Source organism: Ascaphus truei, chromosome 3 (genome assembly GCF_040206685.1).
Source record: "Ascaphus truei isolate aAscTru1 chromosome 3, aAscTru1.hap1, whole genome shotgun sequence".
Lineage (NCBI taxonomy): Eukaryota > Metazoa > Chordata > Amphibia > Anura > Ascaphidae > Ascaphus > Ascaphus truei.
In genome coordinates this window covers 348,836,380-348,908,468 of record NC_134485.1, presented here as the reverse complement: position 1 = coordinate 348,908,468, position 72,089 = coordinate 348,836,380, and the positions used below count along the sequence as shown (strand labels likewise).

The following is a 72,089-nucleotide window of genomic DNA, read 5'->3' as shown; positions in this document are numbered from 1 at the left end:
GAACCATCTCCTTGCGGATGCAGAGATCCTTATGAGGTGGAGGTGCTGCACTGTATGTAGGTAGGACTCATGCACACTACCTCAGCTGCCTTTCTGGGTTGGCATTCCCCACACAAAATCATGCGGGAGACTCAGGAGTCCTGTTGCCAACAGGTGCACCACCAGACACGACCATGTAATGGGGACTGGTTAGACCACAGGGGCCAATGTGAGATTGGGTGGGTCAGCCCTAGCCAGAAAATCCGTTACATTTGGAGGTGCTGCTGAGATACCTGTCAACAGGATAGGCTTTTTCTAGGTCACTGGGAAACAGGGAGAGTGTATGCTGCCAGTCAGTGCTGTGTTGGGATGGAACCCAGGGGTAGTCAGGGGAGCTGATGGAGTTGTCAGACCGCAGAGACGACCTGGGAGCCTGAGAGTAACTGGGAGTCTGGAGCAGGGCTATAGCTGTCTTAGTCACCTTGAGGTAGTGCTAGATGGTAGGATGCCTAAAGGGATAGCCTGCTAACGTGGTCAGGAATCCTGGAGAGGGTCTGCGCTAGACTGACCAACAGTAGGTAGATGCCCTAGTACTGCATGGAGGAGCCAGAGTTCTCTAGCCCATTCCAGACCACTTACCGAAGGGAGCACAGACTGGGAGGAAGGAGACACAGCAGACACAGAAAGAGTGAGCCTAGCCTGAGGTAGTGCAAACACGAGTCAGACCTACATTAGGTACACAATGTGGTGCATCGGGCAATCTTTATTGTATCGGTAGGGCAGCTGCCCCGCAGAGAGGAGCTCCATGTACAATAACCGCAAGTACAGCAACCAAATGGCGACCGCAAGAATGGAGGATCCGCGCGGCGCTGAAGATCCAAGATGGCGGACGGAGGCTGATGGAGAGAGCGCACATGGTGTGTGTGCTAGTGAAGAGCAAGCTACGGAAACGACTTTTGTGAGCATGCTATGGAGTGGCGCAAAGGCTGTGGCCGCACCGTTTTGGTCCTGCCTGGAACCACGGGTTGATACCCTGGAGGATAGTGAGGAGGACATTGTAGTAGTATGTGGAGAAAGTAATGGATTTGCTTGCCAGTCGGCGTACAAACAACCAACCTCAGTTGCTAAAGAGATCGCAAGGCAAACCAAAATGGCGGCTCCCGCTTCCCTGGGAGACCGCGTGGGCCAGTTGCAGGAAATGCTGCAAATGCTAAACTTGCAAAGAGTTGGCCGGGAGTGGTGCCAAGAGGAAAACCCCACCCTGTTGGGAGGTATGGCCGCGCCCTCATGGAAAGTGACGAGCTCAGCCCCAGTGCTGGGTCATCAAATAAACTTGTGGGATCCTCCCCTAATTTCAACCAGGGGGAGTGGTTTCCAGCTCTGTCAGATGCGGGTGGAGCTAGATGAAGGAGGAGTTACCAAACCAGCCCCTGCACTTCAGTCACGAGGAGCCAGCGAACCGAGCAAGCCACTGCAAAGTGTTTCTCCAGTGGTTAATACGGCCAGCAAGATTGAGGATGATGTGACTATCTCTGCCCAGCCCTTTTCGGCCCCAGAGGGCTTCCTGGTGCTCAGGGCAGCCAGCCAAGAGACTGTGGCATGCCTATGCAAGCAGTGTCGACTGCCGGGCAGTCCGGTTTGTACCGTGTCCCTATGCCCTCAATGCGGCATCCACTATTTATGGCCAGTGCAGCCCTTCGTACCATTTCAGGCCATGGAGGTGGGGGCGGACAAAGCTATGCCAACGGCTGAAGTTCTGGGGGCGCTCTGGAGGGAGCCTACAGATCGCGGAGCATGGGGATCGCTCCTTACTACCAAACCCGAGCCAGAGGCGAAAGACACTGAGAGGCGAAGTGATGGGCGAGAACCCTCTCAGCGGTCTCCAACGGAGGTGCCACTTCCCAGGTTGGAGCCTGACTCCTCGGACGAGGAGCAAGCGACTCTGATGAAGGTGGTGACGCACCAACCGGCAAACCACTACGGCGGTGCTGTAAGAGAAACGGCACACACCTGTGTCGCAACCGAGCGGAGTCACGTGTCACCTGTGCAGAGGCAACCGGAGAGGCGGAGTCCCACGGCCGTGGTGACTAGCAGATCCGATGGTGGAGGAAGAACAACACCAAGCCGACGGAGTGGTAAGAGACATCCTTGCCCTCCTCAGGTGCCGGTGGTGGCAACGGCGGAGAGAGGCCTATACTAGGCTCGAGAGGAGCCACAAGAGGAAACAGCGCTTCCGGATGTTGTTGTGGAGGAAGAGGTTTCGATTGGGGACATAACCCAAGATGGCGGTGAGTCCCGCGAGATCGAGGACATCACTTCCGGTGGGCATAGCGGAGCCGGCTGAAAGATGGCTGCGTCCTCACGACCAAGCGCCTGGCGCCGGACCAGGTAGCGGTGAAGAGCGGTTCGTAGCCCCACGGATGCTGATCGCCCATCCCTATGCCCAATCCCCGGCCATAGCTAAAGCCCCGACCCCTATTACCTTCTCCTGTGGGTCACCCGCGAGCCAAGGGTTATCTGGGGAGTCCCGAGTCACCTCCGATGAAAGGACTGGGGAGAGCCTGGACTGTTTTACGTCTGATGATGGGTCGGGAGGGGGAAGGTACACCCGGGAAGTGTCTGTGTCCAGTGATTGCCCTAGCTCTATCAGGGGTAGTGTTACAAGTAGGCCCAAGAGATTAGGGTCTCATTGCTGGTCGACCGGTACATCCGGGATATCTTCCAGAGGAGAGTTAGAAGGGGAATCAGAGGAGAGAGAGGTTGCCGTGCCGGCTCCAGAAGAGGTTAGGGAAACCCGGTGGTGGGCGCCCACCTTCGAGGGGTAAGAGGCCTGGTTGGATCGTACCAGGTTCATTTTGGACCAAGAGGGGGGGTAGACTATTGGTGGGCCCAAGGGGAATTTACGGAGGAAGGCCGTAAGGAGGAGATGAGACTTCGGTGGTACGACATCAGCTCAGGTGTAGTGGAGCCACAGGGACCCAGTAGGTTGAGGGATCCTGCCGAGCCAGATGAACCTTTGTCATGGGTGCTGCCAGGAAGGGCAGGCAGCGCTAGGTTGATCCGGACAAGCCGTGCCGAACGGGCCATAGTAACCCGTTATAAAAACTCCCATGGACTGGAGTACCCCTATGTCCCTGAACCCCTCATGCAGGAAATAGAGGACCAGAGGTATGGATAGTTAAAGGAAACCATAGAAATGTATATCGTGAACAAAGGGGGTGATCTTAATGGGCGCCGGGCGGAAGAAAAAATTTCCCAGCTCATGAGGGTATGGAGCATAGGGCGCAGTATATATATGCACAAAGCGGTGTATAGACCAGAGAGTGGGTTACCTCGGGAGTACAGTATAACTGTAACAGACATGGCTGGCCGGGAGGTAAACAAGCCAGATCCCAGACACTATTATTAGGTACAGAGATAGTGGGGTCTGTTTCTAGTACAGTGCCATCTGCTGGTCAGCTAGCACTGAGGAAGTTGATATCATGAAAAGAAAACTGTATGATATTAATTTGTGTTCATAATTATGTTTTGCAGTGATTCCTGGACAAAGGTACACCAAATTTAGGTCCAAGACGGGTCGTTGGGATTCACCAGGGGGAGAATATAGCCATGCTGTAAAATGGCCTACAGTTTTCTCTCATGCTGGCAGTAAGCCTGGTAAGTTACAGGGTTGCCAGCACCAATCATGGATGTTTGCCCTCACACCCAGGTGAGGTGTCATATGTATTGAAGGGGAGTGGCCACCTACTCTGAGTCCACCCTTAGTGACATCAGAGATGTGCCTGTTTCCTGAGGTATATAAGGCACAGCACTGCCCAAAGTTAGTGTGTTCTAGAAGGTGTTCTACAAGTGCAAGTCTATGTTCAGTCTTGAAGCTCAGTTTAAGTCAAGGCAGTAAGGCTGACAAGGCCTACACTGTGTCCAGGGACCTGGCACAGGTGTTGATCTCCCTGAGGGAAGAGATGATCCCACTCCAGTAGGAGGATATACCTTTCGAAGGGAGGTACCAAGAAGAATGTACGGCTAAGCTGCTAGCTGTGAGGGGCGGCTTGCCCATACCATCTGCAATAAAGATGCCCTGTTCAAAGACAACCCCACTGTGTGAGTGTGAAGTTACTCTCCAGTGTAAGGCACCACCAAGAAGGAGTTCCTCATCAGAACCATCTCCTTGCAGATGCAGAGATCCTGATGAGGTGGAGGCGCTGCACTGTATGTAGGTAGGACTCATGCACACTACCTCAGCTGCCTGTCTGGGTTGGCATTCCCCACACAACATCATGCGGGAGACTCAGGAGTCCTGTTGCCAACAGGTGCACCACCAGACACGACCATGTAATGGGGACTGGTTAGACCACAGGGGCCAATGTGAGATTGGGTGGGTCAGCCCTAGCCAGAAAATCCGTTACATATATATAGAAAAATCTATATACTGTATGTATTAAAATAAATATATATTATATACCCATACCCATGAGTATATTTGATAGAATACCAACAGAATATGAATCCTCTAAAGCGGTATTTCCCAAATAAGGTTCCGTGGAACCCTGGGGTTCCACTGAGCAGTCCCGGGGTTCCACCATGGCTCTCCTCCACCCCCTCTCCCCCCATTCCCCCATAGCGGCTGTGGAGAAGGTGAGCAGTCACGGAGAGACAGACTGTTTGCTCCACTGAGGCTTGTGCGGGAAGCCCCGGCTCTGCACGCTGCTCTTTCGGGGAAGATGCCGCTAGCGCAGCTGGCTGACCCGTGGCAAAAGCTACCGGTGAAGAAAGTGGAGAGCAAGGTGCATGAGAAGGGAGCGCGAGGAGGGAGGGGAGGGTGGGGAGGGTGGCGGTTACAGCTCGCGCCGGAGCAGGACAGCAGTGACAGGAGAGGAGGGCGCATGGGATATCTACTTATAAGGAAAGTGTATGGCAGTATAGAAAGGTGTGAGTGAGCAGGGGAGGTGTATAGGAGGGAGTGAGGGGAAGTGTATAGGAAGGAGTGAGGGAAAGTGTATGGGAGAGTATTGGAAGGAGTGAGGGGAAGTGTATAGGAAGGAGTGAGGGGAAGTGTATAGGAAGGAGTGAGGTGTGTGTGTGTATGTGTATGTATATAGTGTATATATATTATATATGTATGTATATATATAAATGTGTGTGTGTGTTCTATAGTAATGGAGTAACACGTGTATTGTAGAGCAGCATTTCCCAAATGTGGTTCCGCAGAACCCTGAGGTCTTTTAAAAAGTATTGGGACAGTGGAGGACTTTTAAAAAACCCCGGCGTTCCGTAAGGTAAAATTAAGTGTTTTGCGAAAAAATAAAACATTTAAAAATTGCAGCCGCCAGGAGAGACGGAAACACCAACACCACTGCGGGCTCCCTTCCCCCCTACACCATAATAATAAACAAAGAATCTGATGCTATAATTATCATATAAGTAAGAGTAAAAGCTTATCATTTTTTCCCCTGATGGGCACGTATACAGGGCGGCTGCATTTATTTATGGGACATGAAAGAGGACAAAACGTGTAGTTGCCTTCCCCCTGGAAAAATGTAACTTTCAATTTAAAGGTATTTGATCTTGAACCAAGAAAATGTTTTGTCTGCGGCGGATTTCTTTTTTTTTTTATGTGCTATACTAAAAATATTTAAGGGGTTCCATTTTGTTGTACAAAATAAAAAAGGGTTCCACGACTAAATTTAATTGGGAAACACTGCTCTAAAGTACACTACAATTGGGCTGTATCATAGATTCATTCTTTTTAATTTAATGCTTTCAATTAACATTTGTCTAACAATTCAAGCAGAGAATGTAGCAATGCGTCAAAATAAACTTCTATTCACACTTTCCTTACGTTGATATACATTTTTCCTACTGTCTCTTACACTCTGACCTGTGGTTCCTCTGTCCCTCTCAGCTCATCAGTTCATCTATTATTCTCCCATACATACAGTATATAAAAAAAAATTACGAATAAGAACGATGGTTTCGACACGTGTCTCTCTATAAAACCTAATGGATTTTATTCAGTAAGCTGTGATAGCGCTGATCCAGCACTAAGGCACGGAGAGTCCCATTGATATATTCCTGGTAACTTGAAAATAAAGGAGACAAAGGTATTATTCCATTAAGGAATTGACACCTGTAGAAAAATACTTTTTTCCCCTTTACTTAGGTGTTCTATGTGTATATAATTGGGTGCTACCCTATCACTCCTCCTCTTTGGTGGCTGAGATACCTTGTTTTTTTTAAATATATTTCTTGCCTAGTGCACCCAACTATGAATTAACTAAGGTAGAGCGGGTTTATTTCTAGAAACAAGATGTATTTGAGGGATAAACTAAACTTTATTGGCCGAAATAACGCAAAGCTGTAAATCAAAGTTGGCGTATACTTTCATGTGAGATTTGATGTGGCACCATTGAAATAAATACTGGTACGCATGAAAGGACTCATCATTAAAAAGGTATTTTTTACAACATGGGCTGTAACGTTGGTTACATCTATAGACTTTATGTGATAAAACTGTTTCTGGGCCTTCTATGTCTGAGTGTCTCCTTTCTACCCCTTGAGAAATATTTAGGGCATCATCCTCATTAGACATAAAGTTAAGTTTGGAAGGTACAGTAATACAATGCCAGAGAAGATAATTATGCTGTTACAGCTGAAAGACAAAATTAATTCATTTTCCGCAGGACAAAACAAAGTGGTAATTTTACTACTGTACAAGAATATTAAAATGTGCTTAAAGGAAGATAATTACAATGATAAACCTAACCCTCTGCAATTTCCCCTTAATTCTCCTTTCTGTCTTGTATGTAGTATACAGTGTGCAGAGCTACAATACACTCATGTTTTATCAGATTTCATATTATTCATGGCAATGTCAAACAATCCATTTAAAACTGTGCTAGAAAAAATATTGCAACCGTACTTGAGATTCACATGCCGTTTATTGAAGATATACAGAAAAGTCAAGAAATTGTAGCTTGGAGTTGGAGGATGCAGCAATGCCATAAGAGGATTGTATATACAGAACACCCAGTATCCCCCCTTCCAATACTTTCAGAAAAAAAGACAAGCAGGAACCTACAGGACTAGCTGCAGTCATGGCCCATCTCAGAGGTTTTGATTAGTTTCCTTCTAATATATAGCTAGGATACACATGATATCTATTATAATCATAAAAAATGCCACAATACTTTAGGCACAATAACTTGTCTAAATGATATTGGTTCTTGATGTGCTATCAATCTGTTTGGCCCATAGTATGACTTTGCTCCCCACACAATGAAGAGGTGTTTCATAGATTGAATATCGGGTATTATTAGATCCTGCTACCCTCTGAGCTATGTGTTTTAATCCAAAGTGTAGTTAATAAAAAGACAGAGTAACTTGGTAGTATTGGGAAGTACTGCATTATACGCAAGTGTACCCTATCACCGAAGTAGCACCTGTGGGTTAAGGACAGGGAAAGAGCTATGATACAGTGATCTGAGGGAAAGAGCTATGATGATAGTGAGGTTTGACTTTGAAGACTGGCTACTGCAGGTAGGACATTTTTTAGTAGGTATTCGTCGTTTTGGATGTTGTTGATGCAACTGCCACCGAGCGTCTACTTCCACTGCTACTTCCCTGTGAAGCTCCATATTGGATCCCACCACCTCCACTGGATCCATATCCACCTCCTCCAGAGCTGTATCCACCTCCTCCTCCAGAGTTGTATCCACCTCCACCAGAGCTGTATCCACCTCCTCCAGAGCTGTATCCACCTCCTCCAGAGCCATATCCGTCTCCACCGCCTCCTCCTCCACCAGACCCATAGCCTCCTCCACCAGACCCATAACCTCCTCCACCACCTCCTCCAGAGCCATATCCACCACCTCCTCCTCCTCCACCACCACCACCAGAGATATATCCTCCACTTGAGGAACCACTGCTGAGCACAGCTGAAATAACAAAAAGTCAATGTTCTCATAAATAAGATCAAATATGCAAATACATTTACAATCATTAAATATACATAAATATATATTATATATAAAAATGCACTTACAGATGCTCACGCTGTTGGTAATCTGTCCAGAAATTCTAGAAAGGCAAGAAAAGCAATGTCAGTCATTTATTATGGAGACATTGTATAAAGAGGACCGCTATCATATCTCACTCAATGTATAACTTTCTCTCCTAAGATACTTTCTTTTCACAATATATCAACTCTGATTACAAGTACTGTAAGTATTTCAGGTGCTATGCAGAGATAGTGGAGTAAGTTCACTAAATGATATTGCTTTCAATCAGATAATATTAGGTCAACATCAATGCAAATTCAAACTTTCATAGTGAGGTTAGCTTTAAACAACACGTGTATCAAAGGGAAAATTACTTTGTTACTATCTGGAGCCCTATAAATTATAAAAGCTCTTTCTGATACGAAGTACATTTTCTTAGTTTCCTCGCACAGATCCTATCGAACTGACCTGCACTCTTCTCCTTCCAGCAGGGCTCTGTAGGTGGCAATTTCAATATCAAGAGCCAGCTTAACATTCATGAGCTCCTGGTAATCACGCAGCTGACGAGCCAAATCCTCTTTGGCCTTCTTCAGAGCTGCTTCAAGTTCACTCAGCTTTGCCTTAGCATCAGTCAAAGCAGCCTCACCACGCTTCTCAGCCTCAGCAATTGAAGCCTGCAGTTTGACAATCTGAAATAAAAGATATATTTGATGGGTAGATTTGATTTTATCAGGAATGGCAGCATGGACTGTCACACTGTCGGGTCCTCCCAGATTCAGCAAATTAAACGTTTGGCGTTGTTTGCATGTGAATTTTGTGTACGTTGATGTCAGAGAGGCCCAGTGCATGACACCATCACAAGCTATGCGTTTGACAGAGTGAGGGAGGCCCGCAGCTGGTGAGAGGACCGACAGCTGGGCCCGGCCAGAGGTCAGGTCACAACTTTAAGCACCGGCCTGGCCACCCACAGCCACCGGGCCCAGTCACCTGTCCCTGATATCACCCCCTGTCGGCAGCCCTGCATCTGATAGCTGAAACTGTATAGTTCAGACAAAGTGACAGCTTTTATTCCCAGGAGGGATGAGCATTTTAATTCAGACAGGGAGTGTTTAAGAAAAGCTTCAAAATCTCACATTAAAGTCCATATTCTCATTAAACAAGAGCACATGTTATAAACATCTGGCAGTTGTGCTCAAATTAGCCAAACATTGTCTATGGTAAAATAACACAATTTTACTACTGAAATAAAATGAAAGAAGTCCCTGCTAACACAATGCCATGAAGCTGAGAGCTACTGTACTGTACCTGCTTCTTCACGTTCTCGATCTCAGACTTCAGCCTCTGGATCATTCGGTTCAACTCTGAAATCTCACTCTTTGTATTTTTCAGACTGTCACCGTGCTTTCCAGCCGTCTGCTCTAGCTGCTTGTACTGGTGTGCAGAAAAACATCCAACATCAGTAACAAATACATTTGTATCATACAGACGGAGAGATGTAAACATCAGGAAGTAATTATGTATCCAGCAAAACATTGGGGGTTTAAAGGGAAGTCAGGATTATTTAGATATTTATTTATTATTATTATTTAGATATTTAGATATTATTATTTATTATTTAGATACAATTTCACTAATTTTCAGTTTAGTATCTTTTCAAGAAGCAGATTTAGCTCAAATGTTGAGGAAATGGTGAAAAATGTGGTACATTTACTAAAATAGATGCAAATCCCTTGAACATAAGACAAATGTTCTTTATAAACAGACACAATCCAAAATTAATAGAAATGACAGTGAGTTAGCACATCTGTATGATTCCAGCCTCTTGATTGAACATAATGTTCAATATAGAATACAGAATATAGAATACAGAATATAGAATACAAGGATTTCATAAAATATTCCATTAGACAATTTCCGTGTCTGAACTTGCATTAGCAATATATCTATAAAGAATCATGGGTGTGGTCTAATTACAAAACTTTCTGTTTTAATTAAGAGAGCATAATAGTAGTAGCTGCTTTAAGCCCTGGTGCTCACCTTATGGTCATATGCTGCTTCAGCTTCTGCTTTGCTTCTGGCTGCAATCTGTTCATATTGATATTTAACATCACGTATGATGTCTTCCAGGTTCAAGTCACGGTTGTTGTCCATCGACAGAACGACAGAGGTATCTGAGCTTTGCACTTGTACCTGAGAGAGTTCCTGCAAACCAAAGTAAAGTATAACTCACATCTCATATTATCATGGAACTGACAAAATCTTGTACACCAATACAATGTAATAACTCAGTATCAAGAGGTGGGATTGAATGAAAAGCAAATTATATCAACTGTGGTAGCTGGTTTCAGATATTATCTGCTCCATTTGCAAACATTCAGAGTACTTCAATGTGTCATTATTTCATAATATAAAACTATTCTGAATGATTTTTCTGTTGGTAAAGGATTAAGAAAATGAATCAGAGTAGTTGGAAAAATACAGCTGAGGTGAGCTGAGTTTCTGGGCTTTAAAGCAGCAGTTCCCACAGATCACATTGTTTTTACTTGGTTGAATAAATCTGTTATTGCCTTTTCCAAAGCTTTTTTTAATGTTTAATATCTGATGCTTCATTCAGGAGATACGAGGTATGAATGGGAGTAAAAGTGGGCTAAAGCTCAGCAGCATTTTGTGGACCTGGGCCTTAGTGCCTGGGAGGTTAAAATGAAGCTAATTGCCACCTATGTGTTACCATGGTAACCTCAGAAACTAGAGACTAAGAAAATCATGTTTTTAACATTATAAAAAAAATGTAGAACTTGCTCAGGGGGCAAGAAAGTAACATTGTTTGAGTTAAACTCATATAGGCTTCTGGTGCATTACTGTTAAAATGCAGGACCAGCACAATATGTGCACTGCATTATCAAAGCCTGAATATTGGCAAATAGTTAATAGTTAATACATTGTTGTTTTTCTGCTATATATCTTACTCCCTTGGAGATTATATCACAACAACAATGATATTGTTTATATCCTGGCTAGGGTGAATTCATTTGTTTATTTTGGCTTTATTTTTAATACAATATCAATTTTTGTTCCTTAGGAGATTTTTGTGCAAAAAAGATCATAAAAATTAATAATTATAATGTATAACTGTGCATGTTGCTTCCTGGTGGTATTATCCGGGCCTCTAAACAGATAGTTGGGAGAACATGAACTATTGTATACTTCCTGTTTAACAAAAATACTTTACTGTACGTTCTTCTCACTGATTAGAAAAAGGAGGAGGAATCCTTACTGCATCATAGAGAGCTCTCAAGAAGTTGATCTCATCTGTCAGAGAATAAACTTTGGCCTCCAGCTCCACCTTGTTCATGTATGCAACATCCACATCCTGCAAAAAGAACAATAGTCCTTTCATACACTTATATAACAACATTGTCTCTCGCAAGAGACAGAGAGATCAGCTCTAAAATAATGTGCACTTATCACAAAACTGCAATCTTTGTTATTATCTATTGTTCAGCCTTCAATTTATTTGATGGGAATCTTCCTAATTAAAAGCTAATTTCAGCAAGTGTATCACACTGTACAGAATCCATTTATTGTAGAAGAGAAGGGTGAATCTGCCAATATCCAATCAACAGATTTTTGGGTATAATCCGATCCACACAAGGAAATTTGCAGGTGGATTGGGCATTCTTAAATCCATGTGGATTCTTTTGAATCCGCCATCGGATTTCATTCACGCTGATTTAATAGTAATCCGTTCCATGGATTTAAAAAAATGTGAATCCACGCGTATCCATATATACATTACACACATATATTATTGATTTATTGCAATATACTTTATATAATAGACACAAAGATAGTACAGGTGAAGAGCCCAGGCAACTGTGGCCTGGCACCAGACCAAGGACTGGACACGCACAGACAGGGGTGACCACAGAATTAATAGTTAAGGTTCAAGTTCTATTAAGTAAATAATGTATGAATGTTTGACGTATAGTTCTACAGCAGCAGCACTAACCAACCCACTGCCAACCCCTGCCTAAAAACAATGGTTTAGACTTGAGGCTGCACCCTATTTATATCTTCCTCACATAATAAATCAGTTTGCGGATTTGGATTTTAATTTCTGTGAAAACTTTGCCCATTACTAATTGCACCATGATTAGAAACATTGGACGTGTACCAAAGAGATACACAGGGAGAGAAATCCTGTCTGTGGTGAACACCACTGATCAGTAAGTGTTTGACTTTAGGCTTTAGTAAAAAAATAATACTTAGCCTTTCTTGTAAGAGTACCAATCTAAGTGTGCGCCATAAAACAGAGTAGGTATTCAACCAACCTAATACGTTTGCAACATAGGAACTTGTAAATTAAAGTGCTAGTATAATACAGTGCAGTGACAAGAAAATGAAAAATAATGCTAACAGTTCACCCCAGGGGTAAGTCTGTCTGTGTTGCTAGTATTAATTAATCAGCAGAACATTGCATATGTCAATTGTGGTGACCGAAAATTAAATGAAACCACCCCATTTTGCTTGTGTAGTTTCAGCTTTAAAAACATGCGCATACCAGCAAACAAAGATGGTTAATATAATTTTTGGTCATGACAATTTACATATGCAATGTCCTGCAGATTAATTAAATACAGCAGTACAGACAGACTTACGCCTGGGGTGAACTGTTATCATTATTTTAACTTTTTTTTGTCACTGTATTATACTAGCACTTTAACATACAATTTCATTTGTTGCAAACTTAATAGGTTGGTTGAATACCTACTCTATTGTATGGTACACACTTATCATGGTACTCTGATACAATAAAGGCTAAGTCTTGTTTTCTACTAATCTAAATTCAAACAGTTACTAAAGAGTGGTGTGCACACCATACAGGTATAGGATCTATCTCTGTTTATGTGTTTTGTACATTTCAATTGTTCTCAATTATCTCCCAGGTAGCACCCACCTCCATTACAATTACTAATATTTAGGTTGAGTGAGATTCCTCTACAACACTTGATTAGAAAGAGTATATTGTAAATTATGGACATATCGATTTTAGTCTATTGTTTTGTAGGTGGTCTATCATTTTGTAGGTGATCTTTCTATTCTTTTGAATGTGGAGAATGAGTGGCTCAGTGAGTATAGACACTGGCTCAGCACTGAGTTTGAAGCAGGTTCAATTCCCTGTATCCCTGTGACCTTGGGCAAGTCACTTTAACTTCCTGTGCCTCAAGCACCAAAAACATAGATTGTAAGGAGTTTACAAGGGCAGGGACCTGTGCCTGCAAAATGTCTCTGTAAAGCACTACATAAAACTAGCAGCGCTATACAAGAACATGCTATTATTATTATTATTATTATTACTATGTGTAACTTACCTTCTTGAGCAGAACAAATTCATTCTCTGCTGCTGTACGCGTTTTAATTTCATCTTCATATCTGTTAAGAGAAAAAGAAACAATGTATTTACAATGCTGCCACACCCTTCCTTCTAAATGGCACAGCAGGTTTTGTTATAGGTTGCAAAAGATTTAAACGACCAACAATTGTAAACAATTGTTTACATGCACAAATATACAAATCATGGTTTTATCTGCCTGGTACTGTATGTTTTAACAATCATGTTGCACCAGAAAGCAAACATTTTTCAGTACGTTTAATCCTGAAAATAAAAAAATGCTAATCTAACGCCAACACAAACACTTCCCATAAGTAGAAAACACTTCATGTGAAACACACTTGTAACAACAGAATACAGACATACTTTTTCTTGTAGTCCTCTACAAGCACTTGCATGCTCTTTAGTTCGGTGTCCAGACGGCCCTTCTCATTTGTTAGACCATCCAGCTGCTTATTGAGGTTGCTGATATACGCCTCAAAAATGGGGTCTAGATTGGGTTTTTTAGAGCCACCTGTTTGACCCTGTTCCTGCAAGAGATGCCACTTTGTCTCTAGCACCTGATTCTGCTGCTCCAGGAATCTGACCTACAAACCAAAAGTCAAAGGGTTTAGCGATCTAGAAAACAGCATTACAATCAAAATGGCTTAGTAAAAGATGGCGGCAAAATCACAGTGCAAAGCAGTTCTGGACTATGGAAAGGTTAATTAAGTATTTTTAACTCTGTTTTACAGCAGGGAGTTGCTATGCATTGTTAAACTGGACCCTAAATTATAGCCCAGATTTCCTGTATACAACAATTAAACATCGAACTTAAAATAAAATCTCTGCTGAACACAAATATTCATAAACGTTGACATACTGTAGTTGTAGTAACAAACAGATAAGTTCTCATTAATTAATTTGACATTAAAGGCTATTGTGAAAAAAAACACAGCTTTACCTTGTCAATGAAAGAAGCAAATTTGTTGTTGAGGTCTCTAATTTTCCCCCTTTCTTCAGTTTTGATTTTTTGGATGTTTGGATCTATGTCCACTTTGAGTGGTGTCAGGAGGCTTTGGTTGATGGTGACCTGCTGGATTCCACCAGGTGGGCAGACAGGGAAACCAGGGTCACCTCCACCTCCTCCCCACCCACCACCCAATCCTCCTCCTCCACCCAATCCTCCTCCACCACCACCACCATATCCACCTCCACCATATCCTCCTCCGCCTCCACCTCCACCATATCCTCCTCCGCCAGCACCATATCCTCCTCCGCCTCCACCAGCACCTCCTCCACCTCCTCCACCATATCCACCTCCCCCACCATGAACACTGCCTGTACTAATGGAAATTCTCTTATTTCCACCCAGGCTTAAAAGACTTCTAGATCCATATGTGCCTCCAGATCGAGAGCCCCCACTGATTCTTCCTCCACCACCTCCCCCACCAACAGAACAGCTGCTAAAACCAATGCCTCCTCCACCACCTCCTCCTCCTCCACTGCTTCTTCCACCACCTCCTCCTCCACTGCTTCTTCCAACTTTATAAGATCTTTGGGAGAACGACATGGTAGTTGATAGAATATAAAATGAAGCTTGTGAAAGGAATAGACAAAGAAGGAGACTGAACCCCTTTGTTCTGGGAAAAGAAATCTCTCCCTATTTATATGATTGATGAGATGGGTTTGGTTGCCTGGGAGTCAGAAGACCAGTTTATTGCAATACTGGGCATGGCATAACTGGCAGTCACCCATCATTTATATATGCTAAACTGATCACACCTATGGGAAAATATTGCTTTGCTTGTAGTCTTTAATTTTTGAATCTATTTACATACATCTAATTGTGAAAAGGTTAACAGATTGTTGCATAAATCAGATCTTCTGATTAATTAAAATTATCTGTTGTACAAAAAAGCCTTTAGGGTTATACCACAACTTTTCACAGGATCATTGGAGAATATATTTGATGGCTATTTTATTAACAGGTGCATGTTATGATTAATATATTACATGTAACTGCATGTACTGAAAACATGATTGGTGATAACCAGACATTTGTAAGCAGTATGTGTAATAATTGTACTGAAAAGATAAAAGTAGCCATGCTTAAAGGATTAATTACAAGTACATACAGTACATGTGTGCGCCTGTAACAGAAATCACTGAACATATCTGCTCAGGTTATTGGTTAACATTTATTTTACACTCAGATGATGCTCAGTGAATTTAAAACAGAATGCTGTATTCTTTTAAGAGTGTTTGCCACCCAGTATCCTCAGTGTCTGGTGATGTCCGTTTAGTGTTTTAACATATCCCTAACAGGATGAATATAGCCTGTGTTATATATTCTGTTTTCACTGACCAGTCACTGAACATATAAATAAAGGAACAATAAAGCATACCGTAGTTCATTGTTTTCATTTGTACAGTAGGTGTTGGTGTAGCAACATATAGAAAAAACCTAACATGTCCCTTTTATTAGGTGACTGCGATAGATTGTGCTGTAAATGTACAGCTCCTCTGATTTCTTTACTCTTCTTTGGGATAGATTTACTAAAGGTTGATTTACAACTGTATGATGAAATGTGACTTTTATTTAAAAATGGGATTTCGGCTATATTTGTTAGGATTACCATGATCTTCACTAATAATTATTTATTTTTTAAATTGGTAACTATATTAATCTCAATTGTGTACAGGAAGTTTGCATTAAATAGTGCTAGTAATGCAAATATGCAAAAAAAAAAAGCATAGAAATGAGTGTTAATCAGCGCGAGCTGGGCATATGTGGAGGGGTGGGAGATAACACTTTACAGCCATCGGTTATGTAAATAGAATTTCGTACAAAACCCAATTTCTGCAAATGATTTAACCCCTGTGATGTTTGAGGCTACAAATGCATTGCAAATTAATGCCTTCAGGCACCAAAGAGGCCAACAGAAACCCTACAAATAAAACACAAAACGCATACCATCCATGTGTGCAAATATTAACCCTTCAGTAGCCAAGGTGGTCAGATAGTCATGGGTTAAGTATAACTAGCTGGCTACTTGAGCTACTAAGAGGGTTAATATATAAATGTGTTAAACAATGTGAAAATGATGAATTTGTATCACCTATTCTGGACTCGCTAGTCTTATCTTACCTGTGTAATGTGTACAGTGTACATTATATATATATATATATATATATATATATATATATATATATATAGTGACATAGTCCAAAGATGTTAGGCAGCTTTCTGCCCCATTTTAGGTCAGAAAGTGCAGGAATAGTTAAAAATGATCCGTTCCACAGCTTCCCATTAATTCAGGCAGCTGGATGGAAAATCCAGACCACAGATTACAATGGTTCTAGTTCTCCCTCACCTGCTCTTCTAATCACATGCACAGGTATTTAGAACAGAGAGGTTTTGCATTTCACTCTCTCTCCTTAGAGCCTGGAAATTGGGGGTATCGCAGCTCCCCTGTTTCCAGTTTCGGGGTGGACGGCCCCTCCAAGTATCACAGTACCAGAGGATTTGCATGGCACTTGGGACCGAGTTCCCACCACGAACAGATAAGACAAAAACAAATGTTTACTGCTGTTGCTGAAAGACTGTGCTGTATCTAAGTGACCCTAAATGAGAGGGCATTGTTTTAAGCTGGGGAACCAGTTTAGTTGGCCAGCAGCTGTTAGAGAGACTGATTCTAATGTGTAGTTAGATCCCTGAAAGGGATAGGATTTTGTTTATAATTTGGTTTCTTTTTACTTGAAATAACAGTGTGGGAAATACTATAACACTGAAATGAGAACTGCTGAATGAAAGTATCTGAGTACCTCTAATCTACACTTGTTAAAGCTGCAGTACCTTACTTGGATGAAAATAAAGCAGGCAGAAGCCTGAGTTAAGCAACGTAATACTTTGCATGTTCCTGTTTGTTGTATAATTAACCCTAGAAGACTGTGTCGAGAAGAACACAGACAGACGTCAGCGCTACAAAAGAGGGGGCGTTTGTCACATATGGTGGAGAATGCGGGTCGACACTAAAGTCTGTGGGTTTGCAAATAAATGTGGGGGTTTAAAATGGCCACCCAGCTGAAGTAAAATACAGATGCTATGAGTGAAGTCTGTCCCACTGTGTATATCAGTTGTGCTTCTAGCATACACAGAGAATGTGCGAAGTGTGGATGCAATAGCACCCTGAACCCAAACAGAAAACCAAAATGTTTTGCTGAAGAAAAAAAAAAATTTTGCATCTAGCAAGTGCTGTTTGTAAAGCTAATGCCTTTTGCTGAAGTGAGTGAATTTGCAGCTAACAAGTGCTGTATGTAAGTTGCTGAAGTGAGTGAAATTGCAGCTAGCAAATTGTCCCTGCCGGGTTTCTAAAATGGCCGACGTGAAATGTTTGTTTTGTAATGTACATAATCATGCAAAACAGTGTCCCTTCAGGCCATACGATGATGATGACGACGATTCGTGTGTGGCCCCTGGAGGAGAGCCGTACCTACAGGTGAATTTGGTGTGCTGGGCCTGTCGTGAAGTGGGTCACATGGAAGATTGTTGCCCCAAAATTTTCAAAGACAAACAGCTGCAAAAGCAAGCAACACCCTGTGAGTGCAAGCAAGATGTGGAAGCTGATACCAGTGAGTGTGTGCCCAGTACCACTGATATCTCTGGAGCTAATAAAGCAAAAATAAAGAAGAAGAAAAAGAAAACTGTTTCTCAAGTCACAGGGGAAGTGACCGAGCCACTTGAACCTGCGCTGTCAGGACATGAGTCAGAAAGGCGCCGAGATGTGCTGCAGACCAGAGGGACCGGCAGAATTGTCACGGGAACAGTGGCAAAGGAAAAGGAGGAGCAAAGGGAAGCTGAATCCTTGAACCAGGATAAAGAGGCTTTGGTTTCTGCACTCCAAGCTGCCCGCCATGATTATGAAGTCCTGTGGCAGGATTTGGGGAAGGAGCGAGAATGATATAAGAAGGTGCAAGAAGCGAACGCAGAGTTACAGAGGTGTATACTCCCAGCTTTACAAGAGCACGAGGCTTTGAAGAAAACAGAGTCTCTCTTACGGAGTGAGCTGGAAGAGGTGACGACTAGTCTGGAAAAGGCCAACACCGTAATTACTATCCTAAAACAGAAATACGGGAAAGCTCTACAAGAGGTTCACGCACTCAGCACAGAGGTGCAAAACTCACGCCTGGAGGGCCACGGTCTGAACACAGAGCTGGGAATGTTGAAGCAAACCCATGAGATTGCCCTAAGTGAGTTAGAGACTGTAAAGCAAGAAAATGAGAGTCTGAAATTGGAAAATTCAGATTTGACTGTCCAAGCAGAAAAAGTAAAAAAACAGTTGACTCAGGAAAAATTAGAAGTGCAGGAAGCACTACAGAATGCATCGATGCACACTCAGAGCCAGCACCAGGAAGAAATGGACGCTCTGAGAACAGAATTGTGACATGTATGCACAAAACAGAATTCTCTCGTGGAGGAACTTAACGTTTTGAAAAAGGAGAAAAGCATTAGAATAATTCAGAAGCACTGCAAAGCTCTTATCCAAGGAAGAAGGGAAAGAGAAAATTATCGGCGTAAACGCGCCGCAACTATCATCCTACAGGCTGCCTACAGAGGGATGAAAATTCGTCAGTTTAATCGCCGGAATAAAGCAGCCTGTGTTCTTCAATCATTCTACCGTGCCCGCATGGTACGAAACAGGTTCCTCATTATGAAAGGAGCAACTATAAAAATCCAGTCTCTGACTAGGATGACACAGAACAGGATTCGCTATCAAACCCTGAGAAAGGTGTCACTGGTTATCCAGCGGTACTTTCGCCTGAATAAATGTAGGCCTCAGGAAAGAGAGGCCCAAGACTACATGCCTGCCGGCTGCAAAGGTAAAATGCCACAGGGTACAGCCAGAGTTAGTGAGAGCCCCATCAAGGTAATCAGTGCTTCATCTTCTAAGTACCATATAATTGCCCCAGAGGGGAAATCCCAAATCTCTGAGAGTGATGGTCGTGAGAAAATACATGGCAGTAAGAAGTACCATAAAGGTTCAAAGGTTGCAAAGCAAAAGCGACGAAGGTCAACGCTGGCCTTGAATTTTTCCGGATCTCGCCACCCTGGGCCACAATATAAAGTCAAAGACTATCCGGCCCCAGAGTTCCATCAGAAGCTAAAGAAACAGTCCAGTCATTTGCAGGTTGCAGCGGCCTATGAAATAAAGTCAGGGAATGTAATGGACTATAAGTCAAAGAAGAAAAGAAAAAAATGTGTTTGGGGAATTGACCGATATTTTTTTGTTATTACACGTGTGGACTATGTCACGGACACTTAACTATGCAAATAAGCTATTGTAGTTAAGGTATATGAGGCCTCTAGAATAAGCATTTTGTCAATATTACAATGTTATATTGGTTCTCTGTGTTGAAAATGTAGCTAAACTACAAATTAATATACAGGGTTGATGGCCCTTAAGATTACAAGGCTGTAGTTTATATAAAAAAATAAAAAAAGTGGTAGCTTTCAAAAAAAAAAAAAAATGCCCTTTTCGGTTGGTAAATATATAATGAAGTTCATATTCATGTCATGTGAATACTTAATGTTGTACTGAGGAGTTAGCACAAGTATTTCAGGTAGGACGCTCACCCCAGTGAGGTCTATGGCCGCTCACCCCAGTAGATGTGAGCTGGGGAGTGGGATATGTGACATAGTCCAAAGATGTTAGGCAGCTTTCTGCCCCATTTTAGGTCAGAAAGTGCAGGAATAGTTAAAAATGATCCGTTCCACAGCTTCCCATTAATTTAGGCAGCTGGATGGAAAATCCAGACCACAGATTACAATGGCTCTAGTTCTCCCTCACCTGCTCTTCTAATCACATGCACAGGTATTTAGAACAGAGAGGTTTTGCATTTCACTCTCTCTCCTGAGAGCCTGGAGGCTGGGGGTATCGCTGCTTCCCTGTTTCCAGTTTCGGGGTGGACGGCCCCTCCAAGTATCACAGTACCAGAGGATTTGCATGGACACTTGGGACCGAGTTCCCACCACGAACAGATAAGACAAAAACAAATGTTTACTGCTGTTGCTGAAAGACTGTGCTGTATCTAAGTGACTCTAAATGAGAGGGCATTGTTTTAAGCTGGGGAACCAGTTTAGTTGGCCAGCAGCTGTTAGAGAGACTGATTCTAATGTGTAGTTAGATCCCTGAAAGGGATAGGATTTTGTTTATAATTTGGTTTCTTTTTACTTGAAATAACAGTGTGGGAAATACTATAACACTGAAATGATAACTGCTGAATGAAAGTATCTGAGTACCTCTAATCTACACTTGTTAAAGCTGCAGTACCTTACTTGGATGAAAATAAAGCAGGCAGAAGCCTGAGTTAAGCAGCGTAATACTTTGCATGTTCCTGTTTGTTGTATAATTAACCCTAGAAGACTGTGTCGGGAAGAACCCAGACAGACATCAGCGCTACAAAAGAGGGGGCATTTGTCACATATACATATACATATCTACTATATATTTCTCAAACAGTCATATGTTTCTATGTCTGTATGTGTCTCCCTGTGTCCCTCCCTGTGTCCCTAGCGGCAATCCCATTGGACCTTGGGCCAGGCCAATGAAATTGCTCCCTTGGCCCGCCCGCCCGCCCCTGCACACCTCTCATTGGCCTGAGGTGGAGTGACGGGCCAAAGGAGAGACACACACACACACTCACTCACTCTCCTCGGATCTGCGCCAGTCCCACTCTCCACCCCCTCTCACTCCCGTCGTGTGTGTGTGTGTGTGTGTGTGTGCCCCCCTCACCGCAAACCCCCCGCACCGCAAACCCCCCGCCCCCCCTCACCGCAAACCCCCTGCCCCCCCTCACCGCAAACCCCCCGCCCCCCCTCACCGCAAACTCCCCGCCCCCCCTCACCGAAAACCCCCCGCCCCCCCTCACCGCAAACCTCAGCCTCCCCGGTGCCAAGCCTCCTCCACCTCACCTCTCACACACCACCAGCAAAACTCCCGCCGCCTCTCACACGCCGCCTCACTCAGCTCTTCTCATCGCGGCCCCATCTTACCGCCGGGAGTGCCAGCAAGCAGTTAACCCCCCCGCGGCGGAGCCGGGAGCACCGGGGGCGCAAGGAGGTAACCTCCCCCCCCACACACACAACCCCCCCAGCGGCCGAGCCGGGAGCACCGGGGGCGCAAGGAGGTAACCTCCCCCCCACACACACAACGCCCCCCCGCGGCCGAGCCGGGAGCACGGGGGGCGCAAGGAGGTAACCTCCCCCCCCCCACCACACACAACCCCCCCCCCCCGCGGCTGAACCGGGAGCACCAGGGGCGCAAGGAGGTAACCTTCCCCCCCCCACCACACACAACCCCTCCCGCGGCCGGGAGCACCAGGTGGCGTAAGGAGGTAACCTCCCCCCCTCCACACAACCCCCCCCTCCACACAACCCCCCACTCCACACACCCCCCCCCACGCATCACCCCCCCCCACACAAAACCCCCCCACACACATACAACCCCCCCACACACACACACAACCCCCCCCACACACACACACAACCCCCCCCCCCGCTGGCGCAAGGAGGTACACACACACACTGACACACACACACACACAGTGACACACACACACACAGTCACACTCTGACTGACACACAGTCACACACTGACTGACACACACTGACTGACACACACTGACTGACACACAGTCACACACTGACACACACTGACTGACACACAGTCACACACTGACTGACACACAGTCACACACTGACACTCGCCCACTCACCCACTCACCCACTCACCGCCGCACGCAAACACTGACTGACGCACACTGACTGAGGTACACACACACACTGACTGCCTGACACACACTGAATGGCGCCCGCGCACACACATTGACTGACGCGCGTACACACACCCTGACTAACGCACACACCTGAGACACACATACTGACTGACGCACACACACGCTCACCCTGACTGACGCACGCACACACACCCTGACTGACGCACGCACACACACCCTGACTGACGCACGCACACACACCCTGACTGACTCACGCACACACACCCTGACTGACGCACGCACACACACACCCTGACTGACGCACGCTCACACACACCCTGACTGACGCACGCGCACACACACCCTGACTGACGCACGCGCACACACCCTGACTGACGCACGCGCACACACACCCTGACTGACGCATGCGCACACACACCCTGACTGACGCATGCGCACACACACCCTGACTGACGCACGCGCACAAACCCTGACTGACGCACGCGCACACACCCTGACTGACGCACGCACACACACACCCTGACTGACGCACACACACACCCTGACTGACGCACGCACACACACACACCCTGACTGACGCACGCGCACACACACCCTGACTGACGCACGCGCACACACACCCTGACTGATGCACGCACACACACACCCTGACTGATGCACACACACCCTGACTGACGCACGGACACACACACCCTGACTGACGCACGCACACACACACCCTGACTGACGCACGCACACACACACTGACGCACACACACACACACCCTCACCGCCGCACGCAAACACTGACTGACGCACACTGACTGAGGCACACACACACACTGACTGCCTGACACACACTGAATGGCGCCCGCGCACACACATTGACTGATGCGCGTACACACACCCTGACTAACGCACACACCTGAGACACACATACTGACTGACGCACACACACGCACACCCTGACTGACGCACGCACACACACCCTGACTGACGCACGCACACACACCCTGACTGACGCACGCATACACACCCTGACTGACGCACGCACACACACCCTGACTGACTCACGCACACACACCCTGACTGACGCACGCACACACACACCCTGACTGACGCACGCTCACACACACCCTGACTGACGCACGCACACACACACCCTGACTGACGCACGCGCACACACCCTGACTGACGCACGCGCACACACACCCTGACTGACGCATGCGCACACACACCCTGACTGACGCATGCGCACACACACCCTGACTGACGCACGCGCACAAACCCTGACTGACGCACGCGCACACACCCTGACTGACGCACGCACACACACCCTGACTGACGCACACACACACCCTGACTGACGCACGCACACACACACACCCTGACTGACGCACGCGCACACACACCCTGACTGACGCACGCGCACACACACCCTGACTGATGCACGCACACACACACCCTGACTGATGCACACACACCCTGACTGACGCACGGACACACACACCCTGACTGACGCACGCACACACACACCCTGACTGACGCACGCACACACACACTGACGCACACACACACACACCCTGACTGACGCACGGACACACACACCCTGACTGACGCACGCACACACACCCTGACTGACGCACGCACACACACACTGACGCACACACACACACACACTGACTGACGCACGCACAGACACACTGACTGGCGCGCACACACACACTGACTGGCGCACACACACACACTGACTGCCGCACACACACACACTGACTGCCGCACACACACACTGACTGGCGCACACACACACACACACACTGACTGGCGCACACACACTGACTGGCGCACACACACACTGACTGAGGCACACACGCACGCACACACTGACAGTGTGTGTGTGTGTGTGCGTCACTCAGTCTGTGTGTGTGTTTGTGTTTCTGCGTCAGACTCACTGACGCACGCGCACACACACACACTGACTGACTGACGCACACACAATGACTGACGCACACACTGCATGAAGCTGTAAAGGGGGACAAACAGAGCTGTAAAGGAGGGAGGGGGGGACTGGATTGATGTGAATGGGGGACAAACAGAGAGAGGGGGGAGGAGAGAGGAGACAGAGAGGAGCGGGAACATTACATCCCGGGCAACGCCGGGTCTCTCAGCTAGTATATATATATATATATATATATAACATAATACTGAGTTAAGTTATGGTGAGTAAAAAAAGTGACAAAAACCCTCCACAGGAAAGCAAATATGCAAATATAACGATTTTTTGTGTCTCTTTTTCAATACAAAGAATTTGTAATCAACTTACCTGTGTGCGGTCCCTTGATGTCGTGCTTCAACCGGTATTGTATGGTATATATATATATATATATATATATATATATATATATATATATATGCAAATATAGCTGTATGCTCATCTGCATGTCTTAGGCAGGTCTGCAACCCCGCCTTTCCCCATTATCACCCAGCATACAGCACTTCCACTGCAGCAAGGGATTCTGGGAAATGACATGCAAATGAGCACACAGTGTCACTTTTTGCCTCAATAACCATTTTTAACATGGTTCCCTATAGGCTTAAGCATTCTGTGCAGAGGAGCGGAGCAAGGAGCATCTCACATTGGGCTCAAGCCGTCATCGCGTGACCAAGTTTGCCTTGCCTGAGCGTTGGCAACCACCAGGAGGAGGAGAGCCTACACACGCAGCCCAGTTACTACCGGGAAGGGTCTGTACGTCACAACTGGAAGTGACATCAGACCCGGACACCCGGAGGGTCGTGTGTCATTGTGGGCTATCGAACATCGCTGCGGCGTGGAACGGAGGAGCCTTTGGGGTTGATTGAAGCTGTAGCAGTCCCACGGACCAAGAGACAATCCAGGTCTCATCAGCACCTGCATAGCGTGCACCGGATGAGATTTTGGGGCTGACTAAAACTACAGGACCCCCACGTACCAGGAGTGAATTCAAGGTGAGCACATAGAGCATTGACTCTACTCTGGGGTACCCCTCTACACCTAAATATACCCGGGCAGTGCACAGCCCACAAGACTCAGACTTTTCACAGGGATTTTTCCCTTATTAACACTTGGAGACCCATTGAATACATATGCAAGGAAGCTTCATCTGCACGAACTTTTTTTTTTTTTTTTAAACACCATCTATTGTTATATTTGATTTTTATGCTTGCTTTGTCCCACCAAGATTACCTCTGGGACATATATGTTTTTTATGTATATTAAGATTAAAGGAGATTAGTTTACCACTACCCTGTTCTTGACTGCGCTTCCTACTTCTTTTTTTTCTTTATTTGTTGGCCCTACAATTAAAACAGTCCAAAAACTGGAACTAGGAGAGGCCTTGTGCTCCCATCGTTTGAAAGGCTCCCCTCGCTAGAGCTCCCGGCTCCCTGCACCGCCCCCCAGCCCCTGTTCCCTCTCTTTCCCTCCCTCTCTCCTCCTCCCTCCTTTTCTTTCTTTTCCTATCTTCTCCAAGGAGTTATGGAGGTTCCTACGGTGGATGTCGTATAGCTGCGATCCAGGTATAGGCCCTTAAAGACATGTTGTTTAACTGGGTACATATTATGCCGGGTAATCTTAATTCCCGAGGTAACTTTCTGTAAACCTCTGTTGTAACTCTCCTGAAAACCAATACAAATATTTGTTATAAAGAAACAAAGTGATGTTGCCAATAGTATCCGTTATAAGGGAACTCCTGATAATGTTGTTAAACCAGCTTAACTGTGGCTGAATCAAAACTGTTTCTATCTAAAAGTGTAATCCCCTTCTCGCTTCATTATTTTCCATCCCTCCTTCCTCAAGCTTCAGTCTGCCTGTGCGTCAATACAGCTGTGTAAAACTTGCATCAAATACATAACAACCACCTGAATGGAAGCATATTCAGCTTAACATTTAAACATTTCACTCAATTCAAATAATTATATATGTAGCCATGGCTGGTTCTGGTGTTCCTGCGTTCTCTCCTGTAAGCGTTTTATCTACGAGAGTATACGTAGTTTTTAATATTCCAAGAACCCTCTCTTCCCCTTTGTGCAGCTGGCAGACCCTGTATCTGTCTTTCAAGATCTAAAAGAAGACCCTGTCCTTTAACGAAAGGTTTCATACAACGCCACTCAATGTCATGATTGCCTTGTGTAAAACGTAGCCCTAAAATGTAGGCAGCTACTATTCCACTAGTTTTATTCACATATCCTAGTTTCTCTGCTAGTGAAGAAATAGTAACTTTCCCGTGAGTTTTTTCATACACATTACTGTTGACTGTATCCCAGTCTCTAGCTTCAGCTAAAGTGATTGACAAACCCGCGGGTAGCAAAGCATTTACCAAAGCAAGTTTTTGTACAGGTGTCGGTGTAGGATAAACACCATCTAAAGAATGCGTTCTCTCATTAAGCCAAAAAGCAATATCTTTTGGATCAGAAGGTATGTGGTCAATTGTCGCCTTGATACTGTATTTGACATTGGAATACCTACCGGAGCATGAGCTGGCATGGGAATTAATGCTTGAGCTTCTCGTGCTCCCAATAGAACATTTATGATATCTCGCATCAATGTAAGTTCTGCTACAGCATTAATACGCTCTGCCTGTGCAGTTTGTGCAACTAGGTTCAGGTCAATTAATGTAGCTGGTGTATATAAATGTGATCCCCATCGTACACCGGACTTTATGGGGCCATTCCTGTGTATGCCTGGAGCAATTTCAGGTACCGCTCCCAAAATTACAATTGCCTCATCATAGGTCAAATTAATTATTGTTTGTGTTGGTTGATTGTACTGTATGCTTGATGTACAGTTGTGTGAAAAAGAAAGTACACCCTCTTTGAATTCTATGGTTTTATACATCAGGACATAATAACAATCATCTGTTCCTTAGCAGGTCTTACAATTAGGTAAATACAATCTCAGATGAACAACACATGACATATTACACCGTGTCATGATTTATTTTTTAAATAAATCATGACTTTGTGTAATATGTCATGTGTTGTTGTTCATCTGAGGTTGTATTTACCTAATTTTAAGACCTGCTAAGGAACAGATGATTGTTATTATGTCCTGATGTGTAAAACCATAGAATTCAAAGAGGGTGTACTTTCTTTTTCACACAACTGAACATATGTGTAAGTGTGTAGATCATCAGTTGTATATATATTGATGTATGAATATCTAGCACCAGTACCCCATGGACCAAATTGAATTTCTAATGCAATTATTTCATCTGTAATCAGTCCTCTCTGGAACTGAGCTATCATTAAATTTGCAAGGTTTGCAGCGTTTGCAAAATTCCTGCCAGCCATGATATATCTTTGAAATTTGTACCTTCTCTATTATAAAGAGGAAATAAATACATGTGTACTTTTAAGATTAGATAGGTAACATATAATACATTTTTACTGTTTATAAAACTCAAGAGCATAAATACACGTTGGGCGCCAAATGTTGCGGGGGTCACACTTTTCCTCTCAAATAATGCCTCACGATAAATTATATCCTTCCCCTAAATAAAGAGCATAAATCGTGATATTATATTTGTAGTAACAGCCTCCCTCCCTTATTGCAGGGTATAGCAAGAACATCATATAGAAAAGGCATACTCAGAGTTGTATAAAATGATAACTATATTTTTATTGTATACAGCAGAAAAAAATAATGATAATAAATCCATATATATATATATATATATATATATATATATATATATATATATATATATACACACACACACACACACACACACACACACACACACACACACACACACATATATATATATATATATATGTGTGTGTGTGTGTGTGTGTGTGTGTGTGTATATATATATATATATATATATATATATATATATATATATATATATAATGTTACAAATGCAGAGTTAAGTATCAAATATGCTTGCCATACTCACAAACCAATTACGGAATTATGCCAAATCAGTCTCGACTATCAGTCACTGTCGCTGCCCCGTTGCCAGCACTATAAGCGCAGCCTAGCACATAAGTCCTGGTTGATGCAGGCAGTGTTAGGCACAATCTTGGGTTTGCCGCCCCCACCCCAAGCAGCTTCCCTGAGTGACAGGGGTGGAGGCGGCACAGGGTCTGTGTGCTGTCCAATCCTGGGCTCAGACCTTGTACCCTCCCCCTCTGTACTAGGGAAGAAGCAGCCCTAAGTTTAGGAGTTGAGCTCTGACTCTGAGGAGTGAGGGTGTCTCGCCCTTCGGGGTGAGACTGTATGATCAGTCCCATAAGGGGACTGTGATAAAGCACAGTATGAGGATAAGGCCTCGATTCTACCTCTGATACAGGGACCATCCAGAGGTCTGGGACCAGAGAGAGAAGGCGGTATTTACTGTATTAACATGCAGTATGCAGTGGATGCTATATAAAGATGCTCCTGTTTCAATATACTCCTGGCTTGAGTTTGCAGTCAATCAGAGGGAGTATGGACTGGTTCTACCGTAAGGACTGCCTTCAGCTATCCTGGAGCCTGCGGTGGATTGAAGCGTTATCACCCAGAGACTGAACCAAGCATCTATCTCAAAAGCCTGTTTCCCCAACATCATCGGCAGAACCTCAGCTCTCCTGCAAGCCAAACAAGTATCATGCAACACTACACACTGGGTAGCAGGCAGATCTCTCATAGGGTGGGGGAAGTAGCGCTACATATAGTTATAAAGATTTAATACATTGTCATGCAGTTTATACATCACTTTACTCATTAACCCCCATTTTCGTCACTGCTTAGTGCAGGGGCGCTCAACTCCAGTTCTCAAGAGCTACCAACAGGTCAGATATTCAGGATATTCCTGCTTCAGCCCAAGTGGCTCAATGAAAATGACTGAGCAACTGATTGAGTCACTTGTGCTGAAGTCAGGATAGCCTTAAAAACTGACCTGTTGGTGGCCCTTGGGAACTGGTGTTGAGTGCCCCTGTCTTAGTATAATGTCCTTTTTCCTATAACTACAACTTCTCATTTTCATCTTTATCTACATATGTGATTCAAATACCTTTGTATAACTGATATTTTGTTTATTTTTTTATTGTTTTTATCATATATATATATATACATACAGTAATATTTACAGTTGCTTTATGCTTTACTGTGGAGGGTTTTTGTCACTTTTTTTACCCACCATAACCTTAATGACAGTGGTGATTACCTAGTCTAGTCTCAAACCTGCTTTGCCATTAAGACCAGCCTCACACTGATGATACCCATCAAGGTTGAAACATGTATGTGAGTAGGTCTAATGGCTTTGCATCTCATCCCAGCCTCTGTTTAAAAGCTGTGTTTAAAACAGCATGCATTGGCTTGAGGATTGGCTTGTGTAATACGAGCTTGAGACAAAAGGTGGCACTGAGTGCTCATTTGCATGTCATTTCCCAGAATCCCTTGCTGCAGTGGAAGCGCTGTATGCTGGGTGACAATGGTGAAAGATAGGGTTGCAGACCTGTCTAAGACATCCAAATGAACATACAGTAATATTTACAGTTGCGCTAATATATATATATATATCTAAATATAATCAAAAAAATAAATAGATGATACCGTTCTGTGGCTAACGAAATGCTTTTATTTGTGCGAGCTTTCGAGATACACTGATCTCTTCTTCCGGCGATGTTACAAAGAAGAAGAGATCAGTGTATCTCGAAAGCTCGCACAAATAAAAGCATTTCGTTAGCCACAGAACGGTATCATCTATTTATTTTTTTGATTATTGAAGCTCGGCTAACACGGTACTGATACCTCTACATGGATATATATATATATATATATATATATATATATATATATATATATATATGATCCAGGGAGGTGAACACGAATCGTCCAGCGAGCACCTTTTCAACAGCTAAGTTTCTATATATGGGAAAAAAACAAAAAGAAAACAGTCGTACTCCTAGTGTGTATATATATATATATATATATAATACAAATACCAAAATTATATATGCCCAAACTTATTTTACAGTTTAAAATTAAAATAAGTGCTAGTGAATCAGATTGTTTTTATTAAATAAGCATTTAAATTTTGTATTTAACTGATTTGTCATATTGTGCGATTTCATTTCAATATTAATATATATTACTGTGAATTATTTCTTAGAGTATAAATCAGGTTTACACCTTTATATCTATCTATTACTAAGCAACAATAGGTGCTAATTAACATAATACTTTCTTGTGCACTTTCCTCATTATTATTTATATTTTCTTATATGTAGTTGTGCACATGACCAGTGTATATAGAAAAATCGATGTGTTAAAAAAAAAATATATATATATAATTTTAAAGAGACAGCGCCCTAGGGTGCAATGCAATCTAACTGATGAAACCAAATAATGTTTAATGAAAAATCCTAATACATAACATATAAGACAGATGAATACTAGCGATCTATTGTAAATTGTGTTATATTGTAGAGCTGAAGCTTAATCTAGTGAGATAAATATGCAATATAAAATAAGTAAAAATACATCAAAATTATGATAAAAGAAAAAAATGTCCAAACCACACAATAAAGTCCAGTCACAGTGACCTATTAAAGTCAACCTGGCCATATAATCCCCTGATGAAATCAGCGTTAGACTGATGAAACGCGTAGGATCACATGTTCATTGTGAGCAGTTACAGTGAGGAGTTGTTTGTAAACTGAAAGACGCCGGAGTAAATTGCAGCTGAACGCAGAGAGAACCAGGAAACCCCTCTACAGGATCTTGAGATCGGAGCTGTGTGTTGCCGGAGGACACTTTCCAAGGTGACACCACGCAGAGGGAAAGTTTTGCCAGAGTGATTGCTGCGGAACAGTGTCACAGAGGAGCAGTGTCCCAGAGGAGCATGTTGGGGCATGAGATTGTTCTCATACAACGCGCAATTTAAACGGATGTTTGCGAGTGTTCAATTGTAAATGTTCAAGTTGTATTATTTCTTTTTATACGTTATCACACTAGGATCGGCGCCTTTTCTTCATTTTTATATATATATACACTATATTCTCACACACACGCATAAATATATTTGTTAGAATTCCAACGGGAAATAAATATATTACCTAAAATTGTGCTGTATCAAATATTAGTTCTTTTTAATTTCTACTATTTTTAAATATACTTGTATTTAAAGCAGCAGAACAGGTGGCATTACAGTACATGGCATTGCAGACTTTAAGCAGGTGTTCTCCGGAGCTGAACTTTGTTAATTTCAACTCTGTAGAACCCCCTGCTTCAAGAGAAACTTAGCTCTGTAGCGGTGCCGGTATCCATGTAAAGTTTAAATGTCCCAGTTACGCTGGCCAATAGGAAACTGCGGTGGATGACGTCACGCCTTCCTATTGGCATGTGTGACACAGGACATTTAAAGCTACCATTATGTTAGGCACATCGCTTCCGACCTGTATAGATTCCGGCACCCCCTTTGGATGTAAGTATCTCATGGAGCAGGATATTCCCAAAGCTGAAATTAACTCAGTTCCGCTACGAAGACCCCTTACATACAACCTGTTTTTTATTTTTATATGTTTTTTACAATTAAATGCCCCCTGTTGTGCTGATTTAATATCTGGCTACCAATTTTGATGAAATGTAAGAAACACTTAACACAAGCCCATGCAGAGAATGGAGCAATGCGTCAAATAACCTTCAGTTCGCACTTCCTTAATGTTGATATACATCTTCCTACTGTCTCTTACACTCTGGCCCTGAGTTCCTCTGCCTTTTCAGCTCATCAGTCCATATATTATCCTCCCATACATATATAAAAAACATTCACAAATAAGAAAGATGTGGTAGACACTAGTGTTTCTCTTTAAAAGATAATGGGCTTATTCAGTTAGCTGTGATAGCGCTGATTCAGCACTACGCCACGGAGACTCCCATTGATCTATTACTGGTAATTAGTAAACAAAAGAATCTCAGTCAGCAAAGAGGAGACTTAAAATATCCCCCAATTATGTGCACACAGAACACCTACGTAAAGGAGACAAAAGTATTATTCTATAGGTGTGAACCCATTAAGGGATTCACACTTATAGAATACTACTGTTTTCCATTACTTAGGTGTTCTGTGTGCATACAATTGTGGGATACCCTATCTCTTCTCCTCTTTAGTGCCTGAGATTCATGGTTTTCTATTATATTTCTCGTCTAGTGCACCCAACTTTTGAATGTACTAAAGTAGAGCCGCTATCACCTTTTTCTTGCTTATTTCAGGTAACTAGATGTCATTGAGTGACATCCTCCACTTTATTGCACCCACTAACGCAAAGCTGTACATCAAAGCTGGCATGTCATTTAACATGAGAGTTGACGTGGATCCATTGAAACAAATAGAAGTGCACATGAAACGATGCATCATTTAACACTTATTTTTTTACAATCGGGGCAATAACGTTGGTTATATCTGTATTCTTTATTTATGTGATAAAACTGTTTCTGGGCCTTCTTTGTCTGAGTGTCCCCTTCTAGCTATATCTCCTTTCTACCCTTTAAGAAGTATTTATGACATCATACTCATTAGACATAAAGTTAAGTTTGGAAGGTAATACAATGCCAGAGAAGATAATTATGCTGTTATAGTTGAAAGACAAAATATATTCATTTTCTGCAGGACACAACAAAGTGGTAATTTTACTACAAGAATATTAAAATGTGTTTTAAGGAAAATAATTACAATGATAAATCTAACACTGCAATTTCCCCTTAATTCCCTTTTCTGCCTTGTATGTAGTATACAGTGTGTAGAAATACAATACACTCATGTTTTATCAGATTTCATATTAATCATGGCAATGTCCAACAATCCATTTCAAAATGTAATAGAAAAATATTACAACACTACTTGAGATTCACATGCCATTTATTAAAGATATACAGAAAAGTTAAGAAATTGTAGCCTGGAGTTGGATGATCCCGCAATGCAATAAGAGGATTGTATATACAGAACACCCAGTATCCCCCCATCCAATACTTTCAGAAAAAAAGACAAGCAGGAACCTACAGGACTAGCTGCAGTCATGGCCCATCTCAGAGGTTTTGATTAGTTTCCTTCTAATATGTAGCTAGGATACACGATTTCCATTACATTCATACAAAGAGGAGACAGTATACGAGGCACAATAACTTGTCTAAATGATGTGTTCTTGATGTGCTATCCATATGTTTGACTTATAGATTAACTTTGCTCCCCACACAATGCAGAGATGTTTAATAGATTGAATATTGGGTATTATTAGATCCTGCTACCCGCTATGTGTTTTAATACCCAGTGTAGTTAATGAAAAAACAGAGTGACTTGGTAGTATTGGGACATGCAGAAGTACTGCATTATTCTAAAGTGTAAGCTATGACAGAAGTAGCACCTGTGGATTAAGGTCAGGGAAAGAGCCAAGATGATATATTGAAACATACTAGTCACGCTTCTGTTATTTTGGCAGAGCAACAAAGTTGCAGTGAGGTTTGGCTTTGAAGAGTGGCTACTGCTGCAGTAGGTAGGACATTTTTTTTAATAGGAAGATGTTGTTTTGGATTTTCTTGATGACACTGCGACTTAGTGTTTGCTTCCACTTCTACTTCCCTGAGAGGCTCCATATTGTGCTCCACCACCTCCACTGGATTCATATCCACCTCCTCCTCCAGAGCTGTATCCACCTCCTCCAGAGCTGTATCCACCTCCTCCAGAGCTGTATCCACCTCCTCCAGAGCTGTATCCTCCTCCTCCAGAGCTGTATCCACCTCCTCCAGAGCCATATCCGTCTCCACCGCCTCCTCCTCCACCAGACCCATAGCCTCCTCCACCAGACCCATAGCCTCCTCCACCACCTCCTCCAGAGCCATATCCACCTCCTCCTCCAGAGCCATATCCACCTCCTCCTCCACCACCTGAGGTATATACTCCACTTGAGGAACCACTGCTGATCACAGCTGAAATAACAAAAAAAAGTCAGTGTTCACATATATAAGATCAAATCTGCAAATATATTTTACAATCCTCGAATATAAATATATATAAAGTATATATATATATAATATATATTATGCACTTACAGATGCTCACGCTGTTGGTAATCTGTCCAGAAATTCTAGAAAGGCAAGAAAAGCAATGTCAGTCATTTATCATGGGGGACATTGTAGAAAGAGCATAGCTGTCATATCTCACTCAACTTATAACTTTCTCACCTAAGATACTTTTTCACAGTATATCACCTCCGATTATAAGAACTGTAAGTATTTCAGGGGCTATACAGAGATGGTGAAGTAAGCACTCTAAATTATTTTTCTTGCAGTCATAATATTAGGCCAACTTCAATGCAAATTCAAACTTTCATAGTGAGGTTAGCCGTAAAGAACACGTGTATCAAAGGGAAAATTACTTTGTTACTATCTGGAGTCCTATAAATGATAAAAAGCTCCTTTTTATACAAAGTACTGTACATTGTCTTAGTTTCCTCCCACAGATCCTATCGAACTGACCTGCACTCTTCTCCTTCCAGCAGGGCTCTGTATGTGGCAATTTCAATATCAAGAGCCAGCTTAACATTCATGAGCTGCTGGTAGTCACGCAGCTGATGAGCCAAATCCTCTTTGGCCTTCTTCAGAGCAGCTTCAAGTTCACTCAGCTTTGCTTTAGCATCTTTTATAGCGGCCTCCCCAATCTTCTCGGCTTCAACAATTGAAGCCTGCAGTTTGACAATCTGAAAGAAAATATATATTTGTTGACTGGATTTTATGTTATCAGGAATGGCAGCATGGACTGCCACACTGTCTGGTCCTCCCAGATTCAGCAAATTAAATATTTACTGTTGTTTACATGGGAATTTTGAATCATTAGAACATTGTATTACATCTGACAGCTGAAACTGCATACTTAGGACTAAGTGACAGCTTTTATTCCCAGGAGGGATGTACATTTTAATTCAGACAGGGAGTTTTTAAGAAAAGTTTCAAAATCTCACATTAAGGTCCATATTACATTAAAAAAAGAGCACATGTTTTAAACATCTGGCAGTTGTGTTCAAATTAGTCAAACATTGTTATCTATGGTAAAATAACACAATAATACTACTGCAATAGAAAAAAAGTATTTGCTAACACAATGCCATGAAGCTGAGAGTTACTGTACTGTACCTGCTTCTTCACGTTCTCGATCTCAGACCTCAACCTCTGGATCATTCGGTTCAACTCTGAAATCTCACTCTTTGTATTTTTCAGACTGTCACCGTGCTTTCCAGCCGTCTGCTCCAGCTGCTTGTACTAGTGTGCAGAAAAACATCCAACATCAGTAACAAATACATTGTTATCATACAGACGGAGAGATGTAAACATCAGGAAGTAATTATGTATCCAGCAAAACATTGGGGGTTTAAAGGGAAGTCGGGATTATTTAGATACAATTTCACTCATTTGCAGTTTAGTATCTTTTCAAGATGCAGATTTAGCTCAAATGTTGAGGAAATGGTGAAAATGTGGTACATATCCTAAAATAGATGCAAATCCCTTGAACATAAGACAAATGTTCTTTATAAACAGACACAATCCAAAATGAATAGAAATGACATTGAGTTAGCACATCTGTATGATTCCAGCCTCTTGATTGAACATAACAATAATTAGAAAACATACTGCTGAAACCTGTTCAATATAGAATACAAGGATTTCATAAAATATTCCACAAGACAATTTCCATGTCTGAACTTGCATTAGCAATATATCTATAAAGAATCATGGGTGTGGTCTAATTACAAAACTTTCTGTTTTAATTAAGAGAGCATAATAGTAGTAGCTGCTTTTAGCCCTGGTGCTCACCTTATGGTCATATACTGCTTCAGCTTCTGCTTTGCTTCTGGCTGCAATCTGTTCATATTGACATTTAACATCACGTATGATGTCTTCCAGGTTCAAGTCTCGGTTGTTGTCCATAGACAGAACGACAGAGGTATCTGAGCTTTGTCCTTGTACCTGAGAGAGTTCCTGCAAACCAAAGTACATTTTGGTACAAAGTACATTTTGGATTTTAACAGCTTGCTTTCTTCTAATCCAGTTATCTATTTATCATTAGGATCATTTTATCTATTGATAAAGGCTTAAGAAAATGAATCAGAGTAGTTGGAAAAATACAGCTGAGGTAAGCTGAGCTTCTGGGCTTTAAAGCAGCAGTTCCCACAGATCACATTGGTTTTACTTGGTTGAATAAATCTATTGCTGCCTTTTCCAAACCTTTTTTGTAATGTTTAATATCTGATGCTTCATTCAGGAGATACGAGGTATGAATGGGAGTAAAAGTGGGCTAAAGCTCAGCAGCATTTTGTGGATCTGGGCCTTAGTGCCTGGCAGGTTACAATGACCCTAATTGCCATCTAACGGTTACCATGGTAACCTCAGAAACTAGAAACTAAGAGAATCATGTTTTTAAAATAATAAAAAAATGTTAAACGTAGGACTTGCTCAGGGGGCAAGAAAGTAACATTGTTTGAGTTAAACTCATACAGACTTCTTGCATTACTGTTAAAATGCAGGACCAGCACAATATGTGCACTGCATTACCAAAGCATGAATATTGGCAAATAGTTAATACATTTTTGTGTTTCTGCTATACTGTACATCTTACTCACTTAGAGATTATACTACAACAGTAGAAAGCATATTGTTTATTTTCCTCACTACTGTGAATTAATTTGTGTTGCAAATTGTTAATAAATTATTGTTTTTCTGCTATATATCTTACACTTTTAGAGATTACACTACAACAGTATACAATTAGAATATTGTTTATATTCCTGACTAATGTGAATTCATTTGCATATATTGGCTTTATTTTTAATACAATAGACATTTTTGTTGCTAGAGAGTTTTTTGTGCAAACAAAATCATAAGAATTCAATAATTATAATGTATAACTGTGCATGTTGCTTCCTGGTGGTATTCATCCGGCCTCTAAACAGATAGTTGGGAGAACATGAATTAAAGTATACTTTCTGTTTTACAAAAATACTTTACTGTATGTTCTTCTCACTGATTAAATAAAGGAGGAGGAATCCTTACTGCATCATAGAGAGCTCTCAAGAAGTTGATCTCATCAGTGAGAGAATCCACCTTGGCCTCCAGCTCCACCTTCTTCATGTATGCAACATCCACATCCTGCAAAAAGAACAATAGTCCTTTCATACACTTACTGTATATCACAACATTGTCTCTCGCAAGAGGCATCAGCTATAAAATAATGTGCACTTATCACAATACTGCAATCTTTGTTATTCTTTGTTATATCTATTGCTCAGCCTTTAATTTTTTTTGATGGGAATCTCCCCAATTAAAAGCTAATTTCAGCAAGTGTATCACACTCTTTAAAGAATCCAGCTGTTGCAGTTAGAGATGAGCACCTTACAAATTCCGATCTACGGATTCTTGGGTAAAATCCAATTCATGCCAGAAATTCTGCAGGAGAATTGGGAACTCCTAAATCTGTGTGGATTATTTTGAATCCGCTATCGAATAACGTTCATGCTTATTTAATAAAAATCTGTGCCGCGGATGTTACAAAATGTGAATCCGTGTGTATTCGTATATGTACACCCATTTATATTTCTGAATATATTGCTATATAATTTATATAATTTATATAATATACAGTACAGGAGTAAAGCACAGGCCACTGAGGCCAGGCACAGAGAGACGTTCATGGTTAAGCTACAAGTTTTATTATGTAAATAATGTATGGTATAAATGTCTTAACTATAGTACTAGAGAAATAGCAGAAGCACTAAAAACCCACAGCCAAACCCCGCCTACACACAATGGCTTAGATTTAAGGCTGCACCCTATTAATATTCTCCTCATCCCATAATAAATCCATTTGGAGTTTTGGAAATCCGAATCCGTCTGCAGATTTTCAGTGATAGGAAATAAAACAAATCTGCCTATTTGAGACTGATCCGCGGATGAAAGGAACTTGCAAATCAGCAGAGGACTCAAATTTCTGTTGCAATTTTACCCATTTCTAATTGCAGGATGACTAGAAACATTGTATCATAAATTATGGAAGTATCGATTTTAGAGTCTATAATTGTGTAGGTGGTGTTTCTATTCTATGTCTTAATGTAACTTACCTTCTTGAGCAGAACAAATTCATTCTCTGCTGATGTACGCTTGTTAATTTCATCTTCATATCTGTTAAGAGAAAAAAACAACAATGTGTTTACAACTCTGTCACATCCTTCCTTCTAAATGGCACAGCAGGTTTTGTTATAGGTTACAATACATTTAAAGGACAAACAGCTAAAATATACAAATCATGGTTTTATTTGCCTAGTATAATATAACAATCATTTGGAGAGACAATGTTGCACCAGAAAGCAAATATTTTTTCAGTGCTTTTAATTTCACTGTAAAAAAAAAATAGGCAAACTTGAAGCCAACAAAAACACTTCCCACAAGTAGAAAACACCTATTGTGAAACACACTTGTAACAACTGAATACAGACATACTTTTTCTTGTAGTCCTCTACAAGCACTTGCATGCTCTTTTGTTCGCTGTCCAGACGGCCCCTCTCATTTGTCAGACCATCCAGCTGCTTATTGAGGTTGCTGATATAAGCCTCAAAAATGGGGTCTAGATTGGGTTTTTTAGAGCCACCTGTTTGACCCTGTTCCTGCAAGAGACGCCACTTTGTCTCTAGCACCTGATTCTGCTGCTCCAGGAATCTGACCTACAAACCAAAAGTCAAAGGGTTTAGAGATCTAGAAAACAGCAGTACAATCAAAATGGCTTAGTAAAAGATGGCGGCAAAATCACAGTGCAAAGCAGTTCTGGACAATGGAAAGGTTAATCAATTATTTTTAACTCTGTTTTACAGCAGCGAGTTGCTATGCATTGTTAAATTGGACCCTATATTGTAGTCCAGATTTCCTCTAGGCAACAATTAAACATCAAACTTAAACTTAAATCTCAGCTGGGCACAAATATTCATAAACATTGACATAGTTGTAGTAACAAACAGGTCAGTTATCATTACTTAATTTAACATTAAAGGCTATGGGGGGGGGGGGCAGCTTTACCTTGTCAATGAAAGAAGCAAATTTGTTGTTGAGGTCTCTAATTTTCCCCCTTTCTTCAGTTTTGATTTTTTGGATGTTTGGATCTATGTCCACTTTGAGTGGTGTCAGGAGGCTTTTGTTGATGGTGACCTGCTGGATTCCACCAGGTGGGCAGACAGGGAAACCAGGGTCACCTCCACCTCCTCCACCCAATCCTCCTCCACCACCACCATATCCACCTCCACCATATCCTCCTCCGCCTCCACCATATCCTCCTCCACCTCCGCCATATCCTCCTCCACCTCCGCCATATCCTCCTCCACCATATCCTCCTCCACCTCCACCGGCACCTCCTCCCCCACTACCTCCACCATATCCTCCTCCACCACCACCACTACCATAGCTTCCACCAACACTGCTTGTACTAATGGAAATTCTTTTACTTCCACCCAAGCTTAAAAGACTTCGAGATCCAAATTTGCCTCCATATTGAGAGCCCCCACTGATTCTTCCTCCACCACCAACAGAGCAGCTGCTAAAGCCTTTGCCCCCACCTCCACTGCCTCCACCGCCTCCACCACCTCTTTTTACACTTGTACGATAAGATGTCTGGGAGTAAGACATTGTGGCTTCTGGAAAAAGAAGTTGATAGAGAACAAAAAAAGCTTGATAAAGGAATAGACAGAAAGAAGGTGACTAAACCCCTTTCTTCTGGAAGAGAAATTCTCCTTTTTATATGATTGATGAGATGGGCTTGGTTGCATGGGAGTCAGAAGACCAGTTTATTGCGATAATGGGCTTGGCATAGCTGGCAGGCACCCATCGCGTCAATATGCTAAACTGATCACACCTATTGGGAAATATTGCTTTGCTTGCAGTCTTCAATTTCATGAATCTATTTACATTTATCCAACTGTGAAAAGTGATTCTGATTATTTACCATTAGCTGTTGTACAAAGAGAAGCCTTTAGGGTGATAACACAACTTTTTACAAGATCATTTGAGAATATATTTGATGGGTATTTTATTTAATAATAACTTATAATAATAAATGTATTTATCTTTGTCATATAGCGCTTTTCTCCCAATGGGACTCAAAGCGCTTCACAATTACAGTATAGTGCAGAGTATGCAGCACATAGGATTGGTACAGACACCGTCCCTGGCCAGGTGAGCTTACAATCTATCTTTTTGGGGCCTGGGGTACAGGGAGATAAAGTGACTTGCACAAGATCAGGAGCTGACACCAAGTTACCCTGGTTCCAACTCAATTATGTTATTTTCAGAGTCAGTGTCTTTACTCATTGAGTTGCTCCTTCAGGTGCATGTTAGGATTAATATTTCACATGTAACTGCACGTACTGAAGACATGATTGGTGATAAGCAGATATTTGTAAGCAGTATTTGTAATATTGGTACTGAAAAGATAGATGAGATATTTTCTTGATTTTTTACGATTGTCTGATGTACAAAAAGGAACCTTTAGTGTTATACCACAACTTTTCACAAGATCATTAGAGAATATATACTGTATGATGGCTATTTTATTTACAGATGCATGTTATGATTAATATATTACATGTAACTGCACGTACTGAAGACATGATTGGTGATAACCAGACATTTGTAAGCAGCATTTGTAATAATTGTGCTGAAAAGATCAAAGTAACCATGCGAAAAGGATTAATTACATGTACATACAGTACATGTGTACGCCTGTAACAGAAATCACTGATCATATCTGCTCAGGTTATGGGTTAACATTTTTTTTACACTCAGATGATGCTCAGTGAATTTAGAACACAATGCTATATTCTTTTAAGAGTGTTTGCCACCCAGTATCCTCAGTGTCTGGTGATGTCAGTTTAGTGTTGTAACATATCCCTAACAGGATGAATATAGCCTGTGTATTCTGACTCCTGCTCACTGTGGTAAGGGGTAGAGACAGGTAGCTTAACTCGTTCCCCTTTTTATGCACACTGTCCTTCCTTTCTTTTACAAGCTTTATTGAGACATAACAGCAATATACAAAAAAGGGGGAGGGACTGTACTAGGTAGCACTAATTCAGGGAAAGGTAAATGATATTAAACTTTACCAGGAGATGATGGGGGACATGACAGTTCCTGAAGGCAGATGGTTGAAAGAGGAGGGTGAAATGACCTGACATGAAGGAAAGGGGGCAGAGAGAGACGAACAGCCAGGGGTCCTGGATCATACCACTCAGTCAGTGGAAAAGCTATTAGGCAACAGGCTGAGAGTTACAAAGGAGTTACAATGTTGCAACATTACACAGAGCAGTGAGAAGAATCACAGGACAGGTTGAAATGCACAACAGGTTCCAGGACACTCCCCATCTGGTATCAGTAGATACCACTATATCAAACATAAATGTGGAACATTTGAAAGATATAAACAAAAATAAAGTCCAAATTTCACATAACACGTGGTACCGGCCGGTTCCAGTGGCTCCAAAATCCCATTGGCGAGGGATGCTATGTATGTGCACCAGTCCAGGATGGCTGTGTGCTCCTCAATGTCTCCTAGGAGTCCATAGATTAGGTGGGACCCATGAATGATAATAGGGACACCCAGGTGGTGGTATTCCAAGTCCTCAGAGTCCTGGTAAAAGTTCTGGCTCCGACAATTGCTGGAACTGCGACCATGAACGTTGTCAAGGCTCATGGGAGAGTCAAGCTTAATTTGCCTCCAGGATCGGGAAGTCTTGATTGTGGAACAATTTTAACCGTGTTTTCCGAGCACACTTGCGATTGATAAGGCGACCACCTGTTCTTGTTGGCTTGCCCTTGGTGATTGTAGGATTCAACTTCCAGAAGGAACTCCTTTAAGAAAGGTCACTTTTTCTACTGGCACAGCTGATCTTGTCTGCATGCATCCCCTTTTGGATGCAACAGGGGGCTAGCCTAGTCTCCAGGGTTCTTGTCTGTAGGAACATTGTGCCACTGATCTGTTTGTGTGGACTTTTTGACTCCTTCTACTTTGTTTAGAGGATGTGAATGCATGGAATAGAGATGGAGCCATCCAAATGTCTGTGTTGTCTTCAAAGATCTCTTTATTGATCACCTTCAGGAGAATATTCTCTTCCTTTGGTGAAGGTGGTATGTCATCTTTTATCATCAGGACTACTGAACATCCTTGGCCATTTTCACATTCCTCTGATATAAATATGTATTTGTGTCTTTCAGGGGTATCACCTCTTTGATGCCAAGCCTTTCTTCCACTTGGATATGGCCAGGACATGGTTGAAGAGGGATGTGTGTCCACATTCCATTATATTTGTTCTTCGGGCATTAACATAGTCTGATTTGTGTCCTTTACCAATGGATACATTGCCCACTATCACCCATCCTAGGTCAAGTCTTCGGGAAAATGGGGCGTTATGGGGTCCGCTACGCTGTTCTCGGATTTTGTGCACTCAGGATGTCCCTGCCGAGCAGTAACAAAATCTTTGTATCTTGTTCCAATGACGGGTGCAGTCAGCTATTACCCTAAGGTGTGGGTGTGTCAGGGTCGCCTAGACCTCCTGCCTAGCCATAGCTTCCTTGTCCACTGGGTGTGCTGCTGCCTTCTGTTGGCTCTGGGTTCCTCTGTCTGCCTGTCTTCTTGTTGCTCCTGTCTCTGTCCTTATAGCTTGCTTCCTGTCTGTTGTTTTTGCCTTTGCTTGATGTCAGACTCCTTATGCACATGCTTCTGATTCCTGATTTGTTTCTGTACCTGTACCTGTTGTGACATAGTCCAAAGATGTTAGGCAGCTTTCTGCCCCATTTTAGAGCAGAAAGTGCAGGAATAGTTACAAATGATCCGTTCCACAGCTTCCCATTACCTCAGGCAGCTGGATGGAAAATCCAGACCACAGATTACAATGGCTCTAGTTCTCCCTCACCTGCTCTTCTAATCACATGCACAGGTATTTAGAGCAGAGAGGTTTTGAATTTCACTCTCTCTCCTTGGAGCCTGGGGGCTGGGGGTGTCGCTACTCTCCTGCATCCAGTATCGAGGTTGACGGCCTCTCCACATATGACAGTACCAGAGGATTTGCCTGGACACCATGAACAGATAAGACAAAACAAATGATTACTGCTGTTGCTAAAAGACTGTGCTGTATCTTGTGTCCCTAAATGAGAGAGCATTGTTTTAAGCTGGGGAACCAGTTTAGTTGGCCAGCAGCTGTTAGAGAGACTGATTCTGATGTGTAGTTAGATCCCTGAAAGGGATAGGATTTGCTTATATGATTTTGGTTTTATTTCTTGAAATAACAGTGTGGGAAATATTGTAACACTGAAATGTGTGAACTGCTGAATGAAAGTATCTGAGTACCTCTAACCTACACATGTTAAAGCTGCAGTACCTTACTTGGATGAAAATAAAGCAGGCAGAAGCCTGAGTTAAGCAGCATAATACTTTGCATGATCCTGTTTGTTGTATAATTAACCCTAGAAGACTGTGTCGGGAAGAACCCAGACAGACGTCAGCACTACAAAAGAGGGGCGTTTGTCACACTGTATTATAGAAGTCTGTTCACAGTAAAAGCCCTTGCTGGTAATCTGGCTTGTCCCTGTTTGTTCCTGTTCTCAGTCCCTGCCCCCAGACCTGTCCTTGCTCCCCTGTCCTGTTCCAGTCTCCTCGTTGCCGACCTCTGCTTGTTACCTGACTTCGCTACCTACCGCCTGCCTCGGACCTCTGCTTGTTACCTGACTTCACTACCTGCCGCCTGCCTCGGACCCCTGCTTGTGACCCCTACTTCGCTTCCTGCTGTTCCGGCCACCGAGATCCTACCCGCCACAGGAGTCTCCCGTGACAGGGTGATTATGTGCCACGTCTGGTGTGGAAATCTCGCTTCTGTTCGCCGCCATATGATTGCACTCTATAAGCGGAGGGAGTGGTATTTTCATTCTATCATCCATGGAACATATTTTGTAGCCATTTGTTCTGCTCCCTGTTGTCTCCATCAGTCCTGCGTATGTTCTGAGTGTGTAGGGGAAGGCAGGTGTGTCGAATAAGTAAAAAAATTCTTACCTGACTAATCATCGGTTGCTTTGATCATCGATGATCGCGTACATCCTAGAAGCCCTCTCAGGTTGTCCCTTGGGGTATACTGCAACAAGGTATATTTTGGAGCAGGATCTCTGGTCACGTCCTTCTCTGCACTGCGAGTTGACATACGGTGATGGTGTCTTCTCTTCTCCTTCCTCCCCGCCATGCTTTGCCATGGAGGTAGGGTTGTTGAGCTGGTCAGGTGTAAAGATGTTACGTACTATTGCACACTGTACTTGTAATGGCTTCTTTAGTCTTTGAACAGATGACTTATGGAAGAGCAGCATCTGAAGCTCTAAGGGTTTGTAACAGGGACTTATCACTGTTTGAGAGAAACTGCCTCTAAATCCAGCAGTGTGCTGTTAATTGCACACAGGCAATCAACCAGACTCCACCTGGCTGATTAGGACTTAGAAAAAGCCTGATGTGAGAAACAGGAGAGAAATTCCTTAGCTCACATTTGGGCTGAGAAGGAGAACAGAGAAGCCTGCACACAGACACTGTCTTGAGCACAAAGGCTGTGCTGAGATCAAGACACCCAGACACCTATATTTCCTGGACACAGAGGACCCAGGAACCTGCCAGAGACTGATATGGAGGGCCACCTGCTTAAGGTACTTCCAAGACTTTTGGGTGATAGGCTGGTAATGGGAATATTCCTCCAGCCCTGCAGATAGGGTATGGGGAAGTAAGTTAGCCCTTACAAAGGGATAGTGGTTTGTTATTTTGTTGTTTTTGTGTGTTTTGCCTGGATAAAGTAACAGGCTCAATAAAGCCAATATATAATTGCACCCAAGTTGGTCTCCATTATATGTACCTCTGCACACATCTCTTACAGGGTTTAATTCTAAACCCCAAACACCTGTTACGTGGGTATTGTATTGTATGTCTTTATTTATATAGCGCCATTAATGTACATAGCGCTTCACAGTAGTAATACATGTGGTAATCAAATAAATAACAGATAATATAAATAACAGATCATGGGAAAAAGTGCTTTAGACATAAAAGTAACATTAAGGAAGAGGAGTCTTTGCCCCGAGGAGCTTACAGTCTAATTGGTAGGTAGGGAGAACATACAGAGACAGTAAGAGGGAGTTCTGGTAAGTGCGTCTGCAGGGGGCCAAGCTTTATGTATCATGTGTTCAGAATATCCACAGTGCTATTCATATGCTTCTTTAAGCAAGTGTGTCTTAAGGTGGGTCTTAAAGGTGGATAGAGAGGGTGCTAGTCGGGTACTGAGGGGAAGGGCATTCCAGAGGTGTGGGGCAGTCAGTGAAAAAGGTTTAAAGCGGGAGAGGGCTTTAGATACAAAGGGGGTAGAAAGAAGATATCCTTGAGAAGAACGCAAGAGTCTGGATGGTGCATAACGAGAAATTAGGGCTGAGATGTAAGGAGGGGCAGAAGAGTGTAAAATTTTAAAAGTGAAGAGAAGAATGGTGTAACGGATCTGGGGACTCGCTCTTCCCAGCGTATCCCCGTCACCTTGGGTCCTTTGCTGGCTAACCCTTCCATTCCCTTGCGTCCTTAATCTCTGCCTCATTCCCTCGTGGCACGCTCCAGCTCGCGGTCTGCGTGCACGCTCGCCCCCCTTACTGTGCGCACGCGCTCCCGGTCGCTGGTCCACTGTCGGGGGGACTCGCGCCCCTCGGCGTGCCTCCGTCATCCCAACCCTTTCCCTACCTGGTTCCTCCACTCCTCCTTCCTCTCTGACTCTCCAGTCGAGCACCTCCTCCGCGATGCTTCCCCCATGCTGCAGTGTGCGCGCGTGACAGTGTTACAGAGGGCGCGCGCACCCGCTATAGTTACCAACCCTCCCCAGGCACTGGCTCCGCCCCCCGTAGGTTGCAGGCTATTACCCTAGATTACCTCCGTGTCTCCTCCCTTGCACTCACTGACCTATCTCTGCAATTACCCACTCTAACCTCTGCTCCTCCCCTCAACCCTATTGGTCCTTCTTCCCATATAACTCCACTTCTTCCTACCAGTCCTTGCTCTGCATAGCTTTCCTGTAGCTCCTGTGTGTGCAGTGTCTATGCCTAGCTCCCTTGTCTTTTTCAGCTCTGGTTCCTGTCCCTGCCCCTGTTTGGATTCCCTTGGTTTGAACTTGAACTCTGCCTTGGACTTTGACTACGCTGCCTTCTCCTGCCCTTGAACCCTGGCTTTCGGACATCACTACGCTGCTCTCTCCAACCCCTGGACTCTGGCTCTTGGACATTACCTTCCTTCTTCTGGCGCCCCGGACTCAGCAAGTATAATGTTAACCCTTACTCACCAGACCCGGCAACGCAACTACCCCACTCAGGGAACGCCCTCACTGCTGTGGGTGCGTGTTATACCTTTACCTACCTCTGTACTGGGGACTGGCCAGGTCTGCGGGCATACAGGCGTTACAAATGAAGTGTGAGATGCGGGATTGGATCGGAAGCCAGGAGAGGGATTTCATGAGGGGAGATGCTGAGACAGATCTAGGAAAGAGTAGAATGATTCTGGCAGCAGTGTTTAGGATAGATTATTGGGGAGACAGGTGAGAGGCAGGAAGGCCGGACAGCAGGAGGTTACAGTAATCAAGACGGGAGAGAATGAGGGCCTGAGTCAGAGTTTTAGCAGTCTAGCAACAGAGGAAAGGGCGTATTTTTGTTATATTGTGGAGGAAAAAGCGACAGGTTTTAGATATATTTTGAATGTGAGGGGCGAATGTGAGAGAGGAGTCGAGTGTGACCCCTAGGCAGCGTGCTTGGGCTACTTGTTGAATGATCGTAGTTCCAACAATAATGTGGAAGGAGGTAGTAGGGCCAGGTTTGGGAGAAAGTATGAGGATCACTGTTTTAGCCATGTTGAGTTTAAGGCGGCGGAGGGTCATCCAGGATGATATAGCAGAGAGACATTCAGAAACTTTTATTTGTACAGCAGGTGTAAGGTCGGGTGTTGAAAAGTACATTTGTGAGTTGTCAGCATAGAGGTGATATTTAAACACAAAAGATATTATTAGGTCACCTTGAGAGAGTGTGTACAAAGAAAAGAGAAGAGGTCCCAGCACAGAGCCCTGGGGTACCCCCACAGAGAGATCAATAGAGGAGGAGGAGGAGGTATTAGCAGAAGAGACACTGAAAGTACGATGGGAGAGGTAGGATGAGATCCAGGATAGAGCTTTGTTCCGAATACCAAGAGTATGGAGAATGTGAAGGAGAAGAGGGTGGTCCATGGTGTCAAATGCTGCAGAGATGTTGAGTAATATAGCAAGGGATGAGAAATGAATCTCTGTATAGTGCTTCTAATTCCCAGAATAGTGCAATGAAGGCAATATAGCCCAGGAGTCAAGGGTTGAGTCAAATCAATGAAAAAATGTATATATGTGACAGGGTATATAGCTCACCAAATAAAGCCTGATATGGACAGAAAGCATATAACCACCCTCAAAATGAAATCACAAAACAGCCCCTATATAAAGGACTCCCAGTGCATTCACTATAGAGAGGGATGGTGTCCTGAACCAAAGGCTGGGGCCATGCAAATACCCTATAGTCACAGTCACAATGTAAGAAATACAGATAAATGACTCACATGATAGACCCCTTATGCTCCATATACGTGTGCATCCGTCCGTTGTGTAGATCAAATATGCGTGGCGAGAAGGTAGAGCACTGCTGAAAAAAGTAGGGCTGGAGGCTGAGTAGTGAAAATTAAAAATGCTTTAATAGAGATGCATGGTAGCAAAAGCTACACAAAAAGGGTTCTCTAATGCATTTCGCGCTAAATAGCGCTTTATCAAAGAGTAACCTATGTCCCTGCTAATCCACCTTATATGCCAGTCAATGCGGAAGTAATTTCGCGCCAAAAATCAGTCAGAAAGAATCTGACTGAAACTGAGTCCCTGTAAGAACTACGGTGGCCTCATAGGGTAGAAATACCTCAGTTTTGAAAATGCAAAGGCGGAAGTACAATACAAATACACAACTCAATAGTAAATCAATATAAAAAGCAAAAACGAAGCAAGATAACAAAAGATTAGAATATAATAATCAAAGCAATAGATGAAGAAGAAAACAATATACTATACAAAAAAAGAAATCAAGAATAAAAACATAATCTAACTATATTAAACTCTTAATTGATAGATGGGGACATATATAGTTATACCCAACCATGAACCCATAACTCATTCCATTATTTTTTATATCTTATAGCAATATCTTAATAATATATAATGATGCAAACAAATCTTAAACTAGATAGAAAAAGAAATAAACAATCTTATACTAGAACTAAAAATGATAATAACCATAATATTTAAAGAAATACATATGTATATATATGAAATAGTGCAAAGAATAAGAATACTGTATATATGTAAGATTTACTAAAAAATAATAAACCATATAATAAGTATAAAAAATATATCAAAGCTCAAGGGACTCAAATCAACTTTTGATGGATCTACAGGAGGTCCAATGGAAAACCTCCTATAGTTGGGCCACTATGGACGTCATGTCGCTCTATAGTATCATACAACACAATCAAGGGATTTCTGCTATTCAACATTATCTTCATCTATCCAAATTACTGTACCGGTTTCATTTTGCACATTTTTGATTGATAGTATAACATTTTTATTAACACACAATTATTTCACTTTTGACTCACAATTTTATTTACAACTAAAGGGCACTGCTATGGGGACTTCATTTGCACCATCTTATGCTAATTTGTTTATGGGCTTCTGGGAATCTATTTTTATTTTTAGTGATCATAACCCTTTTAGAGAGCACATTATTTTCTACAGGCGTTATATTGATGACCTGTTTTTCATTTGGGATGGTGATTTTCTTTCTTTTGAAACTTTCTTTAACACTCTTAATATTAATCAGTATAATCTCACATTTACTTATGATTTTGATATTCAACACATTGCTTATTTGGACATAATGTTGTATATAGATGTCAACAAAATCATTCAAACGGATGTCCATAGGAAACCTAATTCGCGTAATGCGTTCTTGATGGCTAGCAGTAATCATTCCAGGCCCCTCAAAAAGGGGATTTTGAAGGGGCAATTTTTAAGACTTAGAAGACTCTGCTCCACAGAGGAATCCTTTGATATTCAGGCTGAGGATTTGGTCCATAGATTTCTAAAAAGAGGCTATAATAAGGTTCATATTGTGGAATCTCTTGATGCAGTTAAAACTCTTGAACGTGCTGATCTCTTTATTGGTAAAAAGAATTACAAATATAAAGGGAATAGAACCATCATGCCCAAAAAAATGGAGAATAGGGCACCCTTTTTCATTACACAACAGTGTAAGCAGGCAGATTCTATTAGAGGTATCATTCACAAACACTGGCACACCCTTAAATTGGATACAGATTTACATAATGTGGTTAAAGATGGACCAAAATTTGTTTTTAAAAAAGCCAAATCACTGGCAGGTTTTCTGTCACCAAGTCTGTTTCGTTCAAACCATCCACAACATATTTCTAATATACCAAAAGGCTTCTATAAATGTGCTCATTGTGTTGTCTGCCAATATGCCATTCCATTGAAAAGTATCCAAACATCTAAACCTAAAAGGAATATAAAAGTGTCCACATTTATCAATTGTAATTCGAATTTCATTGTGTACATATTGAATTGTGGTTGTGGCAGGCACTACATTGGACGCACCATTAGACCCTTGAAAGCTAGGATAATGGAGCAAGTTAGAGCCATAAAAAATCGTACTATTACACATCCAGTGTCACGTCATTTTGCCCATTGTTCTCAGGGGGGTATCCAGAACTTCTCCTTTTCGGCTATTGAGCATGTTCCTCCACCCATTCGGGGTGGTGACAGACTGAACATGCTCAATAGACGAGAGATGTTCTGGATCTTCAGCATGGATTCCCTATACCCGAACGGGATTAATCAAGATTGGGAATTAATCCACTTTTTATAAAATTATTTCATTTCTAAGATCAGTCTTAATTTAAGATATAATGTCCTAACATTTATATTTATATTCATGCTAAATGTGAATTAATATGTGATTTTTCTATTCTTCCACCCTTTAGGGGTTATTTAGTTTGCTATATTATTAGTATTAAAGTATTATATTTTACACATTCTTATTATATATCATTTTTGAATCTATTCTATACATTCACATATTTTGATTCTAGATGTGTTTAGAAAATTCACCAGCTTTGATATATTTTTTATACTTATTATATGGTTTATTATTTTTTAGTAAATCTTACATATATACAGTATTCTTATTCTTTGCACTATTTCATATATATACATATGTATTTCTTTAAATATTATGGTTATTATTATTTTTAGTTCTAGTATAAGATTGTTTATTTCTTTTCCTATCTAGTTTAAGATTTGTTTGCATCATTATATATTATTAAGATATTGCTATAAGATATAAAAATAATGGAATGAGTTATGGGTTCATGGTTGGGTATAACTATATATGTCCCCATCTATCAATTAAGAGTTTAATATAGTTAGATTATGTTTTTATTCTTGATTTCTTTTTTTGTATAGTATATTGTTTTCTTCTTCATCTATTGCTTTGATTATTATATTCTAATCTTTTGTTATCTTGCTTCGTTTTTGCTTTTTATATTGATTTACTATTGAGTTGTGTATTTGTATTGTACTTCCGCCTTTGCCTTTTCAAAACTGAGGTATTTCTACCCTATGAGGTCACCGTAGTTCTTACAGGGACTCAGTTTCAGTCAGATTCTTTCTGACTGATTTTTGGCGCGAAATTACTTCCGCATTGACTGGCATATAAAGTGGATTAGCAGGGACATAGGTTACTCTTTGATAAAGCGCTATTTAGCGCGAAATGCACCAGAGGACCCTTTTTATGTAGCTTTTGCTACCATGCATCTCTATTAAAGCATTTTTAATTTTCACTACTCAGCCTCCAGCCCTACTTTTTTCAGCAGTGCTCTACCTTCTCTCCATGCATGTTGAGTAATATGAGCAGAGTGTAATGACCTCTGTCTTTGGCAGCATGGAGGTTGTCAGTTATTTTATTGAGGGCTGTTTCCGTGAAGTGAGCAGTGCGGAAGCCAGATTGTAGAGGGTCTAGGAGAGAATAGGTGTTGAGAAAATGGAGCAAGCGAGAGAATACAAGACATTCAAAGACTTTAGAGGCAAAAGGCAGGAGGGAGACAGGTCGATAGGTAGAAAGGCAGGTAGGGTCAAGCATGCTGTTTTTGAGTAATGGTATAACTGTTGCATGTTTGAAGGAGGATGGAAAGGTTCCAGAGAAGAGGAGGAGTTAAAAATGTGTGTGAGCGTAGGGATTATAGTAGGAGCAAGAGGTTTTAGGAGATGGGAAGGAATAGGGTCAAGAAAGCAAGTGGTAGAGGGAGAAGAGGCACAGAGGCGACACATCCTCCGCTGAGACAGTGGAAAAAGAGTCAAGGAAGGTAAGAGGAGAGTTAGGAAGAGGTGTAGGATGGGAGGAAGAAACAGAGGGGATGTTCTGACGTATGGATTCCACCTTTTCCTTAAAATAGTCAGCAAAGTCCTGAGCGGAGATGGAGGAAGGAGAGGCAGCTGAAGTGGTTTGAGTAGAGTATCAAAGACAGAGAACAGTCGGCATGGGTTAGACTTGTGCATGTTGATTAGTGAAGAAAAGTAGGCTTGTTTAGCTTTTGAGAGGGCAGAGTTGAAACAGGATAGCATAAATTTGTAGTGAAGGAAGTCTGCGAGAGTGTGAGATTTCCTCCAGAGGCGTTCAGAGGAACGAGTGGAGGAACGCAGCATGCGCGTGTGGGAATTTAGCCAGGGTCTAGGGTTAGAAGGGCGAGGGCGGCAGAGAGAAAGCGGGGCATGTAGATCAAGAGAGGAGGACAAGACAGGGTTGTAGTTCCTGACCAGGTTGTCATGGTCTGTAGCAGAGCTGAGAGAGGAGAGGGAGGAGCGTAAAGTGGACTCAAAGTCAGGTAAGTGAATAGAATGCAGGTTTCTGCAGAATCCGGGGGTAGATGGAGGTGGAGAAGGGGAGAAGCGAGATAGAGAGAATGAGATGAGGTGATGGTCAGAGAGAGGAAAAGGGGAAATTGAGAAATCGTAGAGAGAGAAGTTTTTAGTGAAAACCAGGTCTAAGTAGTGGCCATCCTTGTGGGTGCCGGCTGCAGTCCACTGTTGAAGGCCAAAAGAAGAGGTTAGAGAAAGAAAGCGGGAAGCCCAAGGGAGAGAGGGGTCATCAATGTGGCAATTGAAGTCCCCAAGGAGAAGAACAGGGGTGTCTGAGGAGAGAAAGAAAGAGAGCCAGGATTCAAATTGAGAGAGAAAGGCAGAAGGGGAATGAGTAGGGGTAGGTGGGCGATAGATGACCGCCACATGGACAGGGAGAGGAGAGAAGATCTGGACAGTGTGAGCCTCAAAGGAGGGAGAAGCAAGAGATGGAGGAATAGGAAGGGTTCAGTAACGGCAGAGAGAGGAGAGCAGGAGCCCCACGCCTCCACCCCTGCCATCAGTGCGCAGAATGTGGGAGAAAGAAAGGCCACCATAAGAGAGGGCAGCTTCCAAAGCAGAGTCAGACTGAGTGAGCCAGGTCTCAGTTATAGCAAATAGGAGCAGAGAGTGAGAAATAAAAAAGTCATGTACAGAGAGGAACTTGTTAGAAAGGGAGCGAGCATTCCAAAGGGCACAGGAGAAAGGGAGAGAGGAGGGAGGGTGGGAGGGGATGGGTATGAGGTTGGAGGGGTTGACACCAGAAGGAGTAGAGGTTGCAATTGGCAGGCGAGGACGAGCGCATGTAGGAATAAGGCAGGGACCAGGATTGGGAGAGATATCCCCAGAAGCAAGGAGGAGAAGCATGGATAGAAATAGGATGTGTGAGGATGATTTGTAGGGGTGTTTTTTAGTGCAGGGGATGTAGCTGTGTGGTATCAGAGGACACAAGTAAGAAAGGAGTTCATGTGAACAGAGAAGTAGTGAAGGAAGGAGAGATGGAGATATATGAATAGAGTTAGAGACATAATGAGGCTGGTAAAAAGAAGTGCATAATTTGAGAAGAAGTGAAGTCACAGCAAATATAAATGGTAAAGTCAGCATCACAGCAGTAATGATGCAGTCTGGTATAGATGATATCCTCCTTTCCAGCGTAGTTCAAATGCAGGAATCAGGGCCAGATGGGGGTGTCCACATCCTCATTTCTTATGAACTTCCTTTTAAACTTCAGTTGTTCAGTAGTCCTGACACTTTTAATGGGCTAGTTGGACATGGGCTGCAGGCAGACTAGCTGTTCTGACTGGGTTTATATGGGCCTAAAAGGTCACCTGACAGTTTGGTTCTGTCTGCTTAATTAGCACATCTCAGGCACATTCAGATGGTTTTCTACACAGGGTGTTCCCTGCCTAGGTGTCAAAACTTAATTCAATTAAGAGTTGAAGCAGACAGGATTCAGATATGGGATATTACCTAAGATTGTTTCAGTTGCATATACTAACATACACACAGCAAGAGTTGAAGCAGTTGTGGCATCTTGTGTTTAGGGCATTCCCTGTTTGGTTCCTCTGTCTCCCTGCTTGTAGCAATAGAATGATTGGGATGTGTAGATGTTGTAGGAGACCCATCTGTCCTGTGAATCATGGTAGGTATTCTGGTGTTAACGTATCTTGTCACCATTCCTTCATTCTTAAGGTTGCTTGTACTGGGTGCAGTTGGTGTACCCATTTCAAAGCAGGGATCATTTTTTGGTGTCGCTGCTTCATGAATAAAGTTCAAGAACAATGAAAAGGGAGGTAAGGCGACTTGCTTCTACCTTTTGTATTTTGAACCTTGAGAAGACCATCTTTCTTGAAGGTTGTAAGGTACTTTCTCCAAGATGCGTTTCACTCCACGAGTGGAGTCTAAGACATTGAGACCCGGTAGGGATTGATCGGATCTTGAAGACTCCAATTCCAGCATCAGATCTCCAAGCTCTCGCAAGTTTGTATAGTCTTTGACAAAGATTCTGGGGAAGTTGTCGATTCTCTTGAAAAGTGTGTCTTCAATTTCCTCTGGGCTACCATAGCATGCCTCTAGTCTTTGCCGTACTAAGTCAAGACCTACATGAGGGCGGTTTATGTTTGCTGCTCTGAGACTATTCACATGCTCTGTGGATTCTTTCCTCGACCATCTGGTTAGCAGGTTGAGTTCTTCCCTTGCAGTGAATCCCAGACTCTTGATCACATCCTTGAATGCGAACTTCCACACTCTGTAGTTCTCCGGATGGTCATCGAAGCTGGTAAGTCCTATTTTGACAAGATCACACCAGATCATGTCGTTTCCCATGTCTGTTAAGCCTGTATCATGCGCTTCCTGATGTTCTGGTCTGCAGTACCCATGCACATCCACCCGGACAGCTGCTGCTATTCCTAGCTCTCTCAAAGAACCTTCAAGACTTTGAAACCTGTCACGTCTGCACATATGTTCTATCTCTCAGCCTGCCTTTATAAACTTCCCCTTCCTGTATCTCAGTGCCTGTTGATACTGGTTTCTCCAGCACTGCTGCTGCTTCAGCTCCTGTCGCTGTTTGCCGTTGCATTCCCCTTATGAAGTCGCCATTAACCATGTGAGAAACGCATAGGGTTTCTGTCTTAGGACTGTGGGCAAAGGAGTCTCTATCACTGATAATTAGCCAGTAGTAGTTGAACCAGGAGAGGTGTTACACTTTTGCTGGAAGAACGCTATTCGAATGCACAATGTGGTGCACATCTGAAACCGGAAGCAGATGCACATTAAAAATCTATGAATCCATGAGGTTTACAGCTATCTACAGATGAAGTATTCAGCAAAGACCCCTTGCCACAGATTATTTATGCAATTGTCCTAGCGACTTTTGTGAGTGAGCTGATTTTATCTTGTTTTGATTAAACCTAATTTTTACTGAATTACGCTATGGAGCCTGCGCTTTCCTCTTTTGTTTTATAGATTTTTGAGGAATGTGGTTGTTCCTGTGGAAAGTTGCGTGTAGGCTCAGCGTTTTTATCCATATTTTTTTTTTTTTTTTTTTTATATTTACTTGTGGCATATTTGTTTTCCTTGTGTTTCTGTCTTCCAATCCTGCCCACCCTGTGTTTTTCCTCCCTGTGTTCGCTATTTATTGTTATTTGTAGTATGTGGTTTAATTGCAGTTTGTTTTGTTTGTATTCTCTTGGGTCACACTATAGCACAGCCGTTGGTGGTCTTGTCCATCTGGACCTGCCTTTCCTACCCCATCCTATCCCCCCCTTTCCTTCCCCCTCCCCCTTACCCCCATTTTTCCCCCTTTTTTTTCTCCCTCTTCCCTCCCTTCCCCTCCCTTTCCCTCCCTTTCCCAATCTCCCTTCCCTTTACTGTTTCCCTTTCCTTCCCTACCACTTCTTTCCCTTCTCTTCTCCCATTAGGGGTATCCCATTGAGGGTTAAAATCAGAATGACATACTATTGGCGCTGTATTTCTATTTTGTTTATTTATATATATGTGTGTTTATTTTTGTGATTTCATCTGTTTCTTAAAGTGACGGTGTTTAAAATGTTTAGTGTCACTAATGGAAAAATAAACCGCTGAAGGTTGAGGGCTGAGTGCCCCATGTGTGTATACACGTTTTTGCCCCCCCTTTTATACAAATTAAACCCTAGAAGACTGTGTCGGGAAGAGCCTGGGAAAACGGCAGTGTTACATAAAGGGAGTCGTTGGTCACTGTGTGTGTGTGTGTGTGTGTGTGTGTGTGTGTGTGTGTGTGTGTGTGTGTGTGTGTGTGTGTGTGTGTGTGTGTGTGTGTGTGTGTGTGTAACTGTGTTTCCCCCACCCTATGGGAGATTCTGCCATCACTGGTAGTGTGGTGCTTGATACCTGCTGGTAACAGGAGGGCTGAGCTGTCTGCCGATGGTAGTGGGGACACACGGTCAGGTTTCTGGAGTATATTATCCACGTGGTTCTCTAGCAGTGCAGCGCAGAGCCTCCATCTGCCTTAGGCTCCAGATAGGTCAAGATGATATATTATGTAGAACTGATCACCTCTCCCCCTAGTAAGATCACACACCAGGCAAGAGGTATAACAACAGGGACGGTTTATTGTCTCTCTCTGTACAACACAGTAACATGGCATATGGCAGGAGGAGGGCACCAGGTCTGTCCAAAGATTGGAAATGCTCAGGCCTGATGTCACCGCCTCCCCTGTCACTCAAGAGCACCGCAGGGAGTGGGGAAACCCAACTTACTAATGGCAGGCCTGTTCTTACCAGGGCTTACTGCCAGGAGTAGGGCAGACTAGTAGCCATAGATGGTTTGGCTACCTTTGGGGGAAATTGAGTGATACCCTATACCCCAGGTCCTGCTAGAGGCTCTTTCAGCCACTTCTAGCGGCTCCTTTCAGGATGCCGGCCCTTCCCACAATTTAAACATCCTCCTCTGCTTGTTGGCACATGATGATGTGGGATGCCGGGCCAGAGGCCTCTTACTCTCTTTTGGTAGTAGAGTACGCCAGCCACTGAATGCACCTCCTGCCTTCAACTCATCACGCCTCCTGCTGCACCTCATCACACCTCCTGCCTGCACCTCAGAGGAAATCCATGAGGGCCGACACTAATTATTGCTGCAAGAAAGTGCAAAGTGGGATAACTTTGCATGGGATAATTCTGTGGGGGGTGGAAATGGGGAAGGGAAATCATTTTGTGTGGAATGACCGCAGCCATATCATTGACAAACATGTCATCATAGTATCTGGTGGTGCACGCTTGTGCGGTGGGGGTCACATGAACTACACTAGCATCACACCGGTGAGCAATTATTATATCATTTGAAATTGAAAGATGTTATTCTTAATTTCAGGTGTTAAGGATGAGCAACAAGAAGGAATCCAAACAACACATCTTTTTTGGAGATAAAAACAAAGAGAATTTAGATAATCTTCCTGATGATTCTTGTCCAATGGAAAAAAAAGGAAATTCATAAAAGAAGAAATTTTCAAGTCAGTTGGCACAAAGAATTTACATGGTTAAAATATTACAATGATTTTGATCTGGCATCGTGTAGAATTTGTTCAGAGTTTTATCGTTCGACTGACAGTGTTCAGTCTAAACAAATTAGACAAAATGTCATTGCACCATTTAACATGGAAACTTTAAAATTTCATGGAAAGTCTGCTCAACATAGCATGTGTGCCCAAGGTTTGAGTGCCCAATCAAATTCGGAAAAAACACAGATGGCGCTAAGTATAAAAAAGATGGAAAGGGAAATGTTTCAACAAATGTGTATTTTCAATACAGCTTATTATATTACTAAAAACAATAAATTATTCAGCGACATGAAAGAACTGTTAACTTATGCACGCAAACTGGGCGTTCACGTTCTCGAGTAATATGGCAACGATAAGTGGTGCGTAGAATGTATAACATTTATTGCTGAAACAGTAAGAAATAACATTGTCGCTGAAGTTAAAAATAGTCAGTTCTTCAGTATACTACTTGATGGTTCTACTGACAAATCTACAACCGGGCAACTTATAATGTATATGAAATATTGTAAGGGAGGCCACGTAAAGGATACTTTTCAAAGCATAGTTTAATTAAAGAATGCTACTGGAGAAGGATATTTTGATGCAGTTCAAGAAGAATTAGTTAAAAGTGGCCTTCACTTCAGAGACACTGAGCAGTTGGTAGGATTTGGGACAGATGGAGCTGCAAGCATGTTAGGCAGTGTTAATGGACTTGCAGCAAAAATGAGGTGAAATATTTGATTTCTGTGCACTATGTAGCTCATAAGTTACAATTTTGTGTGCTGAAACCTGTGAAAGATGCTCCTTACATTTCGAAAGTAGATGATATTCTTATTGGGCTTTTCGATTTTATGGACGATCTCCAAAAAGGCAACATGAACTTCAAAATGTTAAAAATGCAACATTTTAATCAAGTTCGATGGGTCGCCAGTAAAATTGGAGCTCTAAAATCAGTTCTTGCTGATTGGAGGTCATGTCTTGTCCATATGGAATCTATTGTTGAATCACGAAAAACAGTTCAATTTAACCAGTGCATGGGATTTCTGAAGATGCTCAAAAAAAATTAAAATTCTTACTAATAGTACATTTGTTACTGGATTTCCTACAGATTTTTAAAACATTGTCCCTAATTTTTCAGCGAGAAAAACTTCTACTGAGCCATGTAAAATGTCATGTGGAAAATTCATTATATTCTTTGGAGAAATTGGAACATACAGTCGGAGAGGTATAGAAATGATTTCTTGATAACACGTCTATGTCTGGAAAATTTCAAGAAATTGAATTATCTGGACTACCACAGGGAGAATTGGAGTATCAACAGGACATAATTAAATTAATTAAATCAGGTACAGTATAAAATGTTTAAATTACAGATTTTTTTACAATAATCATTGCGAAGTATCTGCTGCCTGTTCCATATTCGATACAGTTTCTGGTAGTGATTTAAGAAATGATGGTGATTCTGAGATTAAGGTGGTCACTCGCCATTTTCATCATTTGATATCTAAAGATTCAATTGAGAATGTTACAGAAGCTATTCTTAATGAATGCTATGAAGCTCAAGTATTATGTAAGCATTTGAAGCTAGAGGATATCCTAAAATCAACAGAATCACACAGAGAAAGATTTCAGTTTTTCGTTAAGTTGATATCTATAATAGCCGTCCTTTCAACTTCAACAGCATCATGCAAAATGAGCTTTAGCATTATGAATTTAAATAAATCCAAGAACAGATTCACGGCACAGAGTTCTAGTTTAGATAATCCCATGACAAAATCAATTAATGGACTTACAATTGATTTGTTCCAAGCAGAATGTGCTATTGATAACTGGTATTTTTCAAGTAAAATGCATCATGTAAAGAAAGGGCCATGCAAGTAGCAAAAATTACAAATGTATTACATGACTGTTAAATAATAATTCCACTTATTATTTCTTGTTCAGAAGATTGTTGTTCAGCAGACAAAGATAGTTTATTCTTACAGTGTTACTTACAGATGAAAGTTAAATCAATGATGAAAACGTGCTCCGATGTTAATCGTAGAACAAAGAAACCATTGTCTCTCACATGCTGCAGCTTGGGTGTTATACTTGACCAGGGAAGCTTCCCCCCCCCCCCTTCTTTCCCTTTACCAATACTCACACAGAACATCTGGAGGTATAAAGGCCGCGGCTTTGTTTATTTATAAATAGAGATAGTGTAACTACTAGTCCCTGCCAGAATGCTCGGTAGTGGGTTAAGTAAAATGTCCGCTGGGCCCTAGGGGGGCGGCTTTGCGAGAGGGCTCCCAGAAGTACGTCCCGCTGACTTGCACCCTCGCTTCAAGTGTGAAACAAAAAGTGTTATCCAGAAGGCGCTTAGATCTAATACTTTAAAAATAATATCCAGTGATATTTCTAAGGTGAATATAAATCCAAATTAGGATCGTGACTTAAATTTACAAATTAAAAAGTGAAATCTGTGATGTTGAAATTCAGTGATATAAATTAAAAAATACTTCGCAGCTCAAACCCTTGGTGGATTGTTTTTCTCAATCCCAAATGAATAGTTGTCCGGATAGCTGGGGAGCACAGGTGTATGCAAAATAGAAAAACATACAAAATATAGTGCAATACGTTCAAACACAATATTGTGATCTGTGAATCTTGAAATCCTGTGAAGTGTGCACTCACATACTGTATTCCTCATTCTTTATAAGCGTGATCCAAAATAATGGCGATAGAGTATCTTTGTGTAGTCTGTCTCTGGGGTATCTTTAATCCATAGGGTCTGGTCATCTTCCTTAATAAAGTGAAAAACCCAACATAGTATGTACTTTTAAAAAACTATTTATAGAGCAAGATAAAAATGCACTCACGTGGTGTCAGATGTACAATCGCATTAAAAAGTAATCGAAGGAGCACGGCCTGTCAGGGTATATCTGCGTTCTCTCTGCCTTCCTCTGCTACGCTCGTGTTGCTCGCTTCACAGCTTCACAGGATTTCAAGAAGCACAGATCACAATATTGTGTTTGAACGTACTGTATTGCGCTATATTTTACGTTTTTATATTTTGCATACACCTGCACTCCCCAACTATCCGGACAACCCATCTCTTCAACCCCCGGCTTTAACAGCCCGAGCCCTTTCTGGCAAGGACAAGCACATAACACCCCCACAACTGCCACCGCGACAAAGGCAACTTGGTCTAACTCGACCCTCCTTCAGGAACTTCTGTCCATGTTTTCAAAAAGTACTTCGGGTTTTACCCTGAAACAAGAGAGAACTGTTAACAATCTTGCCCAAAACATAGTGACCCCTCTACCCCAACCATTCTTGCCCCGCTCGCAGAACCAGGTCAAAATGCTACAATTCTAAGGATGGGTGGTTGGGAAACCGCTGCAGCCAGGAGCAAGTGATCGTCCTCGCTCCCGGCTGCTAGCCTAGTTCTGCAGGCCCCTCCCCTGCACCACCCAGGGCCGCCCCATCAACTAATCGGGTGAAGGGAGGCCGAACCCCCTGATCATGGCTTTCACCGACTATTCAGTGTAGGCAAGCTGCTTGACCAGGGAAGCGCGAGCATCCTCCCCCTTTTTTTTACCAATAACCACACAGAACATACAAATAATGAGAAGACACAATCTGGAGGTATAAAGGCCGTGGCTTTGTTTATTTATAAATAGAGATAGCGTAAATGCTAGTCCCTGCCAGCATGCTTGGTAGTGGGTTAAGTAAAATTTCCACTGGGCCCTAGGGGCCGGCGTCATGACAGGGCTCCCGGAAGTACGTCCCGGTGACTTGCCTCCTCGCTTCAACCCCCGGCTTTAACAGCCCGAGCCCCTTCTGGCAAGGACAAGCACATACTCCCCCAACTTCCGCCACAGACGGGACTATTTAAAAACCGCTTAAATTAGGCATGTACTGCTAGACTCACCATGACCTTCTGCGCCCCCTCCCCGCTTGATGCCACCTGATATTCACACAGGATCCTAAACCCCTCCCTAGACCCTTCTAACCATACTTGGCTGTCCCTTTATTGGGGTATTCTACCAGCCATGGCGCCTTTGCCTCTACGGATATTTGTGTTGCCGCCCTCCTGGCCAGCCTGCTGTAATGTACCACTAAAACCCTTAGCGTCCCTCTTGAAGCATTTTGTCTCAGTTTGCTGGCCTCCGCAAACAGCGCAGGCGTGCTGAAAACGACAGTTGTATTCACATTTGGACTAATTGAAAGCCCAACATATGCCTGGCCGTTTACCCGTTGTGCACCCCCCACTGCCGTGCGCTCTTGAAAGCCCCCCCGCCATGCGTCCTTATTGTCACTAGCCCCGCGAAAGGGCGTCGCCCCACCTCCCGAGATATGTTCCAGGTATAAGTCTACATCCTTTGAGTTCCAAGAAACCACTTCTTTATTGGCCTCCATGCTCTGCCTAAATTCCACATCATATGTCCACCACCCCATGCCCCCGTACTTCTGGAACACTCTCCTAATTGTGTCCTGGTACTTGAAAAGTGCTGAGCATAAATGTGGGTCCTTCTCCCCCACAACACCGGCCAAGATCCTGAAGGTATCTATTAAGTTGAAGTTCGGAAAATGCTTAGGAAGGGTGTGCTCGTAGTGTGCGGCTTATAGACTCCCTCCGTATCAAGCAAACATAGGTCTGGGTTTTGACACTAGTGTTTCTCTTTAAAATATGTAGCCGTGACCCCTGATTCACCCCAAAGAATGGGAGGTTGCGTTTGCAAAGAGTAGTTGCAAAAGCCCGCGAAGGAGGAGAGTGCATTTGGCGGGAGAGAGAGCAGTCCCTTGACCCAGCAGCCCTGCGGGGAGGGTCAGGTGAGAGAGGCTAGCCTATGGGCAGAGGAATTGCCAGGGATATAGGCAGTGGTTGCGCGCACGTGCAGTCAGAGCTGATTGGAGAGGAGAGGAGACGAAGAGACTGTGAGGGGAGGTTGACCACCCCGGCGCAGGCCAGGTGCCCCATGCCCAGCTAGCCCTGAGTCACCTTAGAGACAAGCTGAGCTAGGGATCGCCTTAGTAAGGTTCCTGTTCCCTTAGTACTGTTGGTTTTGACCTGGACTATTCTGTCGTGAGGGAGGTCTGGGCTCAGATCCCTTTGGAGTTGCCAGAGTCCGGGTGGAAGCGCCCCTGACCCTAGAGAGAAAGAGAGATAGAGCGGTGTCGACGCACAGAGACCTTTTTTGAAGATCGTGGCAGTTCCGAGCCCCGGAGTGCTCGGCAGGTATTTCATCAAGTGCACCAACTGTATCTTTCATTCACCCGAGACATAGTGGCTGCGCAGTCACCCATACACACACAGGGCCTGCTGTGAGCGGGAGGACTAAGCAGTAGTATTGGACAAGGGGTGGGATCACCTGGTGGCGGGTGTGGGGATTATTGTTGGCGTCCGCCGAGGCGCAAGTTCTGGTGCGTCCGCCATGGCGCTAGGAGATGGTGACGTCCGCCGTGGCGTGTTATATAATGTGTACCCGTATACCGGAATGTTATGGCATGTAATGTACCGTGAGTTTGACCTGCCAGTAAAAGAGATTGGTTTTAGAACTTGGCTGTGTAAGTGTAATTCTTGCATATACGTCCTGCGAAAACTCAATCCCAGTTTGGCGGGATCTGTCGCAGGTGGAGGCGCTGCACCCGCTATAAATATTGCGCGCACCCCAGGCTCTCCGTGGCAGAGACTTAGGCCCTGTGAGCCAGCAGGTAACACAGCACATAGTAGCCGCTTGCTAGTGATAGGAAGCAGGGTTACAAATATAATGGGCTTAGTCAGTAAGCTGTGATAGCTCTGATTCAGCGCTACACCATGGAGAGTCCCATTGATGTATTCCTGGTAACTAGAAAACAATGGAATCTCAGCCACCAAAGAGGAGGAGAGATAGAGTAGCCCCCAATTATGTGCACACAGAACACCTACGTAAAGGAGACAAAAGTATTATTCTATAGGTGTGAACCCATTAAGGGATTCACACCTATAGAATAATACTTTTTTCCTTTACTTAGATGTTCTGTGTGCATACAATTGTGGGATACCCTATCTCTCCTCCTCTTTGGTGGCTTAGATTCCTTGGTTTTCTATTATACTGTATATCTCGCCTAGTGCACCCAACTATATATTAACTAAAGAAGAGCAGGTATCATCTTTTCTTGCTTATTTCAGGTAACTAAATGTCATTGAGTGACATCTTCCACTTTATTGCACCCACTAACGCAAAGCTGTACATCAAAGGTGGCGGGTAATTTAATGTGAGAGTTGACGTGGCGCCATTGAAACAAATAGTGGTGCACATGAAACGATGCATCATTTAACACTTATTTTTTTACAGCAGGAGCAATAACGTTGGTTACATCTGTATTCCTTATTTATGTGATAAAACTGTTTCTGGGCCTTCTGTTTCTGAGTGTCCCCTTCTAGCTATGTCTCCTTTCTACCCTTTAAGAAGTATTTATGGCATCTTCCTCATTAGACATAAAGTTAAGTTTGGAAGGTAATACGATGCCAGAGAAGATAATTATGCTGTTAAAGCTGAAATACAAAATATATTAATTTTCCACAGGACACAACAAAGTGGTAATTTCACTACAAGAATATTAAAATGTGTTTTAAGGAAGAGAATTACAATGATAAATCTAACACTCTGCAATTTCCCCTTAATTCCCTTTTCTGCCTTGTATGTGGTATACAGTGTGTAGAGCTACAATACACTCATGTTTTACCAGATTTCATATTAATCATAGTAATGTCAAACAATCCATTTCAAAATGCACAGGAAATATATTGAAACACTACTGAGATTTACATGCTGTTTATTAAAGATACACATAAAAGTCAAGAAATTGTAGCCTGGAGTTGGAGGATCCAGCAATGCAATAAGACGATTGTATATACAGAACACCCAGTATCCCCCCTTCCAATACTTTCAGAAAAAAAGACAAGCAGGAACCTACAGGACTAGCTGCAGTCATGGCCCATCTCAGAGGTTTTGATTAGTTTCCTTCTAATATGTAGCTAGGATACACGAGTTCCATTACATTCATACAAAGAGGAGACAGTATAAGAGGCACAATAATTTGTCTAAATTATGTGTTCTTGATGTGCTATCCATATGTTTGACTTATAGATTAACCTTGCTCCCCACACAATGTAGAGATGTTTAAAAGATTGAATATTGGGTATTATTAGATCCTGCTACCCTCTGAGCTATGTGTTTTAATCCCCAGTGTAGTTAAGGAATCATAGAGTTATTTGGTAGTATTGGGAAATGCGGAAGTACTGCATTATACTGAAGTGTAACCTATGACAGAAGTAGCACTTGTGGATTAAGGACAGGGAAAGAGCCATGATGATATATTTAAACATACTAGTCAAGCTTCTGTTAATTTGGCAGAGCAACAAAGGTAAAGTGAAAAACAAAAAAGACCAAAGGCCCTGGAATCAGTGCATCAGAGCAAAGGTACAGTGAAGTTTGGCTTTGAAGAGTGGCTACTACTGCGGAACGTAGGACATTTTTTAATACAGTAGGTATTCTTCGTTTTGGATGTTCTTGGTGACACTTCCACTTAGTGTCTGCTTCCACTTCTACTTCCCTGTGAGGCTCCATATTGTATCCCACCACCTCCACTGGATCCATATCCACCTCCTCCAGAGCTGTATCCACCTCCTCCAGAGCTGTATCCACCTCCTCCAGAGCTGTATCCACCTCCTCCAGAGCTGTATCCACCTCCTCCAGAGCTGTATCCACCTCCTCCTCCAGAGCCATATCCATCTCCACCGCCTCCTCCTCCTCCACCAGACCCATAGCCTCCTCCACCACCTCCTCCAGAGCCATATCCACCACCTCCTCCTCCTCCTCCTCCTCCTCCTCCACCACCACCAGAGATATATCCTCCACTTGAGGAACCACTGCTGAGCACAGCTGAAATAACAAAAAAAGTCAGTGTTTTCATAAATAAGATCAAATCTGCAAATATATTTCACAATCATTGAATATATATAAATATGTTTATATATATAGATATAGATATATATGTACTTACAGATGCTCACGCTGTTGGTAATCTGCCCAGAAATTCTAGGAAGGCAAGAAAAGTAATGTCAATCATTTATCATGGAGGTCATTGGATAAAGGCCATTTCTCACTCAACTTATAACTTTCTCCCCTAAGATCCTTTGTTTTAACAATATATCATCTCAGATTACAAGTTGTGTAAGAGTTTCAGGTGCTATGCAGATACAGTGCTCACTAAATGATATTGCTTTCAGTCAGATAATATTAAGCCAACTTCAATGCTAATTCAAACTTTCATAGTGAGGTTAGCTACAAAGACTGTTGTTAGTATCTGGACTGGAGTCCTATAAATAATAAAACCTCCTTTCCAATACAAAGTTCATTGTCTTAGTTTCCTCGTACAGATCCTATCAAACTGACCTGCACTCTTCTCCTTCCAGCAGGGCTCTGTAGGTGGCAATTTCAATATCCAGAGCCAGCTTAACATTCATGAGCTCCTGGTATTCACGGAGCTGACGAGCCAAATCCTCTTTGGCCTTCTTCAGAGCATCATTAAGTTCACCTAGCTTTTTACGAGCATCTGCCAAAGCGAGCTCACCACGATCCTCAGCCTCAGCAATGGAATGCTGCAGTTTGACAATCTGAAATAAATATATATTTGTTGCTGGATTTGATTTTATCAGGAATGGCAGCATGGACTGTCACACTGTCTGGTCCTTCAAGTCCTTCCAGATTCAGCAAACTAAACTTTTGCTGTTGTTTGCATGGGAATTTTGGATCATTAGAACATTGTAGTACATCTGACAACTGAAACTACATACTTCAGACCTAGTGACAGCTTTTATTCCCAGGAGGGATGTACATTTTAATTCAGACAGGGAGTTTTTAAGAAAAGCGTCAAAATCTCACATTATGATCCATATTCTCATAAAACAAATGCACATGTTGTAAACATCTGGCAGTTGTGCTCAAATTAGCCAAACATTGTTATCTATGGTAAAATAACACAATTTTACTACTGAAATAAAATGAAAGAAGTCCCTGCTAACACAATGCCATGAAGCTGAGAGCTACTGTACCTGCTTCTTCACGTTCTCGATCTCAGATTTCAGCTTCTGGATCATTCGGTTCAACTCTGAAATCTCACTCTTTGTATTTTTCAGACTGTCACCGTGCTTTCCAGCCGTCTGCTCTAGCTGCTTGTACTAGTGTGCAGAAAAACATCCAACATCAGTAACAAATACATTTGTATCATACAGATGGAGAGATCTAAACATCAGGAAGTAATTATGTATCCAGCAAAACATTGGGGGTTTAAAGGGAAGTCGGGATTATTTAGATATACTTTCAGTTTCAGTTTAGTATCTTTTCAAGAATCATATTTTGCTAAAAAAAATTAAGGGAATGGTGAAAAATGTGGTACGTGTCATAAATTTGATGCAAGACCCATGAACATAAGGAAAATGTTCTTTATAAATTGCCAAACTCCAATATGGAAAGAAATGACATTGAATTGTGTTCTCGGCCTCCTGATTGCAGTAGTATGTTTTCGAAATATTGTAACATTCAATCTGTTCAATATAGAATACAAGTACAGGCACACCCCGCATTAACATACGCAATGGGTCCAGAGCATGTATGTTAAGTGAAAATGTACTTAAAGTGAAGCACAACCTTTTTCCCACTTATCGATGCTTCGGTACAGGTAGGGAGCCGTTATTGCTGTTCAGGACGTGCTGACAGGCGCATGCGCGAGCTGCCGTTTGCCTATTGGGCGAGGGGAATCAGCGCGTCCCTACTACGGCGGTCTGTAGGGCAGAATAAGTGTCCGTAATCGTGAAGCGAGTGTAAGGACACATGGGTATGGGGCTATTGAAAATATGACCTTACTCGCGAGTGTACTTATAGTCAGTGTCCTTAAGCCAAGGCATGTCTGTATTTTATAAAATATTCCATTAGACATTTTATGTCTGACCTTGCATTAGCAATATATCTATAAAGAATCATGGGTGTGGTCTAATTACAAAACGTTATGTTCTAATAAAGAGAGCATAATAGTAGTAGCTGTTTTAGCCCCGGTGCTCACCTTATGGTCATATGCTGCTTCAGCTTCTGCTTTACTTCTGGCTGCAATCTGTTCATATTGACATTTAACATCACGAATGATATCTTCCAGGTTCAAGTCACGGTTGTTGTCCATAGACAGAACGACAGAGGTATCTGAGCTTTGTCCTTGTACCTGAGAGAGTTCCTGTGCAAACCAAAGTAAAGTATAACTCACTAGTGTATTATCATGGAACGGACAAAATCTTGTACAGTAATAACTTAACGCCAGGTCCATGGTGCCTTCGCCCGTGCGGAGGCGTGCGCGGCCGTGACGCCATCGCTTGAAGCGGGTGCGTTTTTTGGCCATGGTACACACACTGTCCGTGGGCGTGTGTAGGGGTGTGCCAGTGACATCACGAAGCTGGTTCGCCTTCATTGGGTCAAACGCTCATGTGACCAGCCTGTCGCGCCAAGAAATCAGTTTAAACTGACTTCTTGCACAACGCGCGCACCCTCCCGCACGCACCCACACACCGCATGGACGCGAACACTGCCTTAAGGCAGTCTGTTCACTCAGCGTGCGGACGCGTCTGCACAGTCTGCAGCACCATGGTTCCAGCCTAATGGACACAAGAGCAAAAGGCAACTCAGTATCAAGAGGTGGGATTGAATGAACAGCAAATTATATCAACTGTAGTAGCTGGTTTCAGATGTTTTCTGTTCCATTTGCAAACATTCAGAGTACTTCAATATGTAATTATTTCATAATATAAAATTATGTTGAAGAATTTTAACAGCTTGTATTATTGTAATCCAGTTACATGTATATCCGATTGTTTTATCTATTGGTAAAGGCTTAAGAAAATTAATCAGAGCAGGTGGAAAAATACAGCTGAGGTGAGCTGAGCTTCTGGTCTTTAAAGCAGCAGTTCCCACAGATCAAATTGGTTTTGCTTGGTTGAATAAATCTATTATTGCCTTTTCAAAGATTTTTTTATGTTTAACATCTGATGCTTCAGTCAGGAGATACGAGATATGAATGGGAGTAATGCCAGGTCCAGGCTGAGAGAGAAAGCGCCGTGACGTCAGGCGCTGAATAAGCAGGGGTGATAAAATGTGTAGTTGCAAGCACGTGGGGGCATGTCGGGGGGGCGTGGCCATGACATCACTTTGGACCAACACATTGTCGCAATGTATTTGATCGCGCTGAGCACGAGCATGCACGCGCACTAAGCATCACCCTGGGCGCGGCCTAAAGGTAGGCTACAGCTTAGCATCATTTTGTGGATCTGGTCCTTAGTGTCTGGGAGGTTAAAATGAAGCTAATTGCCATCTAAGGGTTACCATAGTAACCTCAGAAACTAAAGACTGAGAAAATCATGTTTTTTTACACTATAAACATTGTATGAGTTAAGCTCATATAGGCTTCTGGGAGGCATTGCTGCTTAAATGCAGGAGCAGCACAATATGTGCACTGCATTACCAAAGCCTGAATAGTGGCAAATAGTAAATAAACTGTTGTTTGAACTATTGTATACCTCCTGTTTTACAAAAATACTTTACTGTCTTCTCACTGGTTAGATAAAGGAGGAGGAATCCTTACTGCATCATAGAGAGCTCTCAAGAAGTTGATCTCATCAGTGAGAGAATAAACCTTGGCTTCCAGATCCACTTTGTTCATGTATGCAGCATCCACATCCTGCAAAAAGAACAATAGTCCTTTCATACACTTATATAACAACATTGTCTCTCGCAAGAGACAGAGAGATCAGCTCTAAAATAATGTGCACTTATCACAATACTGCAATCTTTGTTATTATCTATTGTTCAGCCTTCAATTTATTTGATGTGAATCTCCCCAATTAAAAGCTAATTTCAGCAAGTGTATCACACTCTAAAAAATCCAGTTATTGCAGCTAGAGATGAGCGCACCTTACAAATTCCGATCTACGGAAACTTGGGTAAATCTGATCCACGCAAGGAAATCTGCAGGAGGATTGGGCGCTCTTAAATTTGGGCTGATTCTTTTGAATCCGCCATTGGATAACGTTCACGCTTATTTAATAGTAATCCAAGCGGCAGATGTGAAAAAATGTAAATCCACGCATCCGTATATATACACACATACTGTATATATTTAGGAATATATTGCTATATAATTTATATAATATACAGTACAGGAGAAAAGCCCAGGCCACTGAGGCCAGGCACCAGCCCAGTGAGAGGACTGACACACATAGGCAGATAGGGGTGTGTCTAATCAATCACAGGTTCATGGTTAAGCTACAAATTTGATTAAGTAAATAATGTATGGTATAAATGTCTTATCTATAGTACTTCAGAAATAGCAGCAGCACTAACAACCCACAGCCAAACCCTGCCTACACACAATGGCTTAGACTTGAGGCTGCACCCTATTTATGTTCTCCTAATCCCATAATAAATCCATTTGCAAATTTGGAGTTTTGGAAATCCGAATCCGTCTGCAGATTTTCAGTGATAGAAAAGCCAACAAATCTGCCTATTTGAGACTGATCCGCGGATGAAAGGAACTTGGAAATCAGCCGAGTACTCAAATTTCTGTGACAATTTTGCCCATTTCTAATTGCAGGATGACTAGAAACATTGTATCATAAATTATGGAAGTATCGATTTTAGAGTCTATAATTGTGTAGGTGGTGTTTCTATTCTATGTCTTAATGTAACTTACCTTCTTGAGCACAACAAATTCATTCTCTGCTGATGTACGCTTGTTAATTTCATCTTCATATCTGTTAAGAGAAAAAAAACCCAATGTGTTTACAACACTGTCACATACTTCCTTGTAAATGGCACAGCAGGTTTTGTTATAGGTTGCAAAAGATTTAAACGACCAACAGTTAAAATTGTTTACTAGCACAAATATAGAAATTATGGTTTTATCTGCCTCGTATGTTATAACAATCGTCGGAGAGCAAATTTTGCACCAGAAAGTAAACATTTTTCAGTACTTTTAATTTCTATAAATAAAAAAAGGTAAATCTACAGTCAACAAAAAACTTCCCACAAGTAGAAAATACTTCATGAGAAACACACTTGTAACAATAGAAAACAGACATACTTTTTCTTAAAGTCCTCTACAAGCTCATGCATAGTCTTTAGTTCGCTGTCCAGACGGCCCTTCTCATTTGTCAGACCATCCAGCTGCTTATTCAGGTTGTTGATATAAGCCTCAAAAATGGGGTCTAGATTGGGTTTTTTAGAGCCACCTGTTTGACCCTGTTCCTGCAAGAGATGCCACTTTGTCTCTAGCACCTGATTCTGCTGCTCCAGGAATCTGACCTACAACCAAAAGTCAAAGGGTTTAGAGATCAAGAAAACAGCATTACATTCAAAATGGCTTAGTAAAAGATGGCGGCAAAATCACAGTGCAAAGCAGTTCTTGACTATGGAAAGGTTAATCAACTATTTTTAACTCTGTTTTACAGCAGGTAGTTGCTATGCATTGTTACATTGGACCCTATATTGCAGTCCAGATTTCCTCTACACAACAATTAAACATGAAACTTAAACTTAATTCTCAGCTGGGCACAAATATTCATAAACATTGACATAGTTGTAGTAACAAACAGGTCAGTTATCATTAATTAATTTAACATTAAAGGCTAGGGGGGGGGGGAAACAGCTTTACCTTGTCAATGAAAGAAGCAAATTTGTTGTTGAGGTCTCTAATTTTCTCCCTTTCTTCTGTTTTGACTTTTTGGATGGTTGGATCTATGTCCACTTTGAGTGGTGTCAGGAGGCTTTGGTTGATAGTGACCTGCTGGATTCCACCAGGTGGGCAGACAGGGAAACCAGGGTCACCTCCACCTCCTCCCAACCCACCTCCCCCACCGCCCAAGCCTCCTCCTCCACCAAATCCTCCACCACCATATCCACCTCCACCTCCACCATATCCCCCTCCGCCATATCCTCCTCCGCCTCCGCCATATCCTCCTCCGCCTCCACCGGCACCACCTCCGCCTCCGCCTCCACCATATCCTCCACCACCACTACCATAGCTTCCCCCAGCGCGAACACTGCTTGTACTAATGGAAATTCTCTTATTTCCACCCAGGTTTAAAAGACTCCGAGATCCAAAGTGGCCTCCATATCGAGAGCCCCCACTGACTCTTCCTCCACCACCAACGGAGCAGCTGCTAAAGCCTTTGCCTCCACCTCCTCCACCACTGCCTCCACCACCACCACCACCACCACCTCTTTTTACACTTGTACGATAAGATGTCTGGGAGAAAGACATTGTGGCTTCTGGAAAAAGAAGTTGATATAGAACAAACAAAGCTTGATATAGGAATAGACAGAAAGAAGGAGACTGAACCCCTTTGTTCTGGGAGAGAAAATTCTCCCTTTTTATTTGATTGAAGAGATGGGCTTGGTTGCATGGGAGTCAGAAGACCAGTTTATTGCAATTATGGGCTTGGCATAGCTGGCAGGCACCCATCGCTTAAATATGCTAAACTGATCACACCTATGGGAAATATTGCTTTGCTTGCAGTCTTCAATTTCATGAATCTGTTTACATTTATCCAACTGTGAAAAGTGAACAGATTGTTGCATGAATCAAATCTTCTCCTGATTATTTACAATTAGCTGTTGTAGAAAGAGAAGCCTTTAGGGTGATACCACTTCTTTTCACAAGATCATTAGAGAATATATTTGATGGGTATTTTATTTAATAATAATAATAATAACTTATAATAATAAATGTATTTATTTATTTCATATAGCGCTATTCTCCCAATGGGACTCAAAGCCCTACACAATTACAGTATAGTGCAGAGTACGCAGCACATAGG

General features: G+C 42.6%; 2 protein-coding genes, 1 long non-coding RNA gene and 1 pseudogene across 3 annotated transcripts; 1 reads left to right on the top strand and 3 right to left on the bottom strand.

Annotated features, from left to right (window-relative positions):
• Positions 1-6,898: 6,898 nt before the first annotated feature.
• LOC142490052 (keratin, type II cytoskeletal 6A-like) lies at positions 6,899-14,998 on the bottom strand. Its single transcript, XM_075591845.1, has 9 exons — positions 14,312-14,998; positions 13,735-13,955; positions 13,349-13,409; positions 11,251-11,346; positions 10,014-10,178; positions 9,282-9,407; positions 8,445-8,665; positions 8,021-8,055; positions 6,899-7,913 (listed from the first exon to the last, which is right to left on the bottom strand). Exons 1-9 carry the CDS (start codon positions 14,918-14,920, stop codon positions 7,528-7,530), a joined length of 1,920 nt encoding a protein of 639 aa, XP_075447960.1. The 5' UTR covers positions 14,921-14,998; the 3' UTR covers positions 6,899-7,527.
• Positions 14,999-32,990: 17,992 nt separating this feature from the next.
• LOC142490051 (keratin, type II cytoskeletal 6A-like) lies at positions 32,991-39,902 on the bottom strand (annotated as a pseudogene).
• A 331-nt stretch (positions 39,903-40,233) lies between these two features.
• LOC142490058 (uncharacterized) lies at positions 40,234-58,611 on the top strand. Its single transcript, XR_012799984.1, has 3 exons — positions 40,234-40,351; positions 57,040-57,178; positions 58,344-58,611. It is a non-coding gene; the product is annotated as an uncharacterized LOC142490058 (long non-coding RNA).
• A 5,378-nt stretch (positions 58,612-63,989) lies between these two features.
• LOC142490053 (keratin, type II cytoskeletal cochleal-like) lies at positions 63,990-71,653 on the bottom strand. The gene is made up of 9 exons (XM_075591846.1): positions 70,925-71,653; positions 70,355-70,575; positions 69,965-70,025; positions 68,858-68,953; positions 67,295-67,459; positions 66,288-66,413; positions 65,629-65,849; positions 65,237-65,271; positions 63,990-65,115 (listed from the first exon to the last, which is right to left on the bottom strand). The coding sequence occupies exons 1-9, from the start codon at positions 71,531-71,533 to the stop codon at positions 64,760-64,762; spliced, it is 1,890 nt and encodes a 629-aa protein (XP_075447961.1). The 5' UTR covers positions 71,534-71,653; the 3' UTR covers positions 63,990-64,759.
• Between the last annotated feature and the right edge of the window lie 436 nt (positions 71,654-72,089).

Coding starts and splice junctions, on each gene's coding strand:
- LOC142490053 (XM_075591846.1), bottom strand. CDS start 71,533: ATGTCTTTCTCCCAGACATCTTATCGTACAAGTGTAAAAAGAGGTGGT. Junction 70,026..70,354: donor GTAGAGGACTTTAAGAAAAA/GTATGTCTGTTT, acceptor TTCTCTTAACAG/ATATGAAGATGAAATTAACA. Junction 65,116..65,236: donor TACCAACAGCGTGAGCATCT/GTAAGTACATAT, acceptor TTGTTATTTCAG/CTGTGCTCAGCAGTGGTTCC.
- LOC142490052 (XM_075591845.1), bottom strand. CDS start 14,920: ATGTCGTTCTCCCAAAGATCTTATAAAGTTGGAAGAAGCAGTGGAGGA. Junction 11,347..13,348: donor AATTTGTTCTGCTCAAGAAG/GTAAGTTACACA, acceptor TTCTTTTTGCAG/GATGTGGATGTTGCATACAT. Junction 8,056..8,444: donor CTGGAAGGAGAAGAGTGCAG/GTCAGTTCGATA, acceptor TTGCCTTTCTAG/AATTTCTGGACAGATTACCA.